Here is a 70,400-nt window from a genome sequence, read left to right as displayed (position 1 = left end):
GTCCTTTCCTGCTGTGCACAGCGTGGTTTGTAGGGAAATGGGGAAAATAAAGCCTGGCTCGCACGCACAAGTGCCCCATCCTCTCTGCCAACATCCAAATATTGCAGAATTTGAAAGAAACAGGCACTTGAAGGCAGAATTGGGATCTGAAGGGAGTTTACTTCCCAGATTTGGGTGGTAAAAGCAGGAAAGCCTCGCCGTCTAACCACGTGGTGAGTCACATTGGCATCAAGTCGGTGACACGTCCCAGCAGCGTCCCTCTCCTCCCCATACGGGAGGGTGGCTGCGGGCAGCCACCACCGCCACTGTACGTTGCACAACCCCCTGTACTGTAAGGCTGGGCAAATATTGACGTGCGACTTTGCACTTTGCATTCGCCACTTGCAGAGCTTCCTTCTCCTTTCGAGACGTGCACGCAGAGCCCAAGATGAAGGTTGAGTTTGCTCCGCTCTCTGTGCCACTGCAGAGAAGGCTTCAGACGGCGTCGGTGGTTCAATGGGTCTTCAGCTTCCTAGCTCTAGGTAAGAGACATCTCCTTGTCCTTTGCTGAGAAGCCAGAGCAGCTTTTGCCCCAACCCCTTCTCTCCCTGACCCCAAGAAGACCTGGGACCGAAGGAAAGTGGCATTAAAGGCATCTTCTGGGAGCCTGCAGTGAATCCCAGGTCATGTTAGGACAAGTGATTAGCAGCAGACGTTGCATTCGCATGTCTCTCTCTCGCTGTATGAAGAGCAGTGTGGGAGGCTCTGTCTCACTAAAGCAAGTTGGGTTTTTCCCCCTTTTTTTTTTTTGTTTGTTTTCTTTTGTTTGTTTCTTCTCGCCCGATCTGAGGACGGGTGGCACTAGGGAAGTGCAGGGCTGCGTGCCCCTGCATGGGAACATCTATGGGTCTTACGCAGCAGCTAAACCTGTGCGGGGTTTCAGCTTCTCCTCCTCTTTAAGTTTAGTGTTTGCCTGTTCTAAGGTGCTGCCCTGCTCAGCGTTAGTTGTGAGAAACGGTATTCCCGTGCTTGAGGGATGGTGCGATGGGAAGAGAATGAGGGGCTCTGCTTTGCAACCCTGGGAGCAGACGCTTCACTTTATACAGATGCCGCTGCACACCCCAAAAGAGCTTTTTTCCATGAAAACCCAAGCAGGTTGGGAAGAGACACATTAGCAAACCGGGACCCGGACAAACTCGCTACTGTGTAGAGGGCATCAGGTGCTGATGGAAATGAGAGACATGCAGTTTTGGAGAGGATGCACTGGGAAATTAGGAGATGGGAGACCCAGAGGCAGGTTGTCAGAGAGTGCAAACTGTCTGGGGTGATTCACAGCCCATCAGGAGTCAAGCTGGAAGGCCATATCCCAGACTTTGCCATTGTCATGCCAATTCGTAATCTCAGATGGGATCTGTGTAAAGCTTCTGCTTTATTGTGGGAGGATAGATGTTGACTAGTCCCAATACACAGAGGCAGCAGATCTTTATGTATATATGGGTCCTGGCACACAAGCATCTCCAAAAGAATACCTCCAAGGAAAGCACAGGCTGTGCTTCAGAGCCTTTTTAAGATTCTGAGATGGCTCCATCCAAACTCTGCTACAGACCTGGGGCTGAATGGCCACCTCTGCACCAGTATCTGATGGGCTGGAGCACTGGGCCATGCAGGTCCAGACAGTGTAGCTGTTTGCGTGCTTCTTGGCATAGGTTTGACCCACGGTAAGTAGCACTCTGCCAAACTATATCTGGGCAATGGCAGAGGCCAGGGACCGTTGCTGGTAGCCAGGATGGGTGAGGTTGCCCTTTACTGGAAGGGAAGAGACTTGGCAACATAGACACGACTGGGCAAAGCTGTTCACCCGCTGGGTGAGCAAATGGGCTCTGCTGAGTTCCTCCGGAGAGGTGTAACCAGTGTGGCCCCTTGGGTTGCTCTGGGACAAGCCGGAGGACATCCCTCTCCAGATGGAGGGGAAATCCTGGTGTGGCAGAGGTGGCGCAGCCAGCTGAGCTGTCACGAAGCACAGTTATGGCATGGCAGAGTGCAGGGCACTTGGTGCCATCCTGTGCTTGTGTTATAAACCCTGGGGCTCTTCTGATGCAGAAGAGATCCCAGGGATGATCAGCCTTCTCCTGCACACCAGGGACCACCTTGCAGGGGGAGACATGGGTCTTATTAACAGCTCAGGGAAGGGGACATCTGGCAAAAGCCATCCAGCCTTGGACACAACTGGCTGGACTGGGACATACTGGGGTGCTCTGTAGCTCCCTTTGTGCCCCTGCACCCAGATTTCCCTCCACGGGGCCTGGATGGGACATAGTAGAGATGTGGCCGCAATGTTAACAAGGGTTACAACAACACATCCTCATTCCCAGCATGGACGCAGCTGGGGCTTAGAGAGCTTTAACAGTGTTTTCCAGCAAAACAACTTGTACTTTAGGTTTTTGCCTTCTTGGTATAGGGAGGAAGCTCGCACTTGACTTCTCGGTGATAGAAATGACTGCTGGAGCCAGCAGAAAGCCAGAAAATGGTTCAGGAGGGAGGAATCCTCCGCAGTGGAGCTACTTGAAATGCAGGCTCTGCCTCTTGCAGGGAAATGCAGCTTGTTCCAAATGAGGATGAGACCCACACCCACACCTCCTCCGTGGCTGGCCTTCCAGATATTACTCTCTTTCCCTGAAACAGTTGTACTTTGATATTTTTTGATTTTTTTTTTTTGGTGATACATTCCAAAACCAAGAGCAGTTAAAAAATGATTTAAGAAAGGCATCAGAAAGGTGATAACCAAAGCTTATGGAGCCATTCCAGCTGGTTTGCTTAATTTTACAAAGTTTCTCTAAGCCTGGAGCTTCCCACCCAAAAGCTCCCAGTTGAACAACAGCAAAAACTCGATGCTAAAGGCTACCCTTGACTTCATCCCACGAGACGCCAAACACCCCGTGCCACGCTCAGTTATAACCCTCAGGCACAGAGATCAGACCTTCTGTGGGCAGGATTTGGCCACCATCTACTCCTTTCTCTCTGAGACAGGCTTCTGCTTCTGCTGCCGGAAAAAAAGGGCTCCTGAAAACACACGGTCGACTGCTCCGAGACATTTGCACGGCCGTTTGGCTGGAGATCCCAGCAGCCACCGCTCAGCAGCACTGGTTGCGCTCAGCAGCACTGGTTGTGCTCAGCACCACTGGTTGCGGGCAGCTGTTGCTATGGTTGTGCAAATGCATCCCCCAAGAAGCCAAGCACTGAGCCAGGGGCTCATTCATCCCCCGCGGGGCGCTGGATGAGCGCAGCAGCTTGACCCCGGTGCTGACGGGGAGTTTTGCTGCAGCATCTCTCGCAGCAGGCGGGCATCGTCCACGCTGCCGGTTTTCTTGAGGATGCTCCTGGGAAGGGCACGGAGACAAAAGGTGCCGTTTGCTTCAGCTGCTGGCACGGTGAAGTGCACGGTGCAAGGATGGGATGCAGGGTATGGGGTGGGGACCCCATTGCCTCCCCACTGCAGCATCCCAGTACTGACCAGTTGTTCCTCCTAATGCAGTGGAGCCAGGCTCCTTCAGGGCGCCAAAATCAGCAGCCTGGTGCCCAAACCTGCTGCAACCGCTTTCCGCTGCTTCTCATTCCCAGTCTCCAGGGACTTGGGCACGGGGTTCCATCCAGACACGCCATGCAGAAGCATTAGCGTAGGGCCGAACCCATGCAAACGCCCAGCCTTTGAACCCTTGCCATCAGCAGGGTTGGCTCAAAGGGCACGCCGTGCCAGCGTGAGGCAGGTCCCCTTGACAGCCGAGCGTAGTCCACAGCCTGGGACAGCCTGGCCAGGTTTGGCTGTGCCGAGGGGTACAGCCTCTGTGCAGGCTGTCACCGGCAGGGCCTCTCGGCTGGCACTGGGGACCTCAGCAATGTCCATCTTCCAAACCCTCCTGACAACTGCAGTAGGAATCTGACTCACCCTGAGGCTGCTGTGATGCCAAAAATCTCTTTCCACAGGCTGCTGTTTTCCCTATTTCAGGCTGAATGAGCAAATGCTGGGTTAGCAGCAATGCTGGGCCCAGGAGCACTTTGATGGGACACCGTCCCTGTTTGGGCTTGGCTGGAAAAGTCCTCCGTGTGCTTTGTAGCCTGTGGCTCACTTGGAACCCGTGGCATACACGTGTGTGTTGCCTGTGATATACCCATGTTTTCATGCAGGGAGGGACTTGCAGCTCACAAAAAAACCTATTTAACACAAGACACCCACCACCAAACACTTCATTTTTGCTCTGAGCTTCTTTGAGGGAGCCCAGCCCAGGAAACCACTTGGCCTGTGAGGGGATCCAGGAAAGCCATCGCATCCACATGGATGTGTCTTCTCCTTGCTGACTCCCGTACGGCCATGGAGATGTGAGATGCTGGGTCCTGGATCATGAAGACCTGCTTCAGAAGCACCCCTGGTCAACAGGCTGCGTGCAGAACTTGGTGGCCCTGTGGTCCAGGAACATCCTACGACTGCTTCACCCAGAGCCACATCTCAGACAACCACAGACAAACCTCCCTGCATCTGGCCTGAACAGAAAGTGTAAGATTTAGGGTCTGTAAGGAGCTTTCCTTCTTGTCAAGGGCCTTTTGGTTTTGGTTTTAGTTGGAAGGGGTCTCTCTTTGCTTTCCATGACAGTGTAGACAGTGCAGCAGCTAATCTCAGCCCAGCCTAGGATTATCCGGCCATTTTCAGGTAACTGAACTAATGTGATCGCAAAGACATGCATGGTGCCCTTAGAGTTCCTCTTGCAGCCCGTGGTGATGTCTGCCTTGAAAGGGCTCTGTGTAAGGGCTTAAGCCATTTTCTAGCAATTTAGCATGTGCAGTTGGGCTACCTCGCAAGAGTCCAGAGGGAGGAGATGAGGATCACGTCTGTTTGCAACCACATCTCCAAATCTGCCTGTTCCTCCCGAGTGTACAACCGTGGCTTGAGAGATTGCAGCCTGAGGCTGGGAATCAAGGGAGTTATGGGGCAGAAAGGTGGAAGGTAGATATTGTAGTGAAGCTATGGCTGAAAACTAAAGATAATTCTCCCATTGTTCCCCTTCAAGAATACCGTAAAGGCAGCGAGGCAAAGCCACGTTATAGTCGCATCGCATTGCCATTTGTGTGCCTGATGTGCCCGCAGTCCCCATCCTCACCAGAGAGCTTGCTCCCATGGAGAGCTTCACCAAGCTGCGGGTTGGAACTAGACGGTCTTTAAGGTCCCTTCCAACCCAAACCATCCTATGATTCAAAGCTGGAGAACTTGTCTGGCTCTGCAGTGCCCTGGCCGCTGACAGGCTTCAAAGATAGGTTTCTAATGAACCAGGGACTTGCAGGTTTCCTCCCATCCCCATCCCGACCCAGACTGCCATCTCTTCCAGTGGCATTTCTGAGACCCGACAGCCCTTTGCGGGTTGCTTTGTGGGCACGGCGGGTTGCACATAGGCTGGAGTTTGGCCCCAGGAGGGAGATATCTGCTGAGGTTCCCTGGCCAAGAGCCTAATGCCATGTTTGTGATATCTTTTAAAGTGTTTGCCTGGCAGGTAGCCCAGAAAATGACAGTTGTTTGTAGGAAAGCAGATGCTGAGGGAAATATGGCTTTCATCTGGGCAGCTCTGGAGTGGTCCCCAGTCCAGGAAGGAACAGGCAAGAAACCCTCGTTGTTCCTTATTTTCCTCTTGGGATTCCCCTCAAGGGAAGAAAGCAATTATTATGGGCAACAGTCTCACAACAAGCAACTATTCCTGTTTGCCACCCATCCCTTCTGCCCTGTCCTGCAGAAAAGAAGCAGAAGGGGCAAGGAGGTGGCTTTAGGTTGTCCTTGCTGCTCTGCCTCTGGGAGAAAACCCGTGGAGGAACGGGAGCATGTGTTCCCCTCCAGCATGGATTCAGGAAAGACTTGGGATTTGCAGGAATAGAGATAGATCTTGGCTCCTGGTGCACAGTCCTTCCCTCTAGCCCTTAGCCCAAATGGATGCAGGATTTGGCCCTTTCTTGGGTGGGATGTTATTTTTCAGCGGCTTGGAGAACAAGGAGACTCTAAGGTGTGAAGAGTCACCTGTGTAACTTAAAAGAGGCCGGGTCGGTGCCAGTGAAGGGACCCTGGAGCCAGGCTGAAGAGCATGAAGTCCTGGGCGGTGGGGCTGGTGGTGGACCCAGCCTGGGGACCTGACACGGCTTTCAGGAAGCACCAATACAGCTCTGTGGCAAATACCTTGCCACTGGTGGTCCAGAAAGTCTCGGTGTCTAACTCATGGGATCGCACTGCCTCTGCTATGTTTTCATTGAAGAGTTTGAGGACATGACACGCAGATGTCTGCAAGAAAGTTGGAAGGGGGACAGTAATCTCCCTTGATCCAAGCAGCTACGGTGACTCCCCCTCGCATAACAGGCAGTGGTACAGAGTGCTCCCTTCTCACCAAAATACAGCCCATAAATAACCAAGTGTCTGCTTGAAGGCTGGGATTGGTTTGGATGCAGACAGTAATATTTAACTGTACATTTTCTGGAACTTTCCTGTCTCTTTGGTCCCATCCACAGGAACTTTCAGACTGAGGGTCCGTTCTGGGAGAGGAATGGGCTCCTTTCCCACAGCATCCCGGACACCATAAGATTTTACAGGCACACAAAAAGAAAAATCTTAAGATTGAGTGAAGGTCACTGTGTGCAAATTCTGCCCTGCAAAAAAAAAAAGTTGAATTGCAAATGAATCGAGGGAGAAATTAATAATTATATAATTGCAAGATAAGGCCTCACTTGGATGATAAGTGCATTGATTTAGACCAGAACAACTCCTTCACTTTGCAGAATGTACTTTGAGCTTTGCACAGTATGATAGAAAGAGAATTAGGCGTTGCACAGTTTTGCAGTAGACCTGATGACCTGGCTCTCAGGTGTAGTAAAATTGCAACCTCTGCGTTGTTCCTCAAGCAGTTTTTATGTGTCATGTGGATCCTGGAGCTTCATTTCATGCTATATGCTATTTTCCTCAAGAGTTATAAAGACTGTGACTGTGGCATTTGAAAGAAGTGGCACCAGGTATGAGCAGTGGTTCGTTCTGGCCGGAGGATGCATTGCAGGTTAGACCTGTTGCTCTGCCGAGAGCTGCAGTGTTTCCCCATGCTCTGTATTAGCTCCTAACCGGGCACCTGCTGCAGTGTCTCTACCTATATAAGGATATAAGATCCCATTTCATCTTTAAGGAGATTTAGGATCCTGCTAGATTATTGCTTTCCCCTCCCCATAGGAATTATCAGTACCATCATGCCAGCGTTTTAAAAAGGGGCAGAGATTTGTTTTTACATGCAAAGCTCTAGGATCAGGGTAACATCACAAAAAAAAAAAACCAACAAAAAAAACCCCCTACAAACAAGACCTACTTATTTATCCTTAAGTAAAAGCAAACAGGAGGTAGAAGGAGGTCTTAAATGAGAGCATCATACACCTCTTCCCTGATAGGCCTTAGCTGAGATGAGCTGGAGAGGGCAAGTGCCAGGTGACTCCCCAAGATGAAAATCCAAGTCTCAGAGGATGAGGGCATGGGTGCATTTATCTCACAGCTGAAGCTGAACAGTCCATTCTCACGTCCTTCAGCCCTGGGTGCTGGATTTGTGATGAAGACCCAGGGAAGGACAAAATATATAACCCACCACACATGATGTAACCCATGAGCTGGGGAAAGCAAAGGGCTTGGAGGTATGGGGACTTTTTGAGCTTCCCAGACAACAGCAAGGCTTCCAGAGGGACAGACGGAGAGGACACAGGTCTTTCCAGGGACTTTTTAGGGCAACTGCTTTGCCAGGTGCCACCTTGGTGGCCATCAGCACTTCCCAGTCTCTGCAGAAAGACAGTGTTGGGCTTGGGTGAGATTTGATGTACCAAGTGATGCTTGTTCACACACAGACTTTTCTTCTCTTGTTTCTGTGCCAAAACACAGGGCATGAGGGAGGTGGGAGGTAGAGGGCAAAGCTGAGCACTGACTGGAAGCAGCTCAGAACAGTCTTTAATGACTTGGGAAAGTCCCAAGTCATTAATGTCTTAGGGAATGAAATAGAGCATTCTTATAAAATCTGTGATGACACCAAGTTGAAAGGACTGAAAATCCTCTAGAAGCCAGGATTAGAGTTGAGAACGAACCCGAGAAGTGGAGGAAAAGGTCCAAAATCAATAAGAAAAAAACTCAATAAAGAGCAAAATCTTATATATGGGAAGATAAAAAATTAAAACTCAAGGACACAATTAAAATGGGGAATTGATAGCTCAGAACAAAGCTATTGGGGACTGTACAGACAGGGCATAGCGCCCCGCTTTGCTGCCACTGCAAAATGCCAGGTCTCATCAGGGAGTACTAAGAGGAGTTTTGGGGTAAAACACAGGCATTATCATTCCAGAGATAAGACTGACTCCAGAGAAAAAGTCAGAAAGCAAAGGGATAGAGATCTGATCCACGAGGACCCTCTGGATGCAGTGAGGTCCAGCAGTCTTGTGGGAAGAGGGGGACACAGTGGCCTTTGGAGAAATAGCTGGTTGCTGCAGAGATGGTCCTTGGTTCCTCTCCAGGTTCCTGGGGCAGATAGGAAAGAAACCACTGCTGCATCAAAGGTGCCTTCACACTGATAAAGTAATTCAGCAGCAAGCCCAGTGAAGGTTTGGGCTCCATCCCAGGACCAAACAGAGTCCCTTCAAGTGAATCATTCCTCTCCTAAAGTCCACCTAACCCAACCATCAACTCACTGCTGGCTATTCTCTCAGCACAGTGCTGCACAGTTGCCTTCATCGCCCTCTTCTTCACACGTTTTTGGCTGGTCAGTGCCCTCTATGCTGCGTGGTGGTTCATAGACAGGGAAAAACCCAGCAAGGGTGGGAGGCGGATCCACTCCATCCGGAACAGCATCGTCTGGAGGTACATGAGGGACTATTTCCCCATCACGGTAAGTGCCATCGATCCCATCGGCTCTTGGGTGATTCAGGGACCAACTTTGTCCTTGGTGTTTGGAGGCGGGTCTGGCGTCAGCACTTGTGGATGGGGTCAGTGTTGAAGGATTGTCTTCCCAGCTCCCAGATTACTGTAAGACCCGGAAAAAACGTAGACCACCATTTTCACAACGGCATCTAATCATCTGCCTTTCACATACCTATTTATCCTCCCTGCGTTCCAGCAGCGAAGGAAATCTCCCCTTGCCTGTTTTCCGTGTTTACATTGCAACACTCTTGCTCTTCAGGTTGCTCAGCATTTAGCCAGTGGACACAGTGCCAAGTTTAGACCAAAATTTAAGAGGTCTTGGTGCCCTGCAAGGTCAGCATCCCCTTCTGCTGGGGAAGAGGCTGGATGGGTAAAGCTGGGTGTGCACTGGGCAGTCTCACAGAGTTGCTGTTCCCTTGAGAGGGAGTTCTGTGACATTTCCTGATTTAATTTAATGCATGTGGCTGGTCTTTGCCCTTACTCTTTATCTGGTATCCCCTTGGCATGGCATGAATGCATGGACCAGCACAAAGTCCTGCCTTAGAGCCATCACAAGTCTGTATAAATCTGAGCAATGCAGCAGAAGAGTTCACGGGCCATGCAAGGGAGTGAGTTTCGAGGGTAGACCAAGCTGTGGGAATTTGTAAGATAATTCCTTTAATGAAGCATTGCCTCTTGAGGAAACTCAGATGGGATGCACACAGCTGGTTAAGAGAGAGCCTGGAGTCAGGAGCTGGGTGCTGCAGGCCAGGTAAAATGATGGTGCCTGAAGTATGTCCTCTGATGTCACATCATCCCCTTTTGCAGGCCACAACTCAGTACAATATCGACCCTAGTGCTGCGGGTAGGACAGGGGCTTTGCCAAGCCACAACCTGGTTACACAGACAGTGTGTCCCAGCAAACGTTGCTCCTTTTCATCAGAGTGGAAACATCACTTGATATCAAGGCAAACTGCATTAGTGCAGTAGAGCAACACCATGGATATACTTAGACTGCATGTAAAGGCACCACCTCCAGGATACTCCAGAAGCAACTGTTGCACCAAGAAAATCAGAGCTTTTTTATTTCTCCTGATTTCCCCTCCTCTCATTTCAACTTTTATCGCATCCCCAATATGCCCTTTGGGTTGATGAAGGTGAAGGAGCAAAGGACAGTGTTGTCTGTGACCGTGTCTGGTTAGTGGAATACAGCACTGGGCAAGATGGGATTGCCTCTCAGAGGACCTGGGTGCAACTGGTAGAAATAGATGTGCTGGGTTGAACCAGACCACCACCCTCCCTTTCCACTGCTATGGACAATTCAAATAAATCCACTTAATTTTGTGCTGGAAGCTGGCGTATGCTAGCCAAACTTCCCATGTCTCGGCTGGGTGAACTGCGTCTCCAAGCTGCCTCTCTACAAGGCCATCCATCAGTCTAAGTCTACCTCGCGTGCGTCCTCCTGCCATTGAGTTTCTTTGCTCAAAGGCATGACAGAAAGTGATGATGAGGACCTGCAGTGAATTTTTTTATGGCTAATCTCAGAGCTTAACTTGTGATTTAAGGCCTTCTGGATGAGCTTCAAAGGAAGGTCCCCAAAAGGTATTTCATAATCTCCTGGGGAGGAATGGGAACACGTCCCAGGAAAGCTTGTGGTGAGTTTTACCATAAGGGACAGGAAATATTTTATGACGTTTAATAGGAAACACCAAGTAGGTGCCTAATAACTTATGCTCAAGGTTGCCTTAGAAAATGCTAGAATCGCTATGAGCTATTTATGTGGCTGTAATGATATATGCACTATATATCCTGTAGATTATTTGTGGCCATAAGCCCCTGCTTGGGCAGGGTCAGACCAACTTCTCTGCTAAAACTTAGCTGCCAGCTCAGCCCAGCGACAACTCTTCTCCTGTCCCTTTGAAAGGACATGGAACCCCCCTCCTGAAGGCCACACTGCATCGTCTGTCTGTCCTTCCTTCCCCGGGTGCCACTGCCAGGCAGGAGGACCAGTAAGACCAGTAGAGGGAGCACGGCTACTGGGTTTGGCTGGGTGAAGGCGGGGGGTGGGTCGGTGGAGCCTTTCTCCCCCTTGGTCTGGGAGAAGTCAGGGGGAGCTCCACAAAAGGACAGCAGAAACCAAAAAATGTAATAAAAAGTGGATTATAACCAAGCAATCACATCATACTATTTCCCCAAAACATTTTCTCAGGCTTCCATACTTTGCTCAAGGGCTTTCTAAGGCAGAATGTAGGATTTAGCAGCCCTGGCTGAATGGATCTGCTACCGTTTGTCACTACAAGAGCACGGAAAAACACTTGGCATCCCCAGCATCCCGCAGCAAGGAGCTCCCCTGGTGAACCACACCGTGTGAAGACCTCCCTGCTCCTTTCACTAGAAACTCCCTGGTTACTCCACGCTAATCCTGTCCCACCTCCCCATGTCACTCCTGGTTTTATACTCTGTTATATCCCCCACCTGCCAGCTTTTTTCCCACCTAACCCCCCCCCGAAAAACCCCAAATACATTTTCTTCCTTGCATGGAAGGCATTTAATTTCATACTGCTGAGCACGAGCTGAATTTTTTCCTAGCAGAGTGGAAGTTAAACGTTGTAAATATTGCTTTAACCATCCTGTATGCTGCTCTCATCATGAGCTAAGCTGAGCTTTTGGTCTGAATATGCATTGACCTCTCACTTGCCCAAAGCCCCAGCCAGAATAGCGAGTGGGATTTGGGGACGCGGACCGGGTGGGCACCCAGCACGCCGTGCCGTATTTGTGTGTAAATTGAGTTTGTTCAGCCCTGAAGAATTAGTCATTCTGGGAAGATTAAATGTGGCTCCTAATCCTCCCAGATCCTGGCAGCAAACTTAGCACGGCCAAGCACCAGTGTCTGAAGGCAGTAAGAGCTGTCTGCTCTTTTATTTTAGGAAGTGGCTTTAAACGCTGCCTTTAAGAGATGCCTGGGCATGTTTGCAGATGAGAGAAATTGGGATGAGCATCTGTTTTCTTTGCTGCAGCAGGCTCTGGCAGGTGGGAGCGTGCAGGCTCTGCGCCTCCGCAGTGCATGCAAGGAGCACCCTCTGCCGATACCACCCTTGCACAAAAGAAACCAACCGCTTTGCTGCTTGGTTTATTCCCTTTGGAGCTGACTGTATTTTAATTAGGGGTTTGGGAAGTATAGGGTCAGGCAGGACCTGAGTGGGTTTGGGTGATTTTAAAAGAGGGATGAGAAAAAAGCAGTGAGGATTCAAGGTGAGGTCCAGTGCATTGCCCAGGAAAGTTATTTCTGCTTCATCCCCCTGTATTTTAACCCTGTTCTAGTCCTTCTTTTTTATACACCCTCGTGATAGGTCTGCAATACGTGGCTGAGCTGAGCTGCTTCTTAAAATTGTGGAAAATATACCAAAAGGTGCAAAATGAATCTGTTTGGGGCAGACTACACTTGAACAGATATCCAGTGATGCCTGCTGTGGGTTGATGTTCCCTCCAGAGATTTTGGATACTGTGGACTGCTCTACCTAGGTTATGTTCAAAAAGCAGTCAATAATCTGTCTGCTGCTGCCAGGTCTCTGTCCAAACCCTTATCTCCATTTGCACAGTCCCTTCCCCATCATTTAGCAGCACATCTTTATTACAAAGGGTACGCCCAGCATTACAGTAACCCCAAATTTCTCTGTCACACGGCCAAGTGAATGCACATCTTCACTGCTGCTTCTCCCCAGCCCCAGCCCCTCCTGCCACTGTAAGACTGCTGTCACCAACCTTCCTCGTACAGCCAAGGTGCTTTGATAAGCTCAGCTGAGGAGCACCATGGATGGGCGGAAAGTGAGGATGGGGGTGAAATGGGGAAAACATAAGCTTGACAAGATCCGTCTCTACCATAGTCCTCAAACAAAAGTCATGGTCTTTCTTGCTGACTATAAATTGGGGCTGGATGCTCGGCTTAGACAAGATATTTCACCTTTAGATAATACAGCCTGGGTTACTGTTAAATCTAGCAGCAGGAGGCTAAAATTAAGGTCTTAGAGGGACAAATTTTATCTTCAGGTGCTGTAATCCTTCAGAGCAACCCCAGCAGGCATCATCTTACCAGCTTTATTCAGGACAGCCTGACAAGTGCCTGCTGTGTGGAGAAGGTTCTTGTGGTCTTCATTGCACTGTTTTCCCCTTGTGAAGAGCCACAGGACATTTCTTACTGGCCTTGGGGTTATCTAAGCACCAGCTGGACCTTATTATCTGTAGCAACTGGCAGAGTCCCAACCTCTGTCGTTGTGCTTGGGGACTTGCTGGCGTTCTTGGTTTTTTGTTAGCGTAGTTAAAATGAGTTATTGGGGAATTAATTGACCCCTAGGAGCTGTGATTTGGGATGGTTCCATCCCATAGCTCATTCATTCTCATAATTGCATAAAGCATGACGAGGGTTATTTGAGTGTGTTGCGGTTCAGGGGAAGTAAAAGGTGTTGCAGACAGGGGACAGCCCAAGTTTGCGTGAACCAAGCCCCGCCAGGAATATTTTCTTTCTTTTCATAGAAGAGCGGTATTATTTGTAACTGGGGATTTTGTGTCATGGCCCATGACATTAAATATAATTTCCGATTTCCAGCAGTCTTACCTTAGTTCACTTTGCTTCCTTCTGTTGGCTGGAGGAGAGAAGAGGGATTGTTAGGGCAAAAGCAAGACATAGCCAAATGGCCCAAAGCCACCTCTCTCTCCTTCTCTGAGGAACTTCTCTATCCCATGTTTTGGCCCTCTCTTCTCTGCCCTTGGGTGACCTTAAGTAAGAGAGAGGCCACCACCAAGGTCAGGTCCACCGCAGGACTGTGTCCCACCACCTGCACTGCCAAGCAACATGCTAAGCCACTGGATAAAGGAGGTCCTACAAGACCCCCAAAACCAGCATCACACAAGAGCAAGGGAGGACTTAGGTGTTTTGGAGCTGCCACCCTTACCCAGCTTTGGGAGTGAGGGTGGTGAAGTCCCATCCAAACTCAATTTATACCCACCTGGCTGGTCAGACCCCCCAGTACTTGCCACAAGCACAGCTCTGACCTGGCATTGTGGTACCTGGAGAAAACCCCCAGTGCCCAAAGCCTTCTATTTCCCCAGCTGTCCTTCTCAGCCCCTTGCCATTGCTGGGACCTGAAACCCATCTTCCTCGGCAGCTGCTGGCAGTACTCAGCTATTTGCCCTTCCTTTGGTCTCCCATCCAGACACCCTTGGGTGGCCCATCCGCTTCTCTTCAGCTTGGCACAATTCCTCCTTCTTTGGATCTGGCTAGGTTTCTGGATTTCTCTGCTGGGTTTCATCCAACAGAGAAACTGGCTGCGTGTGTCATCCTGTAAGAGATGCTCTTTGGAGGTGCCTGTGGACAGCAAGGGACCTGAGGATTTGCTTGGGACAAAGTTGAAAGGAGGTTTATCCTACTTAAGAGCAGATTAATGAACATAACATCCTTGGAAACAGAGTTTGCAGCCAGAGAAGGATAGAAATACAATAGCAAGTTAATCTGGGAGACTTTAAATGAAGAAGGCAGAAGCTTGCTGGCCAGCTTTCCCGACCACATCCTCCTCTGCTCTGTGAACGGCTGTGGGAGCAATGCCATGCTACTCCCTGTCTCCCACCACATGTTCATCGATCCCTAAGGATGCAATCTCACAGCATGTCAATGCCCTCCCTGACTACATGTCCTCTGGCACGGCAAGCACCGTGCAAAGCCCATACTCATCTAAACTTGACTTGATTAATTCCTCCCTTAAAGACTTTTTAATCCCTTCAGCCCTGCAAACAATGCTGGCTGGGGGCCCAGGTATCGCTTCATCTCCAGGGTGTTGCTGGAGCACCCACCCCTCCAACCCTTTGGACTCAGGGAGAATTTTACTTTCCTCAAGCATTAGTGCATCAGCCTTACACAGGGAATCACCCGTCCTCCCTCTTCCCATGGTTTGGGGCAGGACAGTCCAGTCTGTAGGGGACAACCAGGAAACCCCAGCCACATCTCAAGGCGTGAATTAAAGCAGCCTTGTTGAACCAGTGCTGAACTCCTGGGCTGATATAGTCACTCAGAAGCCCTAATTCCAATTAGCTTAATTCCCCTCCAAAATGACTTAAAAAAAACCCAGAACAAAACAAATACCAAACGAAGGCCACTTTAATACCAGCTAAGAGCATCTACTTGGGATGTTAATGCGGTTTAACTAATCCAGTTTAAAATTAATTTGGATTAATTTGCTTGAGATCCTCACCAGTACGTGCGCTCTTATCAGAGCTCCCGAAAGTCTTGCGTATACATTTCCTAACACAGCTGACAGTGAACGGAACAGGTCTCACCATGTCTCCGTGGGAGCTGGGGGAACTGGGGCAGGGTCTTGGACTCATATTCGAGTAGATTGAATAAAGGGGTGTTTCTGCTACAGAGTAATCACCATGAGCACTGAACAACTGTGGCTGTCGAGATATTTCTCCATGAAGGAGAAGCATAAAGTAGACCTCATCCTTCAAAACACAAACCAAAGTTCTTTCGTTGGGAAGGCCAAGATGACCCCAGATCTGGAATCTGGAAAGCCTCATAACACCTTTGACAAGGGGTCATTACCACTGTCAGCAGCCAAGACGCCAGCCAGCATCCTGACCGTGCCAAGGGGAAGCTTGAAGAAGCCAGCAAACCCATGGCTGTTTGGAGAGCACAACCCTCAGCTGCTAACAGCTCCTTGCCTCCTGACCACAGATCATACCCATTAATTTGACATCCCTTAGATGCTTCTGAGTTGAGAAACTTGTCTTGTCTCACCAAGAAAACTTTGGGTCAAGCACTTGTCTCACTTAGATGTTTACGCACAGACCGGCTTGGCTGGACCCTTAAGTCCTTTGACAATTATTAAAGGTTCAACTCACCTAGAAAGACACCGGAGCAGCAAATGCCATCCGGTGGGTGTGGAAATGACAACCCAGCCAAGGCAGGAATGAGGAGAGTCCCAGCCCTCGGCACCTCAACCCCAGCCCCGTTAAGCACTTTGGGGCTGGAGTGCTGGAGAGCCGGGCTGTGCGGTGTCAGGTATTAACTTTCCTGGCAGTTTGTGAACAGAGATTGACCTCTGGCAGGAGGAGAGGGAAGAAGCGAATAAACAGTGGGAACAATCCGGATGGGAGGATCGAGTTTCTGTGTTAAAGACCTTCCAGAAGGAGAAGGGTGGTTTAGAGTCCAGGGCCCCAGCCTGTGGCATAAGAGACTTTGCCCAAGTCTCTCCTCTGCTACAGATTTCCTTCTCAGTCTTTGGTTTCTCTGTAAGTTCTGGCCAGATCATCCAAATGTGAGCAGACACGGTGACAAACTGGTGACCTTCTCTCCCCTCCTTTGCTTATGCCCTGGAAGGAGCCCAGTCTACAAAGCTGAAAGAGGCAAACAATTCAACTCAGTCACTAAGAGGTGGTCAGTGCTGGTGCAGGAGATAGCTCTTGCAGAAACATTAACCAGATCCACCAACTCTTGAGTGACTGGACTCCTGCTCTCTAGCTACCCATGGCTTGGAGCAAGGAGTCAAAAATCACAGAATCACAGCCTGGTTGAGGTCAGAAGAGACTTCTGGAGGTTGTCTGGTCCAACCCCCCCATGCTCAAGCAGGGCCACCCAGAGCCGGTTGCCCAGGACTGTGCCCAGACGACTTTTGAATATCTCCAAGGATGGAGACTCCACAACCTCCCTGGGCAACCTGTGCCAGTGCTCGGTCACCCTCACAGTGAAAAAGTGTTTCCTGATGTTCAGAAGGACCCTCCTGTGTTTCAGTTTGTGCTCATGGCCTCTGGTCCTGGCACTGGGCACCGCTGAGAAGAGCCTGGCTCCGTCCTCGTCACATCCTCCCTTTGGGTATTTGTATTGATGAGATTCCCCGGAGACTTTTCTTCTCCGGGCTGAACTGTCACAGCTCTCTCAGCCTTTCCTCATAGCAGAGATGTCCCAGTCCTTTGATCATCTTTGTGGTCCTTTGCTGGACTCTCTCCAGTTACGTCCATGTCTCCCTTGTACTGAGGAGCCCAGAACTGGACCCAGTACTCCAGGTGGGGCCTCACCAGTGCTGAGCAGAGGGCAAGAATGACCTCCCTCCACCTGCTGGCAATATATCTAACACAGCTGAGGATACCATTTGCTGCCTTTGCTGCAAGGTCCCATTGCTGGCTCAAATTGGTGTCCACCAGGACCCCCAGGTCCTTTTCTGCCAACTGCTTCCCAGCAGGTTGGCCCCCAGCCTGTACTGGTGCTTGGGGTTGATCCTCCCCAAGTGCAGGACTTTTTGTCCTTTTCCTTGTTGAACTTCATGAGATTCTAGTCAGCCAGATACATAGGATACATAGAGTGAGAGAGACAGATCGTGATCAAGCTCCAAAATGCACATGTGGTTTAAAAGGCCCAATCCAGAACCAACAGCGGGAGGTAGGACTCCAGACTTTAGTGGCATCGAGGCCACTAGGGAGATGAGGAAACATTTATCAGAGACAGATGTGCCATCCAGGGGCATCGTAAAACACCAGGGGTTGCATTTAGCTTTGTCTGTGGCCAGAATTAACCTCAACACCCACCCCCCCCCAAAAAAAAACCAAAAACCTAGCAAATAGTATGGCAATGCAAAGCAAGATGAAAAATGCAGTATCTGAAAATAGGTGTGCACTACAACAAATAAAATAAATCACAAGGTGATCTCAATGGAAAACATCAGGAGAAAGTATGATGAACCAGAAACAGAGCTGGAAAGATTGCTGGTTGGTGGGTGCCCACTTCTTTGTAAGGGGACACAACCTCCCTCTTCTCTTCCTTCACTTCTTCTCATAGAATCACAGAGCAGTTTGGGTTGGAAGGGACCTTTCAAGGTCATCGAGTCCAAACCCCTGCCATAAGCAGGGACATCTTCAACAAGATCAGGTTGCTCAGAGCCCCGTCCAGCCTGTCCTTCAATGTTCCCAGGGATGGGGCATTGACCACCTCTCTGGGCAACCTGAGCCAGGGTTTCACCACTCTCAGCATAAAACATTTCTTCCTTATATCTAGTCTGAATCTGCCCTCTTTTAGTTTAAAACCATTACCCCTTGTCCTATTGCTACATGTCCTATTCTTCATTCTTTCCCCTCCTGTCCTCGCTTTTCACTGGGGCGAGCACCAACGCAACAGCTGGATGTGTCCTGGGAGGGAGGTTTAAGGATATGTGGTATTTTAGCACAAATAAACTTTCCCATTGAAGCAGTTTGCATAGCTCAGTGGATAACCTGAGTTCGGCTCTTCATTAGCAGGGAAGGTGGTGTGATCCTGGGGTGCAACCAGCCTGCTGTCACCCCCACTTCTTGCCACCCTGCTCACACACAGGCAGAAATTTAGTGGTTTCCAACGCACCTGAGCATCTCGCCTCCCTGGTTATAAATCACGCAGAGATGAAAGGCTGTTTGGAAGCCGAAGATGAATGCAGGAAACATTGATGCAAGCTGAGATTACTCAAAAATGAGCAAATGGTGACAGGGGCCCTGGGCACTTAGTGATTCAGCCATCTGCCCCTCTTCCTGCCGAGCACCTCTGCACCCAGGCAGCGGTGGGACTCTTGTTTGTCTGTTCCCCTCATTAGGAGCAGGCGCTTGAATGGGCACATGTGTACAGTCAACAGTGCCTTAGGACAGATGGGAAATTAGCCACAACATAAGAAAGTAAAATATACCCTTGTGATTAACCTGTGGTTCTGGCTGCTTCTAGGAAAACACATGCACCATTAGCTGCTGCCTGAGCGCAGATGGGACAGGGGTACTCGGAGGGGGGACGCGCTAAGACGCACAAAGTTTTGGTTCTTCTTGAGCACAAGCACCTTTGAGCTGTCTGGAAATTGGTGGTGACTCTGTGATGGCTAACCTTGGAAAGGTTCATCCTTCCCTGGTGCTGTGAACATCCTCGGCACCCACAGAAAGGGTGCTGGCTGATGTCGGCAGGGTCTTCTCGGTGGCGTAGCTGGAGGATGGGTTTGTCTTTTTGGCTAATGGGTGGGAGGAAATGGAAATACAGGCAATGAAACACATCTCAGTGAGAAATGATTGAGTCATTCCAGTTGACCTTTTCCAACAAGAAGGCACGGTGGGTGCTAGGGACCCCCCTCCAGGCATCGTCTCCCTGCTCTCCATAGCCAATGCTCCATCCCCCCAAGGGGACAGCACTAACTTATGGCCCCTTTTTGGTTCCACCTCTGTGTCCAGCTGGTGAAGACAGCGGAGCTGGACCCCAGGCAGAACTACCTGATGGGATTTCATCCCCACGGGGTCCTGGCAGCAGGAGCCTTTCTCAATTTCTGCACAGAGGCATCGGGCTTTTCCACTCTCTTCCCGGGCATCACCCCACACCTGATGATGCTCTCCCTGTGGTTTCGCATCCCGTTCTTCAGGGACTACCTGATGAGCGGAGGTAAGTAAGGCAACAGCGTGGGCCAACCCCTCTGGCAAGCGGTGGGATGGGTGGGTGCTTTTTGGGGGAGCAGAGAGTGAAGACACCAGGGGAAGAGGAGTCAGGGGTTCGGTTGTCCCCATCTGTGGCCGATTGGATCCCATGCATGGACACAGCTACTGGAGGTGGCACCCCAAAACTCTCTGAAGTTAAAAATTGCCCTCCTAGCTGTTACGTCTCTTGTTCAACTTCATAGATCGCCTCTGAGTTCAGGGCATCGCTGTGCCAGGCACTGTGTAACAGCAAAATGCAGTGCAAATCTTACCCAGAAATACTAAGACCAGCAGGACAGGGTGGTCCTGTATTTCTTTCTTTCCATGCAAGTAACATTCAGGCTTGAAATTGTGGTTGCCACTGAAAGAAGGAGAAAATTGATTTTTCCGAAGCTGCTGCTGCTTGCAGGGAAGCAGCATCCAGTGAGAGAGGATGCAAATAGCAGCTGGCGCTGTTGCAAAACCACGTGGTAGGAGAGGAAGAAGAAATGAAAAGGAATAGGTAAAAATTAAATGGAGAGAGGGGAAAGGGAGCCTGGAGAGATTTTTGGCAGGAGATGACCTCCATCTCTCACTGGTGGGCTTGGGGAATGGCCACTTCTCCAGCCAAATGGGCTCGTGTCGTGGGCAGGATACAATAGACTAAACACAGGCATCCAGCTCTGTCTGAGATACCCAGGGCATTCATCACCCTGTTTTCCACATAAACTCTGGCTCCTGCTGCTGAAAAAATATTTACACAGAGAGCGAGGAATCATAACAGAGAGATATGAGAGAGTTATGACCCAGACGAAAGAAGGTTTAATCACTGTAATGTGAGAGTTCGGCGCATAGCTCATTTTCAGGTCGATTGAATCCATTTGACAAAGAGGTTTTAATTTGCAAATTATTTCAGCCCCTGAAACAAGGATTTTTTTAAAAATCAAAACAATGTTGTTTTGTCATTTCTGAATAAAAGATTTCTAACTTTTGCAAGTAAAAAATATCATGGGACAAAATTCTGCATTAAATTCCACTTTAAATTAACAGCATCCACTGAAATTCGTGTGTGTTTTGACCGAAAGCAAATGTTTCACTGACTTTGGAATGATCCAAATGATCATTTGACAATAAACCGAAACAGATTTTCCCTGGGGCTTAAGTGCAGCTAGTTCTTAGTTTACTTTTTCCTGATTTTTTTTCCCGTTTCTCGCTTCTGGGCCAGACAGCAAAGGGGTAATTGTATATTCACACAGCAGACCTGTGCGTGAATCCAGCACCTTTCAGGGGAGCTGGGCTGAGATTGCCGAAGTGTAGGAAAACTCTGAAAATAAAGTGTCTAGCACCCCTCTGGAACCAGATAATGGGGGAAAAAGGTACAGGGCAAACCACAATCCCGTGGGTTTTAGAGATGCTAATTTTTTCTTCCTCTCTGCCCCCCAGGCCTTGTCTCCTCCGACAAGGAGAGTGCATCCTATGTGCTACAGAAGCCGGAGGGTGGGAACATGCTGGCCATCATTGTTGGTGGAGCGCAGGAGGCGCTGGATGCCCGGCCGGGATCCTGCACCTTGCTGCTGAAGAATAGGAAGGGATTTGTCCGCCTGGCCATCGAGCATGGGTGACGCAGGGGATGGGATGGAGGGGTGCTTGGGAAGGGATACTCTGGTCTGTGGTCGGTTGATGGGGTGTTCCTGCTGGTTTTGGAGATGGGCGCACAGTGTTTTGGGGTGGGCTTTGTTCATCTTCATGCCCCTACATTGGGTTTGACTCCCCGCAGCACCCCACTGGTCCCCATCTTTTCCTTTGGGGAGAATGACCTCTTCGAGCAGGTGAGAAACCCCAAGGGCTCCTGGCTGCGGAAGCTCCAGCACCGGCTCCAGCAGATCATGGGCATCTCCCTTCCCCTCTTCCATGCGCGAGGCATCTTCCAGTACAGCTTCGGGCTGGTACCTTACCGGCGGCCCATCTGCACCGTGGGTAAGTCCTTCCTCGGCACGATGCTGGCCACACTCAGCCTGGCCAAATTGAGGACCGGGGACAGTCCGTGGGTTGTGTCATCCTCCTGCCAGGCTGGAGCATCTTGCCAGAGAACACAAGCTGTGATGGGCTGGAAATGTGCTGGTAAAGGAGCATCCCCAACTGCTCACCTGTCATACTGGTTTGGGACACTGGCTTGGTCTTATGACAGAGCTCAGGTCATCTGGGCTGTGCTGGGAAAGCAAACACGGCCACCCCATCACCTCTATGGGATGCAGCCAACCCCAATCTCAGTGCAACCCAGTAATACAAACCGCTGCGGTAGCGTTGGGTTAAACTTCTTCCAAGCCAATTTTACAAACACAAGTAGGACAACACCTAAGCAGTTTGCAGGTTTGCTCAGTGTCCCATGCAGACACAGCCGCAAACCCCAATCTATTTGCAGGTGAACAAAGCAAGGTGTTTTGACCAGAGACCATGTCCATGGGAGACCAAATTTCAAGAAAGTGTTTGGTTTTGAAGAAGTTTTGCCTGGTTTCAACAACGCAGAGCTTGGCCCACCAGCACGGCTGATGCTCTGTGAATTAGTCTAATTAAAGAGGCTGTTTGGAAAGGTCAGAGCTCACCACCCTGATTAGGTTTGACAGCCAGCAATTACTTCTAATTGTTTTACAACCTGTTTGGATTGTCTCAATGGTTTTATGAGCTGTGCAGTATCACAAGGGCTCTTCATTAGTCTGATGAGGAGTAGCGTTACATGATGATGAAACCCTCCATCACTTGACAAACACAATTTGAGTAAGAGACCAGAGCAAGGGAGGTATCTCATGGACTTCCCTGTCCCTTGCAGGCACCTGGTCCTGTTGCTGGTGGCTCTGGGAGATGGGAAGGGGCTTCTCCTAGTACTAGGAATCAAATTAATTAGATTTGCCCTTGAAAAAAACATTATTTTTAAAGATAAGTGGGTAGCTGGTTCCTTAGAAAAATCAGATGTTTCAGAGAAGCTTTAATCTGAGCAAAGTGGACGTACCCTATTTGCTAATGTATTTAGATAGTCTTGGGCTCCTCTGTGCCTCAGTTTCCCCATTTGCAGTGCAGATTGCCAGGGCCATGTGGGAACAGCTTGAAAAGCTCAACCCAAATTTTAGGATGATGTTGTCTTTATCTGCAGCACATCTGAGATGTTAGGAGCAGCTGTAGGAACTGCATTGGGATGCAGTACTTTTTACTTCAAAGAGCTACACAGAGGGTCTTTGGCATTAACCAACTTTGCAGTTGGGAAACTGAGGCAAGGGCAGATGTGACCTTGGAGATCAACAGCAGAGCCAGGATCTGAACCTCCATCTCCCCACCTCCTTGGTTGTGCTGCCTCCCAAACTCCAGGACATGACTGGGCATACTGATCCGTCCACCACGTCCTTGGAGAGGTGGACCCCAGCTCCGTGCTAAGATGTGCAGAGTGTTCCAAGGGATCTGACACTGGCTCCTTCTAATGCCTGTGCTTGTTTTCCAGTTGGGAAGCCAATTCCAGTGCCGAGGAAGCACAGACCCTCCGAGGAAGAGGTTGATCAAGTCCATCAGAAATACCTAAATGAATTGTGCAAGCTCTTTGAGGAGCACAAAGCTAAATATAACATCCCAGAAGACAAACACCTGGAATTTATTTAGAGCTCCTCAAGCAAGGGGAAACCATGGGGATCATGCTCCAAGTTTTCCCCTATCTCTGGAACTATTTCACAACCTCAACTTAGTCATAGTTAACATACGGTCCGTACAGTGTAGGGAGAAGGACTTGATTTTCCCAGCACTTGCATGGGTGTAGGGACAGAGTTTTCATTTTTATTCCCTGTAGGACACATCATAAAAAATAGAGAAGAAGGAAAAAGAAAATCCCATCTGTGGTCAGCACTATTGAAACTCTCCAGCAGAAAACTCACAGTTCCAGGATGCCCCATAGGCCAGTTTTTCAAGATATTTCCAGGCAGATATGAATTATTGAAAGTTTTCTTTGCATTGTTTTCATTTGGAAATGGGATGATGAGCCATAATTTTTGGTGCATGCATGTGTTTTTTAAAATATAAGTTGTCTAGATCAACAAATGATCGTTTACTTGATGCTCTTCATGTCTTTAATTGTTCTGGGTTCTTTTCTCACCACCTGAAACACAGTTTATCAGAAAGCTCATATTCCCAGCATGGTGCTGGGCACCCTCAGCAGCAACACAATGCCATACCTCCCTGGGGCAAAAGAAATAAAACATTTATAAAGGGCAAGGGCTCATCCAGAGGGTTCAACCTACGTGGGCTCCAGGAGTCCTGCTTATAATTTTATTAATTTAACCCCAGATGCTCCTGCACAGGAACCTCTTGGACTAGTCACCAGCTATGGCAGCACTGTCACTGTGCATTTAATTTTACAAATGAGGCCATTTCATAAGGAAAGTGCACGGCCAGGAGATAGGAGAAGGGAGAAGTGATTTGGGACAGGAAATATGGCTCATAAAGCCATGTTTGGCAGGTGATCAAGGCTTTAAATAGCTGCTGCTTCTTGATATCCAGAACTTTATTAAACTCCGCACTTAATGGGATTTCGCAACGTGGAAGTTTTAGGTGGCAGGAAGCCATCTGCTCAGATCAGCTTTACATTGTGCCCATAGAGCCCTTATACCATCACCTTCTTCTCTCGCTCCCTTCATTTCTCTTTCTCTTCCCCATGTCCCATTCCTCCAAAAAATCCACCAAAAATCCTGCAGAGCACATGCACTTCATTGCACCTGGGTTTTTTTGCTACTGTAGCTGCAAGAATTGCATTTAACAAAGAAAACACACAGAACTGTTAATCATCTCACAAGACCAGGGCCATCACTGTGTTTTGTTTTCTTTTCCCTTTCCTCCTGCTCTGATCAAATTACTCCACCAGACTCTTAATCTGAACGACCAGCTGCAAATCCCTCCTATTCCCAGAAAACAAGCAGCAACAGGGAAGAATTTGATGGAGCTCTTATCGACATTTCTAAACACTCCTGTAATCCCACACTTAATCCAGTCAAATAAAGCAGGTCACCTGCTATGATTTCTTGCTTACTTTCTATTAATAGACTTTTTCTTTTGTCCTTAATTAAGGACAGAGGTACCTACAAAGGAGGAAGATTTATGCACCAGGAAAATAAAAATAATTCTCTCCCACCCTTTTCTTTTGCGTTCATCACCATCCAAGCTTTACCATAATCCCAGCTGTTTTTTTCCTATCCTTTCCTCTGCCTTCCCTGCTATTTCCCATGCCACCCACAGATCCCAGGAACGTCGCCATGACCTTCTGCAAACATCCCGATGGGGATCGGTGCGGGAGGGGAGCGATGGGGATGTCCTCAGGAACAGGGCACGGGGCGCTGTGGGGATGGGGGAGGGCTCTGGGGGAGAAGACAAGGAGCTGAGATCTTGATGAAATGGGAAAAGGAGCAAAGGTGCCGCTGTTGGGCTGGAAATCAGCAGCGCGTGAGGGAGAGAATTTGGGGAGATGTTGGCTGGGTGGTTGGATGGGGTGGTATTGTGGGGATGTAGGAAATGGGGAGGGAGGAAGATGCACGGTCCAGCCCATGGCATGGATGAGGATGGGAAGTGTTGGTACCGACAAGAGGGGTTGGACTGGTAGGAGAGACATGACTCTGCCCCAACGTGATGGAGAAGCTGCATTAGAAGGTGTGCTCCCCAATTGTCCATGAGGGCCTCAGTTTTCCCATTTGGGGACCTGGCATGGCGATGCCTCCAATGCCAGAGACAAACGTACCTTGGAGGTGGGATGGTCCATCAACTTCCTGACCAGTGATGCCATCCTGAAAGAGACAAAAGGCAGAAAACAGGTGGTCGGGAAAAAAAATCCCAGAGAGGAATGGGGAGGAGGATGCTGGAGCTGTGTGAGGTCTGATGGGGCGGTCAGGGGTACGCAAGACCCAAAGGCAAAGGAATACCGCAGTGCTGGAGAAGAGGGGTCAGTGGAGGGCGTTGGATATATATAATTGGCTTCCTTCGAGGTCGGTTTTATCTCACAGGCTGGAACATGTCCTCGATCCCACAGGGACCTATATAACCCAGGAGAGGTCAGTGCCTGGGCTTGTGTTACGTATAACATTAAGAATAATAATTCATAGGCGTCCTTGCAGCTGGGGCTATTTAGGGGGCTCAGCATGATGAGAGGTCTCGTCTTCTCGAGAGGCCAGAGCTGTCTCCAAGTGAAACGCCGTGAGGTGAGAAGCTTTTGTGCAATTTCAGCCTTACGCAGAGCTGTCCGGAGGATTAAAACTCCTCTGATTCAACGCAAGGCAGGAGAAACCTAAAGAAAAGAGGAGTGCCTGGATGAGCCAGTCAAACCAAACTACGCTTGGGTTTGGACTCTGCAGCTCGGAACAGGCTCAGTTGGAGGCACAAATGTTGGGACTGGAGGACATCCAAGCTGTCGCCTCAAAATAAGGATCATTTAAAGCTAAAACAACACAGTATGTTTCCTTCCAGCATGTCCACTCCCTGCTTCTGCGACTGGCTTTGATTTGAGAAACAAGCCCAAGGAGAAGTGATAAATCCATTGCCTGTCTTGCAGAAATTTCAAATTTCAGCCTTTTGGGGACTTCTGTGGAAATTCCAATTTGGAAAATATGGTAAAAAATAAAAGTGTAGTGATTTGGTATTCCCCTCCTGCCTGTCTCTTCCTCCGACCGCTTCCCTCATGATCTCTCCAGCATTTCTGTTGCGAGAGGCTCTAATCTGGATTTGCCTTACTTAGTGGGTTCAGATCATGAGGCTCAGAAGAAAACCTCCGACGACTGATGAATACAAAATACGAACTAATTCCCCAAGAGGAGGAAAGCCAAGCAAAATGGGGTTTTTGCCCTTCTGTAGCTCTAGTCCCGCAAAATTGTTTTACTGCCCTGGGAATGGGGTTAAAAGGTTGTTTGCTGTTGTGGCAAACAACTAGAAAAATGTGTTGGTTTCTGCTCAGGGAAAGATTTCCTGCTTTTAATTCAATAAAGACCCCAATGTGGTACGTTAAACATCCCTCCCTCAGGCTGCAGAGACTTTTCAAGAGAAGAAATAAAATTGCAAATGCATCTGAAACCCATCGCTCTGCTTTCAAAACTATTTAAAGCATTTAAAAATCAATCAAAAACACAGGTCTCCACAGGAATGTGGACACTTTTTTTTTTTTGCATAATCTTTTTGTTCTGACTGATTTGAACCCAGTGAGCTGCTTTTCTGCCTCTCCCATCACCTGAGATCCCCTTTTGACACAGCCTTCCTGGGAGGAACCATCTAATACAGGACTCTGGCAGACCACCTTGTTCAGGTTATAAAAAAACACCAGCAGAGAAATAACCCGCAGTGACTGATGCGCTGCATGAGACAAGTGGTTATATGTTGGATTTAAAGAAATACTGGATATGGCTGATCCATTTTTCAAGCTTGTGGCTACATTTCTGCCCATGTCCCATCCCCAGCCTACTCAGAGATGCTAAGCATATGACCATAGGACGTCACGGTCGGCAGATAAATCTGGGGAAGAAGAAGGAAGGGGGGACGTTGGGAGTGATGGCATTTGTCTTCCCAAGCCCCCGTTAGGCGTGATGGAGCCCTGCTGTCCTGGGGATGGCTGAACACCTGCCTGCCCATGGGAAGTGGGGAATGGATTCCCTGTTTTTGCTTTACTTGTGTGCATGGCTTTTGCTTTACCTATTAAACTGTCTTTATCTCAACCCACAAGTTTTCTCACTTTAACTCTTCCAATTCTCTCCCCCATCCCACCAGGGGGGAGCGAGTGAGCGGCTGCGTGGGGCTTCGTTGCCAGCTGGGGTTAAACCACGACAAGTTATCAGCAAAGGAAATGTCTGTAAAATCAGGTAGTCATGAACCAGCATTTTGGATGTTGGGGTACAAAATAATGCCTGTGAGCCAAACAGATTCATGTTTTATTAGATTGTATGAAGCCAACGAAAAGCATGTTTTCAATGAGCAGCTCAAGATGCACTGAAAATTACATACAGAAAGCACTATGGAAATCATTTGAAATCACTTGGATTTGTGAAATGCTCGCGGAAAATGCATGCGCAGAAAATCGTGCATGCACAGAAAAAAAAGTATGCACAGGAAAAAAAAAATGCACAGGAAAAAATGCATTGCTATCAGCAAGCACAGAACTTGGTTGCTTATTGCAAACAAACGATTCATGGCCAAGGGTAGGTGTGGATGCCGGAGGAATTCACCTCCACATCACAGAGTACTTTGAACTGGGAGAACAACGCTGCATTGCCAAAAGCACGTAAACAACGCTATACGATTCTTCCACCGAGGAGATACCGTAAGGTCAGGATTTTCAGACGTCTTTACAAAGTGCTTAGCTTCTCCCTTCCGAAAAGGAGATCCTTTAAGCTGCTGCATGGCGGGATTTCCTAGCAAGTCTAAGCACCTCATTTTACTCATCAGCAACCCCAAATCTTGACTTGAGAGACTTGGTATCACTGCGTGCTCACTCGCTGGAGTCACAGTGTGTCCCTCAGATTAGGGAATGAGCTGGGTTACGGGTTTTTCCATGTTGTATTTTATATCAGTCCCATGAAATTACCCGCAAATCCCACGGTGTGCCTTGCTTCCAAGAACTGCCAAGCACTTTACAAGTAAATAGGATCCATAATCCCCAGAGAGGTGGAGCGGGAGCTCCTTTAACCCCTCAGTTGATGCTGGGCTGCTGTCAACCTGAGACCACGAGCGTCACAGAGCCAGAGAGCAAGTATAAGCATGACCCTGTGGCCCAAATCCCTGGTGCATCTACACCCAACTGATCTGCTCCAGCTCGCAGGAAGCCTGTGGCAAAGCTGAGACCCGAATCCCCCGTGTCCCGGGGTCTTAACCACGGCACCGCCCTTCATCTTACAGTTAAGCCCCAAAGACAAGATTGGGGGCAGATATCTGACCCATTTCAACCCCCTTTTGGAGCCACCAGATGCATCCCTTTTAATGTCCTCTGCTCGATGCTGCTCCTGCCCAACTGTCATTTTAAGGTCTCATCCCAGTGGCAGCCGGACAATGCCAAACGATTTGCAGGATGCCAGGGTACCCAAACTGCAAAGCCCTGACAAATAAACCAGAGGGGTGGGATGAACGCTTTTCCAGGTCCTCTGGATCTTACCCCCTTACAGGAAGGAGCCCTGAAGAAGACAGAGACGTTGTCTCTTCCGAGCACTCAAGCAAGTGACAGTGTGTCCTAGCACCGGTCACACTGGCACCACCAGCTCCTCCAGCTATTAATCACCCGTGAGCAATGCCAGTAACATCCTATATATCTGTCTGTAGATGAGAAGTGATGAGTAACCCCTAATGATAGCAGGAGCTGATCGAATCAGAGGGGCAGTCGCAGCATCTCTACTTGCCTTTAGGATTGAAGTGCACAACACACACTTGCTATCTTCAAATAGTCGTTGTATCGGCAAGAAGGGGCCTCTGTATAAACACTGGCCAAACATGTATTTTATATGTGAACCCAGAAGATGTCTTGGGTCTTCTTAAGTCATTATGAGACATCCTGTGGCTCTACAGGCCGCACTGTGGTTAAAGATGGGATGGAAATTAAGACTATCTTGAAATTGGGTTTTGTAAAATTATTTTTTACATGTTGACCAACTCCAGAAGTTGAGATGATCATCAAAATACACATACATGCACACACATATATATGTATGCACACACAAGCACCCATACCAGTATAGGTGATTATGGAGGTTTTCCTGGATCCAGCTGAACAAATTAACATGGTATAGTCCGCAGAACTGTGGATTGAGAAGACGTGATACATGAAGACATGAAGACAGATACAGAGAAGGGCATAGTCTTGTCTTCATGCTCATACTGGGTGGGAAAACCAGCAATGGGCCAAATTACAGCCAGGAGGATTCGGGTTAGGAATAGATTGACTGGAAAGGTTGTGGCATCTTCATCATGGAGAGTCTTTAAGAGCATGTTAACACTGTGTCTGCCTGGTGACATATGACATGGATGGTCTTGATCCTCCCTTGAGATGAAGGGCATGGCCCTGCTGACCTCTTAATATCCCTTCCCAGCCCTATTTCTCTATCATTGCAGTGTTGGGAACGGTAATATCATCTGCCTTCTCACCTCCACTCCTCTAAGAGGATTTCCCCCAGGATGTGCCTTAGCTAATAGGCTTCGGCAGATCTTTCGTGAGGCCAGCTTTAGCGTGACCTGCTAGGAAGTGATCAATACTTCTTTCTTCTTACTGACACCACTGTCCAAGGTTTTTGCCCATTATTGGGTTTCATTGCTTCTACTGCTCTGCGCTGCTCAATACAAAAAACTTGAGGTGTTAGGGGCCCTCCTTACCAAAATAAAGCTTTCAATGAAGATTAAAAGTTTATTTCTGGGCCTCAGTCCTGAATCCAGGCCCTCAGTGTGGGAGGTGAAAGCAGCTGCCTTTGAGGACTTACTGCTGTCTGCATTTCTTCACCTCTTGGCCCTAGGATTGGCCTCTGTCTTGGGGCTTTCAAACTTTTGTCCTGGGCTCCAGCACTCTGAAGACTACAGAGAAAGTGTCTGGGGTCCAGATCTCTTTTCTCCCCGCACTGATGAGGTATGGGCAGGCCACATTGGCTCAAATGCTACTTCTCCAGCATATGCGGAGCATTTCCAGCTACAACTCTGTCCTCACAAAGCTCCTCCCAACCACAAGTTAAGAAGATAAAATAGTTTTGTCGGTTCAGAGCAGAAGTCCAGCTACTTCAGTTGCATTTCTCTGTCGGTCACCAACAGCAGATGCCTAGGAAGAATGAGACAAGCACGATGTAAAGGTCCTCCAAAATACTTCCCCAGCTCCCAGTAGTTCCCTTAGAAGATTTTTTCCAAATGTTTCGTCTTCACAGACTTTCTGAAGTTAGAAACTTTCATGCATCTGGACTTTAAATTTGGTTCACCATACGGGGAGATCTTGGAGTCCTTGTGGGTAGTTCTCTGAAAAGGTTGGCTTTTCGTTTAGCACTGGCTAAAAAAAGCAAATAGGATGATACGAATTATTAGGAAAGGAATAAAGAATGAAAAAGAAAGCATCTCCAACATTGAATAAACTTATCATGTGAGTTAATATTGAAACAATGAGTGCAGTTCTGCTCTGAGAAGGACAAGAAAGGATAATCAGAGATGGAAACCTCTTCCATACAAGGAGGCACCCAGTAGGAGTCCTCAACCTGGGAAAGAGATGATGGAGAGGATGGCAGCAGCAGTCTGTGAAACTCTGACTGGAGAGGAGAAGGTGATGAGGCAATTGTTTCTTGGAGCTCAGGAAATGGGGAACATCCACAGAAATCTTTGGGCAGACAGTTTTGGAGCGAACTAAAAGAACTTTTGCTTTGTTTTCCCTTTTTCCAGAGCACACCTTCAGCAGAAGCTGGGATGGCCAAAAGCATGCATGTTCAAAAAGAATCAGAAAAAATTGTGAAAGATAAGTCCACTGGACTCCTAAATGCCACACCTCAAATGCCATCTCCTGCTCTCCTGGGAGAGAAAATTACAGCAATGCCAGTCTTCCCCTGTTTTGTAAGTACCCGTTATCGACCATACGTAGAGACAGCACATGGGTTGATGGGCCGTCAGGCTGACCCAAGACCTACGTAAGCACCTGTGTCCTTCAAAACACTGAAGCAAACACAGCAGCTCCTTCCTCAGATCCTGTCACCACTTGGCTGCTTGGGCTACGCAGGAATATGTGAACCAAGAAACATCCTTACTTTTGTAGGTTTTCTGAAAAGTAGCTTCCCAAGAGCAGGAGACGAAATCAAACAGAGATGCTCTAGCATCAAAACAATCCCTAAGAACTGGGGTGCAGTATGTGCAATCCCTGCACAACTGTATCAATTTAAATTCTCAGTTTCTAGTCATCTGTCCTCTTTCTTATCCATGCAAGAGCAAACAGCTGCTTCGTACATACATGACCTCAAACGGGCAGCCTGAAATCCCACCCACATAATGAGAAGTGGGAGAGAACTACCCAAGTAAAATTTTAAATCCCCACAGCAGAGCAAAGGGGAAAGAAAATATCTGGGAAATATCAGGAAATCCACAGGCTTTATTATCCTCCACATCTCACAGGCCTTCACCTTTCACTCAGTTGCCTCTGTATTTAAAGTTATAATGTATATTTGTCCCTGAAGTCCTTCCACAGAAGGTTTGGGAATCCCAGAAGAGAGCTACTGCCTGTTAACTGGACCAAGTTGTTCATCCTATGGCTGGATACTGGTCTAGCAGTCTGCTGGGACCCAGTGGGAAGCAGTGGAAAGCGCTGGGTCAGGCTGGAGAAGGTGGCCTTTGGGGGTTATCATGAAGGAGAGCATTTTCAGACTGAGAGAGAGAAAGAAGCCATGGTGGAGAGGGAAGGATCTGGTGGTGGAGAAGGAAATGTTTTCAGCAGAAAAGTCCTTTCTACTGACCCCAGCAGGGACTAGATCTGGGCTGAGATACACAGGCGACCACACTCTTCCTCGTTTCACTGCCGTGAAACACCTCTCCTGCTGCTCTGGCCATGCCCAGCCCTAAAGTTTGGGAAGGGAAAACCAGGAGCACGTCCTGGCATCATCAGTGTCGTGTGCCGGGGCAGCAGTGACCTCTGTGCTGCACACATGCTCTCAGCTAGATGTGAAATCCATCCCGTCTCCGTCCTTGGCCAAAGGATGGGGACATCTCGGACACAAGGAGGTCTGATACAACGGGATTGCAAGTGTTTTTACATGGGAGCTGCTGCCAACTAGACTGGCAGGTTAAGGAGGAACGAGAGGAGAAATGGAGACTAATAGAGCCACCAAAAGAGGAGGTGAGGCTGCAGGGTCTCCTGAGCTACGGCATTAACACAGAGAGGACTCCTGCTTTATCTGTGTCATTTACACTTGCCAAGGAAGGGAACAAGTTTTATACAAAATACCTGTCAAATCCGGTCATCGCTTCTTTATTTCTCATTTTTAAGTAAGAAGTCAGCAATTCTGCTTGCTTGCTTTAAAGTAATTCTAATTTCATCTTGTTTGGCCTATTTCTTCCTAGATTGATATTTTTCCTTTCCCTCTCTCTCTCTCTCTGTGTATGTATTCATAGAAACCCTTCTTGGACACTCCAGCATCATGGGATAAGATGAAGAGCCATTTAGAAGCTCTGTAGAGAGTAAAGACAACCTAAGGTGACCACCTCAGATTTTGTCCTTCAGCTGTAGATGCCACCAGAGAGTACCACCCCTATACTGCATTCCCTGGCCTGATCCTGCAGCTGTGGGGTGCTCAGAGAGCATTTGCAGAAACTCCCTGGGTGAATAAAGAGTTGCAGGATTGGGTCTGTCTTGTGCCTGCTGCCCGCATGCATCTGTGGAACGACTCCGCTGGGACCCACAGGAGTTGTGAAACAAGGCTGGTACCTTTTCCCTGCAGACTTTGTTAATTCTGAGTTGTTTTCTATTTGGCTGTGATGCAACCCCCTAAATTTAACACTGTGGGGGACTAAGGCACCTCTAGTCCATTGAGCCATCGCACGTGATCTCTACACAGAGCCCTGCAATTGCAGAACTGTAAAAAATATTGCAGAAATTATGTGCTTTTCATAGCCCATGAACTGCAAGCTATTCTAACGCGGTGGGAAAGCTCAGGTTATCGCTCAGATTGGCAGGAGCAATCAAAAGACAACCTCCTGCGGGATGTCCGTACACCTTGCAGAACGCTGTGGGGATGGTTTGGTAGAGCGGTTCAGCTGACTTCCCAAGGGCAGGAGATGAATTTCTATTCCAAGATCCTCCTTCATTCATCAGGGGGAGGCATTTTCAACTGTGCATGCATTCCAGAGGGGTGCTTTGAAATTCCAGAGCCAGTATAAAATATCCAAGCATGCATGAGAGTCAAAGTCCCAGAGACAAATGCATTTTAGTAGCAGAGCCCTGCCAAGCAGGGTCTTCTGCTTTCTTAGTAGCAAGTGCCTAAGAAGAAACCTCAGTAGCAGGAAAAGCATGAGGAGAAATGTCAGGCAGGTCCCAGGTCTTTGCTCTAGTGGTTTTATGTTTTTCTCTTTGCAGCTGCAGTCCCAATTTTGTAATGGAGAACTTAATTCTTTTCCTTGCTAAAATAACCCTCAATTTTAATCGGTGTTTACTGTTACCTCACATAAAACTGTTGGCTGGTGAGCACACTTGCTCTAAAACAGCAAACTGAAACGTTGCAAACAACCCCTAAAACTTCCTTTTAGCTATTTCTGTAGCACAGAGAAGCAAAAACTTCAGCTTTTAATGGAAAGAGGCACTTCAGGGCAAGAGCATTTGTGCCTTCTCCCAGACCACCAACAGTGATGCTCTCTTGCATTCACAGGGGAGAGCTCTGGGACAGGGTGAAAGGAGGGAAAACTACGTTTATAAGGCATAATTAGCAAGCATGGGGCTGATCGCAGCTTTTCTCAAAGGTGAGTGCTTCTAAATGAGTATCTGCAGCAGATCTGGGGCCTCTTTTGAATGTCCTGGTAAACTTAAGATCATTATTACTGATTTGTGTTGTAGGAGTTTCTCACCCATGGTCCGAGGACTATCGCAGTAAGTTTTGAGTCAGTTAGTACCAAAATCCTGCCTTGTAACTGGTGATGGAAATTGCCACTAGACTTAGCCATGTGGGAAAACTTGTGAATTTTCACAAGAAAAAAGGCAAAATCTCTGGTAGAAATGGTGGAATTTGGCATAGCAAAGGAGACCAAAGCCCTGATGCTCACACGACGATGCTCACACCCAGCCAGACCTCCAACATGCTTGGTGCTGTGTGCGAGAGCATCCTTGGAAAGGACACTCGCTTGCCTGAGTCCCTTTGGTTGGCTCCCAACCCCTTGTCAGCAGAAACCATTTGGTTTGAGACTTCAAGGGGCAGCTTGGACAGACTAACTCGGGCCTCTGAGCTATGCAGAAAACACAGTGAATGACAGTGTGTCCCTAAGCCTGCAGGCAGACCCATACCTCATGCAATGGGGAAAATGGTGCAGCAGATGCCATGGCCGCCTCCTCTTGCACCTTTCCCCACAGCAAAGCAGCTCACACGAGCTCCGCTCCTGCAGGCTGAGGATGGGCCAGGGCAGCTGAAGCCAGAGGAAATTCCAGTTGCGATGTTTCAGGGCTGGGATTCCTGTGCTCTCATGCGCACCTCTTTGCTCTTCTCCTTTGAGAGCTACTTGCGTAGAGTCACCCACGTGGAGTCCTCATCTCCTCTCCTCCCGCTGAAACAAATCCCTGGAGGTAGATACGTGCATGGTCTTAACACCAAAGCAATGCCCGTTGCCTCCAAACTGACATCTCCCAGTTTGCAATCCTAAGGAGCCCTTTCTTACATCTTAGAAAGACCACAAGCATCCTCCCAGTTTCTAAGAAGCATCAGCTTTTCTCCAGCCAAGGGAAGAGACAAGCAGCAGATAACATGGGGCAGAGACCCACTGGCTGAAGGGAGACAGCGTCCAAGGAAACAACCCAAAACCTCTTCTCATAGAGCAGAGGTGCCCAGAATATGTCACGGCTACGCCTTGAGAAACCAAATACCCGTGCAGCAGCGCTTAACTTGCCTCTCTGCCCTGTAGAAAGGTGATCTCTGCTCACCAGGGCCCTGTGCAAGGATGGGGCGCATCCTTCCTTCTTCTCTGCTCCCCTATAGAAGTCATCCCGCGCTCTGTGCGGGGCTAAAACCCTGACGGAGGATTGCAGGAGTCTAGGGCAAAGGGAGGATTTCTTTTCCAGCCTCTGCTTTTCTCTGCACACGGGTGCTGCTGCTGGATGGTCCCCAAAGGGCTCGGGAAGGTTTGCTAAAATTGGTACAATCCTTTGAGGCTGGAAAGCACCAGAAATGGGCAAATCCCATGGGACAACTCCTGGTTATGTCCACCCAAACTGAGGGTGCTTTTACTGTCCATTTCTCCTTTTTTTCATCCATTTTTTCCTTATCGTGTTGGGACTTGCATGGTGGAGAGCCCTCGAGCAGTCAGCCCAGCTGGAAGGTCACGGGGGGACGGAGACCCTTGGCTAATAGCCTTACAGCCTTCCTCCGTGGCCCTGGACAAGCCCAGGAGGGTGTAAGAGGCTTTTTCCAGGGATTCTCCCAGCGTGAGAACTGGGATGGAGGCAGGGAGGTGCGGAGGGGCCCTTGCCTTGGTTTCATCAGAAATGCGCGGTCTGAGTTTGGATGGTTACCCTTCCAAGCTTCGTGCCTCAGTTTCCCCACCTGTGTTTGGAGGCTGGTGCTGTCCCAGGGTTCTCTGGTTGCAAACACAGAGGATCGAGGAGTTCACAGGGAAGCCTTTAGGAAAACGCAGTCTTTGTCACAGGGGAGAGCTGAAATTCCTTATTTTTGAGATGTATAACATGAGATTAACATGATGCTTCCTAAGAGAATATGGAAGTCTCCCACCTTTCAATAAGGGGAAAGTATTTTTTCCCTACTACATTTACCCACTTTGCCATGTCTTATTCCCTCACATGCTTATTAATGAAGAAAGCAAACATAATTGAGAAAAAAATACAAAGTTAACTTCTTTTTTTTTTTGGTACTAACTCTTGTTTTGCAAAAGCCTGGCAATTGAATAAAAAGTGGAGCTGGTTAACTGTCTATTACTAATTCTCCAGTGCTCATTCAGCACAGGGACCAAAGTTCTTTAGCTGTACAGTTAATTTTTAGGTGCTCTAATTTTAGACTGTAGCTAGGCAGCTATACCCTGACTTGCTGCCAGCAGCCAAAATCTGGCTTTGCTCAGTGACTTGCATAAATCTTGTTATCTGTCTGGTAGGGAAAAGTGAGGGTGGGGCTTTTTTCTTTTAATTTATTTATATGTTTTATTTTGGTTTTAATGCTCTCCAGCACAAAGCTCTCTGTGAAGTCTCTCTTGCAGTTTTTGGCTTGAACTTTGTTTCCACTTGTGAAAAAAGAGGTGCAAGTGCAGCTTAAAAGGAGAAGAAATGGCTATATTTCAAAACCTCTGTAATGTTAAAGAACTTTTAACTCCATGAACAAAAACCCAAGTGCTATGAAAATAGCTGACTCCATCTTTGGGCTCCAAAGTGGTTGTACCGTTAACCAGTGAGATGCAGAGAACATAACTGTTTGCCTCAATACTATAAAAAATAGCGGCTGTGTCTATACTGAGCATGAGATGGGGGTTTGCAGCGTTGATGCTCCTACCCCAGACTGCACCTCGCATATGGTGAACCATCAGAAAGGATACAGGACCAGCGTCCTACAGGTAGACAGAAGAAATGTGGGAGGCACGCTGGGGTTTGACCCTCTGCTCTTCCCTTCCCTGCACCGATGGGCTGCTCTTCAGTCAAATTTGCTTTTAACGCAGGCTGCAAGCTTCGCCACGCTGAGTGAATGCTTGTTCTTTCTTTGTTTCTTTCCTGGGGATGTCCAGAGGAAAAAGTCCCAGGGATGTGTTGATGCGTGCCTGAGGGTGCCCATACTCTAGGCAGAAATCCCTGCGGAGGAAAGGCTTTGCAAGGCTCTGCCTTGCAAACATCCCCTTCCTAAGCAAATTCTTTGAAGGACAAACCTGATAAATACCTGGGAGATAACAGCTCGGTGTGACGCTGAGGTCTGGGGAGGGTGTAAAGCTGAAAATCAAGCTGTGGGGTGGGGGCTTGGACGAGTCATTGGCCCCATGAGGTAGACCCAGATCCGGGTGTAAGGGCCAACCAGTGCAATGACCACGACGGTTCTCAGACGTCTGCAGGTATCTCAGTATGGGCTCTGCTGAGCTCTCCAGAGGAGGCAGGCATCGCTTCCTGCTCACTCAGCTCTTTCTGGCGCTGGACGTGGTGGTGGATGTCTTTGCACCCTGGCAAAATAGCAGCCGGCATCACTGGACCGTGCAAATGGCCTTGCCCAGAGTGATTTTTTGCATCCTGTAACACATTGTCCTTTTATGCTCCAGTTAGCAAGCGTATGATCCGTGGTTGTCGTCTGTGCAACGAGGGATGGGCCATGAAGAGTTTGTTGATGGGTTCGGAGATATCCCGGTTGATTCTGCATGTCTGAAATGTGGCTGGTTTCTGCCCATATGGAAGAGATTTCTCTGGGGATGGAGCATTGGAAAGGACCAGTCTGGGCTCCTCAAATCATAACACCTCACTCAAAAGTGGGCATGGTTGATGGTTGGACTTGATGATCTTGAAGGTCTTTTCCAACCTAAATGGTTCTATGATTCTATGAAAAGCATGGACAGAAAACAGAGTCCAGGCACTGCTGTGCACCCAGGGTGACAAAACGTTCCCCCCTCCAACATCAATGAACAGGACCTGCAGGATCCCACCAGAAGCCACAGCCAGGAAGCGGGAGAGACCAAGGGGAGCTTTGAAGCTGATGAATTCAAGACTAAGGAAAGGGGTGAAGGACGAAGCGTGAAATTCCTGCAACCACCTAAATCTGCAATGCTTCTCCAGAAGGATATGGCAGCTTAGCTCCCCAGCAAACTTGTGCCTCAGTTTCCCTCTCCATACCCAGCGCTTACACAGCTTTTGGGTTTATCTGAAGCTCTGTAGAGAAGCAGGTGATGTGTGGGGATGTGGGAACACACCTCTTCTCCTTTAGCTCAAAATTCAGGTCCATCACTCGGGCGATGTATGAACCAACAGCACACTTCCATAAATACTACCTGAACTGCGAACTGTTCCCATAGACGAAGGAAAAAGGATGGAGGGACAGACGAAGCCTCCCGTGACTTTCTGCTACCTCTGTACAAAATGTTAAAAATGCCCTCGGGGAGGTGATGGATGGACTTTCATCAAGGCAGGTGCAGATGACCGAGCAATGTTTTGCCAGCATCGCTGCTTGCGAGTGTCTCCCAAGTGGCACCTTGAGGCTCACGTTACATTTTGGGCTCGTGTGAGCAGTTCCTGGGCTCCCACGGCTGAATTAACTGGCAAAGGGAGAGGACACAAGGCCTTGGAGGGAGAACGGAGAGCACCGTAGACGATACGCAATGCAAAGTAAGCACGGCCAAAGTCACATTTATGGCAGGTAGAAAAATAAGCGCTGCAGGAGCGAGAAAGGATCTTGTCGCTGTTTTGCCTGCTCGGCAATTTGACAAAGCAAATCTTGCTGGCTGGCTGACTCGGGTTCAAACTCCTCGTTAAATCCCAGCCCTTATCGTCTGTTTTCTCATTTACATCACTGATGATAAGACTTCCATCGCTCTCGGTGAAGGGATGATTACGGCTCAGAGGAAGAGGCAGGGATGAAAGCAGAAGTGATCTGGAGGTCCCCGTGGTCCGGTGGGAGCTCTTCGGTGGGGCACGATTTGGCAGCACAAACGTTGTGTGCTTGCCAAGTCCTCCTGCCCAACACAAGGCTTTCCCTTTCCATGAGGATGCTCCTCATGCACCACGAGTGATGCGCAACGAGAGCAGACCTTATTTCCAACCTGAATTCATCGCACTGCAGACATCAGAAGAAATACACAGTGAGCTGGAAATCATTACGGTACCTGAGCTATGGTCTCTACCACAGAGGTGGACCCGTCATGTTCTTAATGGGTTCAGGAGGAGAAACTGGGGAAAAAAGGGACTTTTCAGATGCTGTGGTTGCAGTCTGTGCAGACAGAAACTGCTGCATTAATGGACAACCCTGGCAGCTGTAAGCCCGCTGTGTTTAAGGCTTGTATCAGCCCTGGAAACAAAAATCTACTAAAAATAATACTGCCCAGAAAAAGAAAAGTTAAAAATCCATAAACAGAGGGTTAACCACAGGCAGGGAAATGACTCCACGTTTTTAAGTCAGAGAAGGAGAATTACAAAGACAGATAAGCCCAACTTAAGCGCATGTGTCCCGACATGCCAAATACAGGCAGTTTCATACACACAGCCAAACACCTGGCCCCTGGGTGAAGGCACTGAACACTGATGCTTTGAAAATAGGGCATTTGCTGCTGCTAAAGAACTGTATAGAAACAAAGCTATAGAGCTGTACACCAACGGCGGACTCAAAGTACTGTAAATCCATCCCACTCCTTACAAGCAGTTCTCGAGTCCCTGAATAGAAGCAGGAAGAGAAAAATAAATGTGTCCTCAAAAGCTTTATTTGATAGGCATCCCCCTAAAAATTCAGTACGTGCATTAAAAAGCAAAAAAGTGACTGCATAAGGGTGCATTGCTGCTTTGCTGTGAGATTCAGTTGCTGTTGAAAAAGCAGAAATAAAGGAGCCTGAAACTATTGTGAATTGTTCTTGGCCGCGGAGAGCTGCAAGGCTGGCTCCTGCCCACGTTACTGTGTCCACAACCCATGTTTTTCAGGCTCAGGTGAAGTAATAGTAGGGTATTTGAAAGGATGTTATTGTTCAAGAATAATCGCGCCAGACACATGGGTTAATAATAGACAGGGTTTTACATCTCCTGCATCAATGTAAGCACCGAGCAAAGCAAACCACAAGCATTTCCAAAACCATCTATCAAATTAACACCACAGTGCGTGTCTCCTTGGTGGGAAAATATATCCTCGCGGCGAGCAGAGACAAGATATTTCTGATCTATTATTTGGGAGTGTTTTCTGATTTTCAGTGAGCTGAACGGGAGAGGGAAAAACCAGGTTGCAGAACAAGTACTGGTAAAACAAGTGAGACGGGAGCTGGGCGGCAGCCAGTTCCCTGCCGCTGCTCAGGTCGGGTGAAGGCAGAGGCTGTCCCGGGGCTCAGCCGTGGCGTCACGGAGCCGGGCTCAATTTTTCCTTCCTCCCAAGAAACGTGGTGTCACAATTTGCACCTGCGAGTCACGCGTTCGAGCTGCCGCTCACCCTCGGGCTACGGTGGTAACGGCTTTACTCCTGCAAGTTGTAATACCGCATTAAGCACTGAGGGGGTTTTTATTAATAATTTTTTAAAATTTATTTTATTAAAGCGTCCTTCCAGGCTGGGACCCCACTGCAGCATACGGAGGAAGATGATGATCAGGATTCTGAGAATTTGCACCCAAAATGTATGAAAAGGTGGGTATAGGTCAATAGAAAGATGATGGATCTGGACAGATGATGGTCCCAGCACATTAACATTTTTCTCTCTACCTAGCTCATGCTGTCACTACCTGGCAGTATTATTTTTTGCAGGTTTTTTTATTCCAGTTACAATAAGAAAAGCTACCTCAGTCCTTACTCCACTTGCAGATAACTCGATTTAAGTCAGCAGGGGACACAGACAGGCAGGAGACCATTCCCCTTTCACTCAGCAGTATTGTAGTGGTGATTTATTTCTGTTCTGGGCTCCCTTTTGGAGGTCTTATCCAAGAGCTGTTGGGCAAGACCCTTTCTTCAGACAGGCTCTTGCAATTTTCCATTTTTATACATATTTCAACAGGCCACTACAACTGTTGGAAGATGGCCCTTTGGCCAAATGGGGAGCTAACAAGTCCTGGTGCCAGTTTGACTCGAAAAGATGGGCACTGGAATGCCTCAGGGGACCGAGAAGAAAAATAAATCACTCTTTCACCTCTGAATCTCTGACTTAAGCTCACCACAGCTGAAAATACGACTTTTTTTGTGAAACACACTGGTAGACACGTCTCTCTGGGCCAAAAAGTGGATGTTGCGGCGGCATCCCCAGGAGCAACAGGAAAAAACTGCTGGCTCAGCAAGGCATGATCCTGCTCCCACCCTAAAAACCAGGCAAAAGTTGAAGCATTTGGGGGTGTGTGTGTGTGTCGGTGGTGATTGCTACTTGTCCTCCACATATGGGGAGCTCTACATTCTCCTTGCTTTCAACGGGCTTTTCCTTGAGGGATGTCAAAGTGCTTCTCAAATGCAGATTCTTTTTATTTTCTCCAAATTACAGAAGATGAAACTGAAATTAGGGAAGGAGCAGAGGTCTGAGCCTTTGCCCAGGGGTGTAGCAAAATCCCCCCCTTCAACCACAGGGCCAGACATGACCCTGTGATAAAGAATCTGGTTTAATGTCATGGGAGCTGGGACAGACCCATCTGTCCCTATCTGTAAAAATTCATAGGAATCTCTTGGCAAGTGCAGCTATGTTAAAACCTTGATGCAAACCTAAATGACCCCTGGTTTCTTATGGATGTCTGGAGTAGATCCTTAAACATCTTGTTAGGAGAAGAAAACGAGGCTTGCCCAGTAGTCGTGGCATACCTGCAGCCTATCTTAATGAAAATGAAACTTAGTGAAACCATTAAAGCTTCTGATACTAAAATTCCTAAAACTTTCTCTTTTCTACCTTTTGTCTTAATTTCACGACGCTCTTAGAAACCCAGATTTCCCAAATCCCACTGGAGAAGCTAAAACCAGCCAAGAGTGGACTGGGAGACCATTCAACCAAGAGGACCACCCCATCTTAAAACACCCACAGCTAACGAGGGCTTGGGGAGGGGGGGGGGGGGGGAGATTTCCCCCCAACCCTACCGTGGGAGAGAAGGAAAACAGGGAGGAAAACCCCTTGCAGAGGGTCTAGGAGTGCCCCCCTCGCTTTGTCCTCCTCATCCCCAAATTCCCATCCCATGCAACAAGCTGCAGCACCGGGGCCAAGAGCTTTCTCCCCCCCCTCTTCCCCAGACCCAGGCGTCCTGCCTGGACCCGCCCTTCCCCGCCCTCCTCCTCCTCCTCCTCCTCCTCCTCCTCCCTGGGCTATATAGGGATGCGCAGCCGGTTCTTCTCCCACTCGCCGGCTGTACCGGGGTTGGGGAAGCCTGGTGCCCTTCTCCATCCCATGGCTGGGACCTGAGCATCCCCCCACCCACTGCCCCCCACCATGAAGACCATCATCGCTGCCTACTCCGGGGTGCTGCGAGGTACCAGGGAGGATTGGGGGGGGGGGGGGGATGTAGGAATGGGTGCTGGGAGGATGCTGAGGTGGGGGAACAGCATCCCGATGGGACAACAAGGCGTAGGGGAGGGTGGAAGGAGCACCGAAAAAGCTCAGCTTTATTTATTCTATTCTATTCCCTTTTTTTTCCTCCCGCCTGCCGGAGCGGTTGGTTAAGGGGGGGGGGGGAAACAATGTGCAATGGCGGGGAGGCTGCTGCAGCTTTTCTTAGGGGTGAGGATTACAGCTCTCTGAGCTGGTTTTGCTTTTTTAGCGAGCTTGGAGGGTCAGGCTGCTTTCCCGAAGCTGTTGCAAACGGCTCTGGTTTCTCGAAGTGAGTTCGCACGCTGGCAAAATGCGGCTGTGTGGCTCTTGCTTAAAAATCAGCCTTTTTTTTTTTTTTTTTTTTCCCTCTCCTTGTGCTGGTAGGAAGGAAATTGTAGTAGTTTTATCAACGCTGCATGGCTGGTAAAATTCACTGTTGCAGTCTTGTTTTGTAATACTGTGCTCCCCCCACCTACACCAACAGGGGAGAAGAAAAAGCATTGCTATTTGTTGTTGCTTTATAATAGGGAGTTGAAGACTGAGTGCGAAAGCAAGGTTTTTGTGTTAGGAAGTAGAGAGTCAAGTTTGCTTTTACAACCCTCCATGCTGGTAAGTCATTTCCTCGCCGAGAGGAGCAGGTTGGGTGTCAGTCACTGATACCCATCGTGGGCAGAGCTGCTGCAGAGCTGAATGCTTCCTGCTGCAGGCTGAAACGTGTAGGTTAAAGATGTTGGAAAGACAGGACGGGAAATCCCAAACCACGAGGTCTCTTGTGTGCTTGTAAAAGTAGCTCTAGGGATCTTGCAGGAATAAATTCAACAAGTCTAAATATTTTGCTTGGTAGAGCCCCGTTCCCCTCCTGCAAGGGTGCTTGCCTAGAGAAGGGTCAGGACTTGCAAATAGTGGGGGCTTTGCAGGAAAATGGCTTGGACGACAGTTTACCCTGTGGAGGGTCCTTGAGGGATCATTCTGTCTGTGTTGCAAAAGGCTTTCTACCCTGAAAAAGCAAAATACTAACTCTTCCTGGGATGAAGAGACCTGTGAAATGGCTTGTTGTTAAGTAAATCATTACCAGAGCTACGAGGACCTGAACCTGGGGAATTAACCCCGAAGCTCTTGGTTTTGCACCGTGCCCTGCCCAGTCCTGCACGTGGAGCTGCTGGTGCTCATCTCTCAGAAAGATGTGGTGCCTGCCGATATTCGAGATGGATCTGTAGGATCAGTTGTGAACCGATTGGAGAAGAGATCCGCGTGTGTTTCCCATGCTCGGATCTGGTCCTTAAAGTAACTTAGCTTGCTTATGCAACTAGCTGAGGACAAGTGATGTTTTGAGTTGAGAGGTCATTTGAATTAACAGCATGTGAGCTGTTAAATTGGGAGTGAACTGCAAGGCAAGTACAGAGAATAAATCATTCAGGAGACCTATAAAATATGTAGGGCTGACCCGAGACCTCTGTGGCCACCTTGTTGGCTCTGGTGTGCTGATGATGGATCTAGGACACGTGCATAATTCAAAATGGAGTGTGGTTTAGGGACAGTGATTGGCCTCATCTCTAGATAATCCTGCTTAGCGATGGAAAGCTGTCTTAACTCTCCTCAGGTCAGTTTTCCTCTGAGGCACCTCGTGGGGGTCCTGCAGTGATATTTGTGCTTCGTTACTCATTTCTTCGTGTGCTTCTGCCTGGGAAGATGGGAGATGTTGCCTTGGTGACTGCAGCATCCACCAACGCAACCCCTTGCCAGTTCCGTAGCGTGCCACGGGCAACGAAGTGCAGGACCAGCTTCAAAGCCTGCCTGTTCAAAGCAAAAGCCAGGTACCTGCCAGAGGAGCTCAGACTCGGGCTGGGCTTTGGGGATGATGACGTGGGACCCTGCAGATCAAAGACAGGCAGAGGCGATGTGGTGCAGCGGTTCATGCACAGGACCTCACGTGCTGCTTGATCATGTTAGGTAACTTCTCCCACTACATAGGGTATTTAGAACAAACCCACTAGACTTTTTATTCTACCTTCCTGAACGTCTTTTCCAAATGTTTTGCCTGTCCGAAGGGCTGACTTTTGTGGGGTGAGAGTCTGAATGGCTCATACTGTCCTTTGGCCTTCAGTCATCTTGCTTGCCTGGCATCTGGCTTTGTCCCAGTGCTTGTGAATTTGGCTGAAAGTCTGATCCTATTTAAAAATGAGGGGGGAAAAAAAAAAATATGATGCAGGCATCTGCTTCTCTATCCATCCCTGCGTGTATGCAGGGGAACTTTCCTGGACACCAACCCAGTATTGCAGAAATCAGAGCAGACCTTGGACCAATGCCTAGGGTTGGATGATGCTTCGAGAGCCTTTGCTTGGGTAGAAGGGGTTGTCATCTCCTCATCTTGACCTGACCCACGTTGGCCATAGGCTGTCCAGGTGCTCCACTCTCCTGAGGAAGGATGCTGGTGTGACCAGAGCATTTAAAGGCTGCCCTTTGCTGAAGTATCTCTTCTAATCTTGTTTCTTCTTACAGAAGTTTGGGGTGAGGAAGATGGTTTTGCTTAACTTTACCTTGGAGTTAGTCTTATGCTGCACCTGAGGTTTGGCAGACCTCACTTCTGCCTTGGGGAGGGGACCTGGGGGCTCCTGTTTTGGGAGTAGAGCATCACTGCTGGCTCTGTTGTGCTGTCTCCTCTTGACAAAACCGCCTGGGACGTAGAGGTCTGGACTTGCTTGTGACCGAGCCCTTCTTATAGAGCTCCTACATGCCTCTCCTGGACACACTGAGGAGATGTAGTAGGATGGTTCCCTTTCTCTTGTCTAGAGCTATTAAGTCTTTATGACTTAAATCTAAAACTGCTGGCTGGTCTAGGGCAGGTGGGTCTATATGCATGATTACATCACTTTAACCCGCATACAGCTGTGATTGTCGAGACTGAAGGCCAAGTTCAGTGCTGCGAGTAAATGCAGATCTAACGCGAGATAAATGTCATAACAGATTTGTTTATTTGCTATGCAGAAGCCCAGCCCCTTTCTAAAGGGGCTGAAATAATTGTCGCATGTCCCTGTTAACTCTGTTGTTGACCTCCAGTTGTAGGCATTCTTTACTGCAGATAATATGGGATTATTGAGCAGTCTCCTGGGGCTTGAGCAAACTGCTAGACAGCTGTGTACGCGGCAGGATAACTACTCCCCACACTGGTCATTCGTTATTCTCTAACAAATTATTCGCTATCTAGTACCACTAACAAAGCTGGAAGTGGAGAGAGCTTGTGCGCTGCAGCTGGGGCATCTGAGTAAACCCAAGACACAGAATAACTTGTGTTGCTCAAGGGCTTTTACAGATGTCATGTTTGATGTAGCAGCTTGCTGTGCAGACTCCTGCTCTTGCATGGGAGGCTGGGTGCTCACAAGTATCCTAATATTGGTCTGTTTATCTAATCTAGCTTTGTTACGCCTCCAGTGTCAGCTTCTCTGCCAAATATGTAGCTCAAAATGTCCATTTGCACCTTCTGCTTTGGAGGATCTAATTTGGTTTTCTCTAAAGCTGTGTGATGCAGTATAATTCTTGGCCAAGAATTAACATGCTAATTGTCTTGAAAAGGTAGCAGATGAAGCTTGGCTTTAACAAGCTTTCGGTGTATTTTTAACTATCTGTAACGCTTGTACTTCCTCTCAGCCAATGTATTTGGCTGTTTCTTAATTAAGTGCTGTTGATTGGGTTTTCTGGTGCCTGAGTGTGAAGTTCTGTTTACTTCCACTCCTGGGACGTTTGGTTCTGCCTCCCTGCTTAGATAAATCATGGTGTTTGAGCACTTTATCTGAAATAAACTGTGCTGGAAGTGTACCAGATGCTGTTCCTAGCTGAGTCTGTGTTGCAGGCATGAGTCGGGTGCTTGCTCAAAGCCTGAATTGACTCCAGGATCTTCTGCGGAGCATCTCCTGCATTTGATGGTTGCTGGAATTAAATGATGAAAGTGTAGTAAGCCCATCCACAGTTGGGGGACAGCTGGCTAATGTCACTGAGCTTCCTTGGAAGGTTGCAGATGGCTGCTGTCACTGAGCAGCAGTAAGGTCTCCTGGAGAAGTCACTGGCCGTCTTGACAAGTAGCATCCTTGAGAGCCATGCGTGGCTTGGTCCAACGACCGTCCCATCAATACTCCAGGGCATGAGCTGAGGGGCTCGGGATCTCATCTGAGACCAGGAAAGCTGTTGCCAAGATCTCTACTGTGTAGACATGGGTTGCTAAGGCTGTGACCCCAAACAGTCGGGCTGTCCAGTTCTGGAACAGGGACCTGGGAAACACTCCAGGGGCTGTGCTGGGTGGCCAGCACAGCGTAAGCAACTGTCTTCAGCAGTAGAAGATGGAGGTCTGTGTTTCTCCAAGATTCAGAATATTTCCTTGGGAAAAGACTGATACAAATGGATACCAAAGGCTGGGGTATACGGTGTCCTTTGGCTCAAAATTAATCATAGGTATGTCTAATGGGCCTTATTAAACTTGGTTATTAGGCTAATGTATTTCCTGAAAGTTAGAGAAATTGTCTTTCCTATGCTTAATTCTCCTTTGGGTTTTTAATATGTGAATGATGCTTGGCGTGGGCCCACAGGTGAGCCCTTAAAAGGAAGGGTTTTCTTTAAAGAACTGAACCCAAATTATCAGTGTTGGGTTATTCTGGCTGAGTCCCCAAAAAAACACACTTCTGTTGATTTGTCAAAGCTCTTCTGCTCTGTGTCACCAGTAACCAGCCTGGTTCTCCAGAGCATGGAGGGTCTTCCCCAAAATGCCTCCTGGCTGCAGGAGAAAGGAGGCAAGGCTTGCATGGAGGGTTGAATGCACAAAGTGTTAAGTGTGACATGATGAACAGCAAGCTCAGGACTGGCTGGAAATGGCTGTCTCGGCACTAAAATCTGTAATTGCCCAGCCTGCAGTTGATGCACTGGGTCCATGTGGAGCGTGCAGGTTGCTGGTGCAAAGGTAGACCATGCACAGGCAGAAGCACTTGCCAGGTGACACCCCTGCCCATTGCCACTGGACTTCTTTTATGTCCTCAACTGGGAATTAAATGTTGCTATTATTCAGTCCATGGTAACTACTGGCTTTTCTGATGTTGGGAATCTTGATCTCTGTGAAGGATGTTTTTGCTTTCAGCAAATAACTGACCCAGGACACCACTTGTCCAAGGGCAGGTGCTCAGCTGCCTGTCTGCCAAACCTGTGCCTTCCCTCTGTCTGCTAGAGTTGAACGCCGCCACAAAAAGCTTAATGTGGTTCGGGAAACAAGTTGACGGGTTGACTTGCGCTACCCAATACTGGTCTATTTACAGGGCTAGCAATGCCTACAATTTGTGAAAGCATCTAGAAAATGCTGAAGTACAAATTCTCATCTGGAGGGATAAACAGTTGTTCTCTTTGGGGGAAGAGGATAGGGATCTAGCTGATCCAAGGCTGGAGTGTTGAATTCATCAATCCAAAGATGTTTTGGTAGTGTAAGTGCAGGTGCTGGAAGGATAAATTACATGGGGCTGGGCTTTTATTACAGATCACAAATCATCTGTAAGACTTTTGGCTTATTTTGAGGACAGAGGGATATGGCCAGTAACACCACTATTGCTAAAAGCTTCCTTTAAACTAGTATCTAGCAGTCCTCAGAGCACATGAGGTCTGTCCATGTGCAATTTTATAAACCAGGTTTTTGGGACAGCAAGTTCCTAGAGCTGTGGTGGAGGCTGCCTCGTGGCAGTGGCCCCTCACCAGGAATGACAGGTTTCTCTTACCCTTGGACAGGTGACTCTGACTTTGTCAAAAATGGGGTGGAGGTTATCACTCACCCCAAATTTGGGGATTTACTGCCAAATGTGAAGAGCTGCAGCATTGGATTTCTGAGTCTTCCTGCTTAGGTACTCCAGTGTTGCAAATCAGTGCATGGTGACAGTTTAACTCAACACACTCTCCTGTCTCATCCAAGAAATGGGAGAGATACTTATTGAATTCACTCTTAATACTGTACTACGTTAGCTTGTAAAGGACAGCCTTCAACTCTAGCTGCTGCCTCAGACTGGATTAGTGCTGTAGGCTTCAGTTCACCGGCAGTTGCAGTGACATGATCTATCCTTGACCAAAACTTGGTCTGCTCGGGGTAGTTAATGCCCAACCCATTGCTAGGATTGTTCGTTCAACGTAGACCAAGCAGAGCCAAGGGTCTGAGCTGGGTGGGCTGGCTCTAGGTTTAGACTGCAGCCTCTGGTATGGCTCCCCACTGCTGTCCTTTATTAGCAGAAAACATTCAGGAAGGCACATAGCTGTCAGTGTAGGGACCACGTGCAGGCTTAACATTAAATGGCATTTAAAAGGGTCAGCAAAGAAGCTGCAAAGCTAATACAGCAATTCTGCAGGTGCAGAACTAGACTATGAGAAAGGGCAGGAGTTAGCAAAGACTGCAGAGATGCTTCGCATATTTAAAGGATGCATCAGTGAAAATGTCTTTGTAGAAACTATCAAAAATTTTAGTACCTGTCTGTATCTAGCAAAGAAGCTCTTTTCAGTCATGTTCATTTGACTAAGTGTGAGCACTTGCTATGGTATCACCACCAACAGTGTCATGCCTTGCCAACCACAGCAAGGACTGAACCCATTCAATGTAATAGCTGCTTAGCAGCATCACATCCCTTCCAATAACAGGCTGATCCTTAAACAGAAAAGGAAATATGTAAACACATCTCCTGGTTTGTTCATAGGCCAGCAGCTTGATTTGCATTTTAGCCAGTTACTATGGTGCTTGTAAAATAACGAAGAGAACTGAAGGAAAACCCACTTCTAAGTGCTTCTTTCTGGAGGTTGTTGAGCATATCGGCAAACACTGCAGTGGGTGGTTCCTCATATGGAAATCAAGTCTTTCACTTCAGTTTTTACTTGTTTTTCTCCCCACTTGAATAGCTTAAACTTCTAAAAGAGTGGCTTTTGATTCCTTCCGTCCTCAATGTACTGCTTTAGAAACACTGTGATAGTTTTCCTTACCCTTGGAGCTGCGGATCCTTGGGGTCACGGGTCGAGGTGTTGCTCAACCAGCCCTTGAGCTGTGTGAGGCTGGAGTGCAGAGCTTTCCTTGAACACGGCACGCAGGAGTTGTGCAACAGACCTGGTGAAGGGCTGATGAGCAACAGGTCAGACCACAGCCTGATGTGTGCTTGCCTCCGCTTTGGGGCACCTGATCTTTATCTTAGGGTGAACGCATGGGTTTCCCTCTTATCAACCACCACTTCCAGGAACCGGCAGTTTGAAGCGGGGGCTTGTGTTGGGGCTGTGTGTTGACGTCCTCCGCACTCCTATGGTCAAGTGAATAGAGGCTTGCTCAGCTGGGAACTGATGTTACGCATTAAACCCCTCCAGTATCCCCAAAGCAGCTGGATGTTTGCGGATGGCAACCCTTCCCCTTCCAGGATGCTTAAACTCCATGGGAAATATTAGCCTTTGGCAAGCCTTGCTCTAAAAGCAAACCGCATGAACATTGGTTTTAAAACCTCCTGTTTGAAAGGAAAATATTGTTATCTTTGCTCAGTGTGCAAATGTAACTTTATTTCTTTTTTCTTAGGCACAGGATCGAGCATTCTTTCTGCTCTGCAGGATTTGTTTTGGCTATCTAAATCCAAAGTAGAGAAACAACTCCAGATCATCTCTGTGCTGCAATGGGTTCTCACTTTCCTTATCATGGGTAAGTAACACCCTTTGGTCTAAAGCAAAACTTTTTTGCCTTAATTCTGGAAGAATTTTAAAGCAAAAATTTTAACTTTTATATAAGCATTAATTACTGGATGTGCATTGCAGCAGGACAGTTCCTGGGGTGTGTGGCTATTGTAAAGCACACTTGCATACTTTGATATTTTGGCAATAAATGACTTTACCTGGCTCTAGCAAAACACAGGAGTTATGGAAAGACCTATTGATGTTTAGCTCATGTCTGTGTCTACCATACAAATAAGACTGAAGCAATTGGAAATCTCTTACCTGACTCACCCATGGGAATGCCCACAGAGAAGAAATTTCTTAGAAGCCAACTGGTAACTGATGCAACTGACTGCAACAGGAGCGCCTTCCTCTTGGCTTGGCCTCCTTCCAAGAGGTACCAGAGATGGGCAAGAAGTGTTTGTGTTAAACCAGTGAAATAGTAAAGACTGTCTCTGGGTACTTCTGTTACGTGAAGCCTCGGGCTGCTCTTCTCCATAGTATTGTTGATAAGTAAACTGGAGAAAGATGCCCATTTCAGCCAGTCAAGCAAGTCTCGCTGTTCCTGCCCGATTTAGTTTGTGCTAAAATGGCAACATCGCTTGTGAGTGGGATCTCTGGCACCCTGGTGGGGTGGCTGGCATAGAGCTGGCGTAATGTGTGGAAGACTTGTGTAGCTGTGGAAGAAACCCCCTTGGTGCGGGCCACAAAGAAATCTCGATGCTCATAAAGTCTTGCTCTTGCCCAGTGAAGCAGCTGCCCTGCCTGGAGGTAGTCTAGAAGAAAACCATGAAGGGAAGGTTGAGGTACTTCAAAGCGGGTAGCTTTAGAGGAAGCTGTCTCAGTCCTACATAAGGGGTTTTTAGCTAAATCCGATTTGATTGAGGATTAATGACATCAGATTGAGACTAAGACTTCAGTATAGAAGGGTCAAAAGGCAAGGGGCTCTTAATGCAAGTGTAAATGCAGACCAAAACCTGATGCAACCTTGTTTTCTTCTCTTTCTTGGACCTATCCAGGTGTTGCTTGCACTTTAATCCTCATGTACATACTGTGCACAGATTGCTGGGCGATTGCTGCTCTATATTTAGCCTGGCTGGTATTTGACTGGAATACACCAAAGAAAGGTAAATATTGCAGAATAAATCCTTGCTGTTTAAGTGTCCCTGTCCTCATATTTGGACAAAAAAGTACTTCCTTGTAATGGGCGACTTCCCTTCTTAATGGGACTTGGCTGAATTGCTGACCAAAAGTATTATTCAGTGAAGCATACAAATGTCAGCCCTCAGCATAAGCAGTGACTGCAGGTTTTGTTGATGCTGAAAGTAATACAAGATCACATTCACTAATATCATGCCATTGCTGGCTTTCAGCAACATATTTATAAGGCTTAGGTTCTTCCTGTAGGTCAGAAAGATCTGTGTAAAGATTCAAGATCTTGCTGTCCTCTCCAGCTCTTCCAAGGTTCAGATTATGGTGTGACTATTAAGATGTGGCTCCCCTATGGAGTCAGTGTTGCTGCAAATAAAGCAGAAGACTATTTCAGAGAATACCCTGTAGAAACCAGCTCTGAGAACCCACTACAGCAATGACAACAAGCTTTGATGGCAACTCCTTTCATAGCCAGATTAGCACAATTCTCCATTGGTTCAAGACCACTGAAATCCTCCAGAATCTTGGCCTTTCCCAAAGGATGAATCTGAGGTTAACAGTGAGTTGTTTCTAGCTTGAATTGTTTGTGGCCCAACGACAAGAGATTATCAAGTCACATCCTACCCAGAATTTGTAGTCAGGCCTTAATTAGCTGGAAGTGCCCTGAAGTCCCCTGCAAGGCTGGTTTCACCTGACTTTAGTGAAAGAGGCAGGTGTCTCACTTGAAGAAATCAGCAATTTCATTCCTTTAGAGACAGCAGACTATATGGAGTGTTCTAGGCTTCCTGGTGGGCACCCATGTGGAAAGAGCTTTAAAAACATGATTATTTTTTTTTCCCTCTTCAGGTGGAAGAAGATCCCAATGGGTGAGAAACTGGGCTATATGGAGGTACTTCAGGGATTATTTTCCAATAAGAGTAAGTAACAGTTTAACTCTATGCATTGGGACTTAACTGGTTTAGACCGAATTGTAATAACCCCTGTGGAGATGATGTTGTACCTACACTAGTCTATCCAAGAGGCTGAACTGTAAGCAGGACATGGCTCACTTACCCTTGCCATACTACAGCTTGGAGCAGCTGTGATTATAAAATCCAAAATGCATCACCAGTGATCATGATTTGTAGAAGCTGCTGCTTCTGATGGTCGTATCACCAGACTTCTTGAGGCAATCTGCCCTGTAGCAGTAAGGCTGGCTGTTCATCTCTCCAACTTCTGTTCTGTGCTCCAGCAATCCTGTGTTGTGCCTAGCTCTCCCTCTGTTCCCCTCTTGTAAATCCAGCTCAGTTTTGGTCTGTTTTCCAGTTATACCCTAGGGCAGCAGTGTATTGGTTAAGAATAGCTGGGAACCCTGTGCACCAAAAGCTCTGCCACTTCATAGGGAGCAGTGAAATCGGCTCTGAAGTCTCACTGCTTTGGAGAAGGGGGGTTTCCAGCAGTGGAAGTAGCTCCAGTTCTCCAGCTTGTAACTTGCTCACCTTCTGCTTGTATTTTCCCTGCTTATTCAGATGTGTTGCAGAGGACAGGGCTGCCAGTCTGCTCTGGGGACTGCAGAATTAGCTAAAGGAGTTGGAAGGGAGCAGGGGCCAAATTCAGCCAGGAGGGAACTTGATCCTCTTTGGAAGGACACAGGGCTGAAAGGGCTATTAGGTAAGGCTGTTGGCAAGTCTTACTCAGCCTGAGCAAAAGGGAGGGACCTTGCCATGGCTTCTGATGAGCTACTCATTCTGAAGAGAGTCCAGCCTCAGAAGGCAGTAGAGAATCCAATTCCAGCAGGAAGCTGAAGTGGCATAGACTGGATTCCTCCTTTGCAAAGTCACTCAAACTCCCAGGGTGCCTGAACATGCTGCTGGGGAACAAACCTATTGCGACACTCTTGCTGCTGTTAACAGGTAATTTGTGGCAAGTGTAGGCATGCATGGAAAAATAGACTACAACAGCACAGGCTGCAAGTGGCTGGTTGACCTGGGTCTTGTAGCTAATGGAGAACAGAGCATGCTCTAGTGTTGAAGATGGGTCTTAAATGTGTTGTCTTCTAGCACAAAGTCCTCAGTACTGCAACAAACTGCCTTCTGGATATTGCTGAAGGCTGAAATGGGCTAGTTTCTCCTTGGGGAGAAAGTAAAGAATAGATTCAAAAGGGTCATCAGTAACGACTGGTCCCCTGGTTTCACCGCTCCTTTGATGGCATATTTAGCCCCTGTCCTCATGGAAACATGCTCTGCACCAGCCATGCGGGTCAGATCTACTGCAGATATTAGAAGTTTCAAACAGTTGGGTTGTTCAAGTAGGTTTAGAGATGAGATCGGGTAAATAAACTGAACTGCTCTGCTGGTTTTAGGTAAATACCTACTAGTTCGTGCAGTCCATTCCCAGGAACCCCTTATGGCTGTAATTCCACTGTCACTGAGGGGGTAGAGTTGTGCAAAGTTTGCAAAGCCCACTGGTAACTGGTATGCAAAGTGCAGAACATGAGGGCTGACAGCTGTGGGATAACTCCTGCACCTGCTATGGGGGAAGAGCCAGCTGGCTGCATGGTTGTTAAAAGCTGCTGCAGGGATCATGGGGCTGGGAGGTGTTAGAGGTGGTTGTCTCCAATTATGGGACTGATCTTACAGGATGAACCATGAATCTTACCTCTTGTAAGGAGTGCTACCAACCACCAGAATGGCTTTGGCTTGGACTTGCTAAGACCGTGGGAACTCCTTGGATAAACTATTTACCTGTCTTCAGTCAAGAGGGAGGCTGGTGTAGAGAGGATCACTTGTTTAAATCTTCTGTCTGCAAAATTCACCTTGACTGGATCCTGAACTGTCTGTGTAATGGCTTAGCAGGGCTTGGTTTCTCTCCCTGGCTTGTGGTTTGTTGGGGCAGTCATCTGCTGCACCTCATCGTGTGTCATGTGTCCACTGAGCACCGCGAGGACGGATCACACCAGTGACAATCTCACCAGTGGCACGTGTAATGCTAAACACAGCTTCTGCAAGCTCTGCACATAGAGCTGTGCTAGCTGCATACATATCAGCACAAGTACCACCTGCATTAAGACTAAAATGTGAGCTAATGTCCTATTCCGCAAATAAATAGGAAGCAGTATTGCAGATTTTTTTTTTCCAAAACTCTAAGGCCACCTCCCCAGGAATAGGGACCCAGCTCCCAGTGGGTGACAGCTGTAGCACCAAAAACCTGGGAAAGGGAGTCCTCTTAGTTAATGTCCTCAGTGGCTGCAGATCTGAAGGCCAGGGTTTCCTTGTACCTGGCTGGCGTGAGCTCGATCTTGAGGATGCAGCCTGGATCTGGCCAGACTGAAACGCCACCAGTATCGATGTCTGATGAAGCTGTATGCTAGAACTTGTGGCTAGGTCTGCTGCATCCCTCCACGGCTCTATGTGCTGGCATCAGGCTTGCTTCTCATGCAGTTACTCTGAAAAAGCAGGCTCTGCTCTGATATTTATGCTGATTAGGCTTGGTCTCTGCCTGAGTCAGCAGTGCCTCCCACCCTGAAACAGCAATAGGACTATCGTACTTGTATCTGGAGATACCAGGTCATATTTTGTAATACTAGGTAGATTTAGGAACCAGACTGAATCTGGCTCAATTCCTCAGCATGAGCAGAGATTGTCTACATTCACTGGGGCTTCATACAGCTGCTCTGACAGTAATAAGCTATTTTAGGGCACTAGAAGCTTAAGTTTGTCTGCTGCTTAGTGGCTGGCCTTGCAAATAGTGCTTTAAGCTAAGCAGTGCATGAAGCAGCTGAGGAAGCTTCCAGTGAGCTAAATCCTGGTGCTGAACTGCTATGTAAAGCCTGAGCTCTTGCAGGTGTGAGCATGGTGCTGTGTGCCTGGCTGGGCTCAACCCTGCTGCTGCAGGGGCTGGCAAGGTCCCAGCAGTCTCCAAACGCGTCCTGCCGATCTGAGGATGTCACGTTGGGAGTGCCACGATCTAAAGGTCTTGTTTAGGTAAAGAAGCCATCGCTTGAGTATGTGAGCAGAGCTACCGCTTATCTCTGTAGGCAATAGCACTTCAGATAGCGAGGGCTGCAGACCTCTGGCTCACCTTTGTCAAGCGGTGAGTGTTTCAGGTGTGTGCTCTGAGACCTTCTCGGTCTCCTGCTGAGATGGGAGAGTCAGCAGTGTGCCAGAGCAGGGGCTGGTGCAAGACAGTGACCTTTTTTGCAGTATTTGTCTTGTGTTCTGTGGCTTGGCTGGCTTCCTGGCAAAGCTTCTTAGTTGTTGTTGTAGATGACTTAGAGTGGAAATGGAGGCTTTTGCTTCCTATGTGTGTTGTAGTGTAGTGGTGATATTGAGAGCCTGGAGTCTTCTTCAGGTCCTGGCCTGCATGGCTGGGAAGGTGAGCTCCTTTCTTCCATAGTGCTGGTGGATGTGATGCAGGTAATTGCAATTGGTTGTTTTGCAAGCTTATATGCTCACTACTGCTGCTTGGATCCTGCAGGATGAGCTCTTAACTTTTTGCTTTCTGCATGCTTCTGTGGTGACTGTGCTGCTCAGCTTGCAGGTGGGCTGAGCACCCGCTTAGATCACTTGTTTTCATCCTGCTCTTTGCTGGCTCCTGGTGCTGAGCAGCAGTGTCTCTGCAGTCCCCTTTCTCCTCACTTGAATGCGCTACTTGCTCATCCTGTTCCTACAAATAAAATTGGCAATAGTGTTCTCTGGGTGTATCTAGCACTCAAATATTAACACTTTTTTTTTAGCATAATTGCACTGCTTTATTGCTTCTGTAAGCAGGCTTAGATCTGTTTAAAGAAATCTGTTATTACTAGAGCAGATGGATGGACCTTTGCTCCCACTGAAACAGATTTGGTCTTGGATAGCAGGTGGGAACAGGCATGTTAGTGCAGCGGGGTGAAGGTCCAGCTTCAGTCCCAGCACTGTAATCGCCTGGCTGGGATGCAGCAAGGATGTGCTGCCTCCGTCCCATCGTGGGAGCACCGAGGCTTCAAGGAGCTGAGGGTTGTGTGGGACTGGAGAAGACTTTGAAGGCAAATGGAAAAACCTGTTGGAGGTTCAGAACAGAGTCGCAAAAATGTTGTCAAATGACAGCTACAGCAATTCTTTAGGCTGACCTGACAAGGCAGCCTAGCAGCTCAGTGTTTGCTTGTAAGGGGAAAGGAGCAAGTAAAACTAGTAGTGAATGATCAGCCTCCTAAGGAAAGCTTCAGTCTTGCTTGAGACTAGAACTAAGTGATTACAGTGATTCAAAAAGTCTTGTTCCTAGACTAAATTTAGGGAGATGTGAAGGCTCTCCCTTTGGTGTTGGCAGGTCAGACCCCGGGCTGAGTTTATCTCTGCACCGCTTGCAGATAAGTGCACAAACTTCTCTGATGCCTGGGAGTCTTTGGTTGCCCTGGCTTGACTTGGGTGGAGGAAGACGTGTTCACCTTCCGTGAACCCATCTGTTGTGGGACAAACTGGGGAAAAGCAGACATGTATGAATGTCAGGCTGACCCTCAGACCTGTAAATCCCTGTTGTGAGCATTTGATTCTCATTGAGTGTCCAGTGCTGCTCAGATATTCTCCTCCTGCCTTGCCATGCGTGGGGTGTGCCGGTGGGTTGGTTTCCTACATACCCCTTGCTTTGCTCCTGCACCAATTCTATGATTCTATAAGTGGTGTGGGTGAGCGTGGTGGGTATCACCAACCCTGTGCCCCTCTAACAGGGGGTCTTGGAAAGCAAACAGCGTGGTGAGGCTGCAGCTTGGCTGGGGCTCATACAAACTATGTAAGCAATGGGCTCCACTGGGAACTGGGGGTCCTTGCACGCGGTGGAGGGGCTGGAGCAGGGTGCTTGCCATGGCTGGTAATAGGAGAACAGCATGTCTTCTGCATGAGAGCAGATGTGTGGCTCTGCCAAGCTCAGCTCACAAATGCCTCGTGCTCCAGAGCGACAAGGACGAACCTGGTTCAACCAAGCCATGTGTGTCTGTAGCCACCAGCCCTTGAGTCTCTCCCACAGCTGAGCAAGAACTGACAGATGGAGGGGATCCTTACAACATCATCGCTTTTTTTTTTCCCCCCCTCTGGTCTTTCCCGAAGGGTGGTTTCCAGTCTAGTCTGGAAGCCCTGTTTCTCCTAACTGGTCAAGGGACAGCCTTCCCACCCTGGGGAGTGAAAGCAAAGTCATCTACTAACTGGGCAAGAAGGGAAAGGGAAGAAAGAAAAGTTGATGTGATGTGACACAGGCCATGGGGGTCTACAGAGCTGCTGCAACACACTTCCCGGAGCCCTACATGACCTCAAAGCCAGAGGGAAGCGTGGAGAGGGGTAGTTGACTTCTCAACCCGCTGCTGTCATGCCTGTATTGCAGCTGCTGTCTTAAATAGCTGTAGCCTTGTCTAGGGACACGGTTGGGAACGTGGGGAGGAGGGAATCAAATTTCTGGGCACGCTGCTTCGGTGTGTCGCAATGGCACTTCAGGTCCCTGTAGCATGATTCAACAAAATGGACTTGGTTGCTTACTGCCAAAGCGCTTCTTGGCCGAGACAGCGGGGTATGTAATGCTGATGTGACGTCTCGGAAATCTGCGCTTTTTCCTATAGGAGCTGACAGAGTGACGTTTGTACATACAATCTGAGGGATGGGGTGCAGGTGTTTAGCACCTCGTTCTGTAACGGGCAACTGGGGCTTGTAGGTCCTGTCCCAGTCTGAAAGCTGCTGGGGTGTTGCAGTCAGCAAAAACTGGCACCATTGCAGCCTGAAAAAAACTTAAGTTTGATCCCTGCTTCTGAAGGGTGATGCAGCAGTCCTGTTGTATGCTTACTCAGACCGCTTGTGTACTGCCAGGGGAAGATGCTCTGGTGCATGGGATACTGCTGCTACTTCTAACCTCAAAAAAAAAATCCTCTGGCAGTAGTGGTACCAGAGCATGGGTTGTGCTGTGCATGGCTAAGACAGCTTTGGAGTGTCCATGCTGTGCAAACAGGTGAGTAAATGGTTAGGAATATTGCACAACCCCAAACCAATACAATCGCTGCTCCTGGAGCATGTACTGCAGAAATCGGAGCACTGCTGTGGACGGCTTGAGGTGTGTTGTTGGTGTGTTGGCACGTAGGCTGGAGCAAAACCTCTCGAAATGAGGGATAGCTTCCAATGGTAAACCACCCTTCTCTATGTTTTCTCTCTTGGAGGGTGGCCAGCAGGCATATTAAGTGGTTGGGTCTTTTTTTCAGGTTTTAAGCAAACTTGCTTCTGTTATGGGACACTGATTTTTTATTTTTTTTCCCCACCTCATACTGGGATGTGAGCCACTAATGTGCTGAGAGAGGGCCTGGAAGGAGGTGTAGTTGTGGTTACAGGGCCATGAAGAACTTGGTTGGTTCAGGCAAGAGGCTTGCAAGAATACCTTTGGGAGGAGTAAAGAAACAAAGGGCACAGGCTACTGCAACCCAACCCCTATTCCTACTTGACTGGTGGTCTTTTTGTGTCTAAAAGCAGCCTGTTTATTCTGCTCCCTCTGCTTGGGGAACTGAAGTCCGAGTGGCTGCTCTTACCTCTGAAATCCAGGATAGCCCCTATGCCAGCTCTTAGGCTGTTCTCCCTGGTAGGAAGAGAGACAAAACTGGATACTTTGACTCTTTTCTCCATTTCTTTTTTTTTCCTTATTACCAGAAAATGTCTGTCTTCATGTGAGCTCACTCTTTTCTTTCCTAGCTGGTTAAAACCCACAATCTGCTGACCACCAGGAATTACATTTTTGGGTACCATCCACATGGCATCATGGGCTTGGGTGCCTTTTGCAACTTCAGCACAGAGGCCACAGGTGTTGGCCAGAAATTCCCTGGGATCCGACCATACCTTGCTACCCTGGCTGGGAACTTCAGGATGCCAATTTTGAGGGACTACTTAATGTCTGGTGGTAAGTGCAAGTGCACTGTGTTCCTTCTACTGATGCCCTTGCCTCTGAGCTGTCTTCCCCTCTTTTAAGTGAAAAGTTGTGGCAGAGGCTCACATAACCAATTCTTTCTGGTAGCCTCACACAAACACTCCTTTCATATAGCTGTCAAGAGGAAGCTGTGAATAAATGGGACTAGCTTGGGCTGTGAGGGCTGCTGCTCCACCGCATTCATCCTTAACTCAAGGATGCTCTTGTCCAAAGGCATAGTAAAGATCTCTGGCATCTTTAGTCGTGGGTGTGGAAGATGGAGACGTGGAAGCAAGTTGTCCTAGTTATCATTAGGAGGTACTGGTAGATGGAGAAGTTGCACTGACTGAAAATATAAAGTATTCATTAGCCTTTGAGATGTGAATACCATGGCTAGATCTGCTTCTGGGGTCGCTACCACATGAGCTGTCGCGCATCTAGATCTTAAGGTGGTGATAGATGCCCTCTTCATCCAACCACGTTTTTAGGTGCCTGCTAGGAGTAAAGGGTCTGGGGTATTGCATGGTTTCAGCTGTTCAGAAGAGTCCCTTCCCTGAATATATTCCTATAGATGGGTCATAGGGATTAGGCAGTGATATAAGTTTGCTGAATGACATTAATAGGTCTGCTGTAATGGATTCTGGTATTTTAATGATGGAGGGCTTGTAGGTTATGACTGGGCAGAGGAAGCAGTGTTGACAGTCTAAAGAAATGGTGTTCTTGCATGGTCTGAGCTTCCTTTTCAGAGTGAGGATGCCTGTTGGTTAGGTAGACATGAGGCATTAACATTTAAAGACCATGAATTGAACAATCCAGTACCCTGTTTGCTGTTCCTTGGACAGACTTGCCAATAACTGACTTTAAAACAGGTATCTTAATACAGTATTTTGGCTGAGTCTTGACTTGTGGCTGGGGAGAGTATAGAAGTAGCTGTGCTTGGCTCTAACTTGGTAGGTTTGACTGTTTCCATGATTACTGCTTTAATTCAGTGAGGGAAAGGAAAAGTAACTGGATCTGGAACAGAAAAGGTGTTTGTCCCTGCCTAGGAAGGGCAGTATCTCAAGCTGGTTTCTAACTTTCTGCACGGAGGGAAGTTGCTGTGTGAAGTCCAGAATTACCATAATTTCGGAATTCCACAGGACAGCAGTGCATGAGAAGTTGGGATCTGCTTTCCAGTCTATCATGTCTGTAAACTTGGGTCATATGTTGCTGAAGCTTCCGCACAGCATCAGCCTTTCTGTATTTAAAAAAAAAAAAACCACAAACACGTGTGGTCTGTTCAAGATGACTGGTAGACAAATCCTGTGGCCAGCCAGAGCTGCTTTCCTCCTTTTTGGAAGGAAGATGGGAGTAGACATTAGCAACATCATTGCTGACAGGGCTGGCTTGGCTATCCCCAAGCATTACAGTTAAATCAGTGGGAAATTCTGCTTCTCTGTACTTAGGATTTAAGCAAGACTATAGGTGTAATCTCTTGGGCAAAGTTAACTCTCTGAAAGCCATAATTTGTCTTCACTTTCCTGTACAAGAACTTAAGGGTGTCACTACAAAGGCTTTACCATCACTTGGGAAGTGCTGATTGTTCCCTCAATCCTTTGTTTTGTGGATGAACCAACCACTTCAAGTGAAATCCTAACAAATATTACTGTGCCAATACACATACTTATTTGTAATATGCATCAGTTGGTTATAAACCAACATTTTATAGCCTACTAGAGATAGAGCTACAGCAGGGACGCTGTAAGGCATGAGGAGATGGCCAGAAAATCCCATATACTTTGTAAATGTGCTGAAGAGCACCATTCAGCAATTGCCACTTGTCTGCGTGTCTCGTTGCATTTCCTGGAGGAAGGATTTCAATGCTCAGCGCTGTGAGCAGGCGTAATCTCCTTCTGCTGACAAGTGTGAAATGGCTGAGCATAAATCTGTGCTGCTCTGTTAGCCAGGGCTGTGTAGGCAGTGTGAGCCTTGGTGTGGAGAATGGGAGAAGTATGAAGGCTTCTGGCTGTCCTATGGAGCAGCAAGCATAGCCTGAGCCTTTCAAAGGAAACATGGTCAGAGAGAGATGTAGCTGTGCTGAAAGAAATTAGTTTTTCATCTTCAAATCTAGCTGATCTGTCTCGGTGAGGTCTGCTCCCTTGTGGTCTGGAGCTGGGATTAGGTGGTGACCTTGATGCCCAGATACACATGAAGGCTTGCAGACCTTGCCCTGTATAATTCCACAGGACTCATTCATCATTTAGTTCTTGGTTCAAGTGATGACTACCATGAGATGTGCAGAATCAGCTTCTAAAATTAAATGGTGTAATACTGCCCTTCCTAGTGCGGTGACCTTAAGTACTCAACACAGCTCAGACGTGTTATGTGGATGGGAATGTAAATGATGGCATCGCACTTATCCTTGGCTTATCCTGGCTGAAAATGTGAGGCATGAGCAAGCTCTGACAATAACTGTAGGATAAAAGCATGAGTGTCAGGAGTAGAGAATCAAACTTCTTGGCATTTTTAAAGCAACAGAGTAGAAATTAAAGGTACCCTCTTTCATTGGGCTGAATGGCAAGATCCCTGGAGTGGGGATTGGTGCTTTAGGGCAAGGATTGCTTTCTAAAGCCTGAAGTGCTGTCACTGGTAGTGCAGTCCTGTCCCTTCCATTGTGGGATAGAGGGAAAGACCTTCCCAGACACTGAGCACTCTGTCCTATACATCTCTTCCTTCCCAGGACAGCAAAGGATTGTGCTCTCGCCATGCAAGGGCTTGCTGTTATTTCAGAAAAATATTTTTTTTAATTAATTCATAATAGATCTGTCTCAAAGGCTTGTCTGTTTATTCTTTTTGTATCACTAACGCATCCTCTTGAAGGAAGACCTGTTCTACTACTTGGTTTTGCTGAGGAACTGGTCAAATTCAGACTCTCATCCCTCAAAACAACTGCTTTGCTTTCCTTCCCTAAGGATAAACCAGCTTCTACTGCAACCTTTACTTGGAGGGAGGATGTCTTAAACAATTGCCTTTGGCATCCCTAAGCACAGAAGAAAATCCTTGCTGAAGCCTTTTGTGTTAAGGGCAACTCTTTGAGCTAGTGTTGGTGGAGTTTAAGACCAAGGCTAGTGCTGGCTAGGTCTATTAACTGCTTGTTTAGTTGAGGAACAGGTTGCCTGAAAATACACCCAACCCTCTATGACCACAGGGAAGCTGGACAATTCAATGTGCAACCAAGGCAAAACCTTTTTGCTCTAAGTATGGCTGGTGTCTTCAGGATCATCTTAATATTGCAGCTTGATCCTTTTGTGTCTCCTGGATATGCAGGTATATGTCCTGTGAACCGTGACAGCATAGACTACATCTTGTCCAAGAACGGCAGTGGCAATGCCATCATCATCGTGGTCGGAGGGGCAGCAGAGTCCCTGAACTGCACCCCAGGGAAGAACTCTGTGACGCTGAAAAACCGGAAAGGATTTGTGAAATTGGCTCTACGGCACGGGTAAGAGGCAACCTTGATGCTAGAGCGGTACTGCTAGCATGTGAAAGGTGCTCTCATCCCCTGAAGCAGCTGATGTCTTGGATGGATTCTGCATTCTGCACTCTTGCTGTGTTGTGTGGATGTATGCCCAGGGCATCAGACACATGAGCCTGTCCTCTGGCTTCTGCCCCTGCATGGAGGACAGGGTAGGGAGATGCCTGGGACAGCAGGAGGCTTCCAAGGTGAAGGAGAAGGAGGTGTCAGTAACCTGCACAGGGCATCACCTGTGCAGCACCTGTTGTCTCCAGGGATCCCATGTGTCTGAAACGGGATGTCCATCAAAAATCAGAGACGAGAATATATGGAAGGATATTCAATGCCTGACTGGGTAGTGTTTCACGGGCCCATTGCCAGTACAATTCTCTTGCATGCCTTAACGGTATAGCTACTATACCATGTCATGTCTGGCTGACTTATGTCAGTACCTTGTGCTGCAAACAAAGCTCTGGCTGATAAAATCTGCAGATGTGCAGCCTGAAAGAGTACACAGCAGTGAGTGTGGTCCTGTAGTATTGACTGCAGACCAGGGTGTGGGTTCCTAACATCTTTCCATCTTTCTAGTGCGGACTTGGTTCCTGTCTACTCCTTTGGGGAGAATGAAGTGTACAAGCAGGTGATCTTTGAGGAGGGTTCCTGGGGAAGATGGGTTCAGAAGAAGTTTCAGAAGCACATTGGCTTTGCTCCATGCATCTTTCATGGCCGTGGCCTCTTCTCCTCCAACACCTGGGGATTATTACCTTACTCCAAGCCCATCACTACTGTTGGTAAGGTCTTGGTATAAACATGCTATGTGCTTCTCTAGGTGGTAGCGTACCTGAGTCTATGCCATACCCCTACTCTAGCTTAGTCTTGGAGTCTTGACTATAAAACTCTGGTTTCCCTTCTATATAAAACCTTCCAGCACAGCTGAGAATGAGTGAGAAGAGTTTCCAGAGGCTACAAGCCTTCCATCATGCTCTACTGCCAGACAGTTTTGCAAGTGAGCTCTTTTGGGGAAAAAATGCTATAGCTGCTACCTTCTCTGGTCTTGGATGGCTAGTGTTAGAAGCAGCCTGTCCCCTCCACACTCCTAGGACTAGCAGCGTGATGCTGTCTGATAGCTGAGTCTTAAAGCCAACCCTAAAATTTGCCACTGAGTCTTCCAACCCAAAGCAGCAAAGCTTTGGGGGAGAGGGGAAAAAAAAAGGGCTTTTTTTGCTTTTGTGGTATGTATAGGGGAACACACAAGAACCACAGCTTTTAGTCTTGGTTCCTGTTAATTGAGGAGGGATTTATCACTCTGCTGTAAACAGAAGCAAGTGGGAACCTCACAACCACCTTGTGCAGTAGAGTCTCTGCGCTGCTGGAATTTGTGTAGCTAAACCAGCATGTCTGCCCTTGGTACCACTGCAGGTGCAGTGAGGATCCTGGTAGTGGGACAGCTGTGCTTCAGAGCCTAGCAAAATTGGGAGGAATTGGGCAAAGCCCTGCTATAATGGCAAGCCATGCTATGCCAGGGTGGACGTGCTGAACTAGCATAGCTGTGGCCACAGAGGACAAATCTCCAGGCTGTACAGAGCATTCAACCTAACATGTGGATCTTTCCCTTTTTTATCAGTTGGGGAGCCCATCACCATTCCCAAAATCGATAACCCATCCCAGAGGGAAGTGGACTTCTACCACAGCATATATGTGGACTCCCTGATCAAACTATTTGACAAGTATAAGAGTAAATTTGGCCTGCCAGAGACTGAAGTCTTGGAAGTCAACTGAAGGGACTGACTTAGCAGCATCTCCTTCTCTCACAATCAACACATCTTCTCCAGGAGTCCAAGCTGTCATCGTGTACTTGAAAGCATGTGTGGGTGTATGTGTCTTTCACAGAAAGTGTTTGAAGTATTGCTAGACCACTTTTTAAAAATAAAAAAAAGGCTTTACTTTGGATAAATCATGTTACAAATGTCTTTCTATCCAAAAAAGCACAACTCCCCATTGCTGTGAGGATTTGGATGGGGGAAATGATTGCCTTTGTAATCTGCTATACAATGCTGTTGGATTAGAAGCATTCCTACAGCTACTGTACCCACTAGCACAAGCTATTTTGGGAGAGTAGGATCCATCTGGTTTTCAGTCAAAAAAGCAGCCGGTTGGCTTGACTGGGACAGCAGTAATACAGGCATGTTGCACGAGAGCCATGTTGAGACATGCTTACATAGCACAAGGGCATTTCTGCTTTGGAAAAGCCCCTTCTGAAAGCACAAGCAGGCTGCCAAATCCCCTGGTGTGGCACCTCCTGTGTGCAGTCCAGGAAACCAAAGGGTATGAGTCTGGTGGACCTCAATCCGTACAGTGTGGTGGATACTTTAGTGGCTGTAATTTCACCACTTGTATTTTGAATGTCAGTTTAGAAGCAGGTCTGTCCCAGGTGCTGCTTGCACAGAGGCATGTAGCTGGAAATATGGGACTCCTTCATAGCCACGAAACTCCAAGGACAAGTTCTAGGAGCGGTAGGATGGTGCAATCGTGTGGCCCCAGTGTTGCAGACCCTTAGGGTAGCCAGTAGGGGTAAATGCAGTGGGACTATTCATCCAAGTGTTTTGGATCCCAAAAGCATTTGGGGAAAGCTAGGAGTAACTTCTGCCCAGAGATGGCTTTTAAATATTCCATCCAGTGAATGTAAAGGAGTAGCCTTTCCACATATAGGATCTAAAGTGAGTGACTTTTTAAAGTGTTTATAAAATGTTTACGTGGATGTTAACACTGCTTGTAGTGAGATTTCTTCGGAGTACAACGTGTTTTTGTGTAAACCTGAAACATTGCACTACTTGCATGTCTGATCTGCCTTTTCAACAGTTCAGTTGAGTGTATTTTGAGCTCGAAATGTGCCTTTCTTCCATGCAAGATGATGGTACTTCACATTCCTGGAATCTTGCCTCTAAAGACAAATGTTCATCTGTCATATTTGATAGACTATTGTATTATGGAGTATCAATTTTTGTACAAATTTCTAGAAATAAACATGGGCAAAAATAGTGGGCTGCTTTGGTTTCTTTGGTGTTGCAATGGTATGTGGCTGGGTTCATGTTACAGCAATTGTTTGTGTGATTGCAGCTGTCCCTTGGCTTTTATGGGGAAAAGACTGGTCTGTCCAGAAGCAGACCCACACTGAACTGCATGGGACACTCAGGAAAGGTTAAGCAAATCTCTGTGGTTTAAGGGTGGGTTTTTTGCCTGTGGGTGTATAAGGAGCTAAGGCAGCCTACACCTATGGACTTCTTTTACAGAAAAGTAAACTTTACAGAAAGTTCATGCTTTACTGATCCTTTCAGCAAATTACTCTGGATTTCATTGCTGCGTAGCACACAAAGAGCTGGATTGCATCCTTGGTCCTCAGCTGAGGAAATGCTTCCAGCTCTTGTCAGAGTCACCAGCCTGCTACCACTGGAGGTGCAAAGTGCTCCAGAAATAGCACCCATTGCTGTAAAGTTCATGTGGGCTCTTTTAGTAACAAGTGAGGGTTTAGCCTGTTATAGGTCAGCCCCAACGCAACAGACGAGCTATGGAAGTGGTCCATCAATGCTGGCTGACTTTCACAGGCTGACGCTGCTGTTCTTCAAGGTGAGAGCCAATCTTATTCTTTGCCCTTTTCAGGCTTGGCTAATGGAGTTTGAAAGTCTCAGGCTCCAGAAGATAAACCTGGTGTGTTGCTTGCTTCCCCTTTTCCTCACCCCTAGTAAAATTGATTTGGTCCTCTGTGTTTTTGCTAGCAAAGATTAAGGCTGGGTTTCCAGTGACTTGTCTGGAAATGCACAGCAAGAAAAGCCGTGAATGCTCTGCCAAAACCACTTTTGACAGTTTGTGACCAGACAAGTCACTAGGAACCACCCTTGGCACAAACTGGAGGAGGTCAGTTCTTGCAGAGCTTTTTCCAAGCAGTGTTTTCAATTATCAAGTTTTATATCAAAGCACAGCTGCTGCTTGCAAATTCCTCTAAAGCAGAGGAGGGAGGGAGTTATTTCAAATAAGGATCCATTCCTGCAAAGGGCTGTGCTGATGAATATCCTGTAATCATCCATACTGCAAGGTTGGACCAGCTCTGCCCAAAACTCTTGGCTGTGCTGGAAGTCCCATTAATTAAGGTCTAACATGAGATTGCCACCAAATATTGTTCTTTTCTATCTATTTAACACCAGTCTATAAAAGGGGAATTTTCCTTTGTTCTCATCTTGTGCCCAATGTACCAGCCCAGGACATGCTAGTCTCATACAAGTTTCAATCACCTTTCTGAGCTCATGGACAGATTACTCCTTCCAAGCTGTTTTTCTGTGGCTCATTTTCCCTTCTCTTGCCAATCTTAGGATTGTAGGAGTAAGAGCCTTAGCTAAAATTCATCTCTGGTTTATATTGTGTTTAATGATTTTGATTGATTTAACAAAAGACTCACTGGGTGTGTCCTGGTACTGTAGGTATTTTCCCCTGTGCCCACATTTTCCTCCTTAGGCCCTTGCCTATGTAACACAGAGGCTTCTTGTGGAGGGGCTGCCTTTGATGCACACAGCATCCAGAACAAAAGAGATCATATTGTAAAATAACCTAAATGTTAATACAAGTTAAAGTTATCACTCCCGTCTCAGTGGTGACCATGCTACGTGTTGCTGGGACAGTGTCAGGACGGTACCGCTATACTCTTGCCTTTTTGCTGTCCAGACATCTTCCCTTGGCCATAACAAGAAGTAGGCTCTTGCTGATGATAGAATAGCCCTGATAAAGCTGTTCTTGCACTCTCTTTTGAGAAATGGGCATCTTTGCTTTCCTGTGGACCTGTCTTGCCTTTAGCTCAACCACCTCCCCTTCCTCTGCTGTTGTTTAGCTTGATATTAAGTGCATTTGCACTTCTCCTGTGCTTTAAGACCTCCCTGTCCTCCTAATATTCCTTATTATATCTGCAAGAGTCCTGATAAATCTGTCCCTTCCTCTGCACTGGGCCATATCAGCCCTTTCTGGTGTCAGTCTTGCACTCTTTTATTTGCCCCTTCCTGACAGATGCATTTCTTTTCCCTTCTTGCTGGGATTTGGTTCACAAACTTGCACATTAAAAAGGGAAGGAAGGTAGCTTGAGGCCTTTCAACCTGTTTTTGTACCTATTTGTGCCTCCTTACAGGTTTGAAGAGGAGCCTTTCCACTGTCACCTCTTCTTCCTCATGCTTTTACGTAGTTTCTGTCCTATTTTGTCCCCTTTGCCTCAAATCAGAGCTCTCCCTCTGGCAAACAGAACTGGATCAAAAGGGTACATGACTAAATTTATGGAAAAAGCATGGCAGTTGGGTGCAGGCCACCTGCAGTGATTTATTCCTTCCCTGAGTGCCAGCCATAAGGCATCCTGAGCATGTTACATGGGCTTACTTAGCTGCTTTTTCCTTACCTGCAAAGCAGGGCAGCAATATTTTCTATAGCACCAGCATGTCGTGAGATGGGATGTCACCAGCTTTCTTTGAGACCCTCGTTAACTAAAGTAAAGTAGTATAAGCAGAACAGTGCCATTTGTAGTGCGTACACAGCTTTTTTTTTTTTTTTTTTTTTTTTTTTTTTTTTTCTTTTTTCCATTCAGTCTGGAAGCAGAGCGGGGTCTACTGAGTGGTGGAAAAAAGAAAAAGAGAGGACATGCTGCCCTCATGAGGTGCCTGTCAGTAACTCCATGATAAGAAAAAAACAAAAGCATTTTGGGGAAATGCCAGGTAGCAATGCCGAGAAACCACTAACCCAGACTGGAACAGCCTTGTACGAGGAGGAGGCATAGAGCAGAAATGGATGTATTACCCTCTAGATAAATACTTTGTCAATTTAGCCCAAACAGCAGTACCACATGGAATAACAAATGAATTTATACAGTGCAATTCATTCTAAGCTTCATGCTGTAAAATGATCCTTAGGAAAATGGTGCTATTTGGCAGCAGCTCAGTTAAATGAGGTTTTTCCCTCTACAGGAAAATCCGGACCATCACAAAAATGGGCGATTTCCTGCCTACTTCTGCCAGGGGTTCAAGGGACCACCTTTTGCAGCTGAAAGGGCAGGAAGGAAAATGCAGATGCAGAGCTTTCTCTACTCTGTTTTGTGGTTACCTTTCCTTCTTCTGGGCTTGAGAATGTTTTAACAGGCTATAAAAGGCTATAAGAGAAGCCAGGTGGGAATTTGAACTCCATCCATGGTCTGATCTTTTACTGGTTCCCCAGTTTCTCCCAGATCTGATCTACCGTTGCTAGCTGATCACATTGGGGAGTTTTTCCCAAATAGTTCCTGGCTTTGCTCCGTGCCTTCCATTGTGCTTTGAAGTTACACAGTGCAGGATGGCCCTCCCATCATGTTTGACTGAGCCAAATATTAGCCCCTGTGCCAAGATCTCCTATTCCCATTGTGTGGCACCCCAAAACCACTCTGATTGTTCATTTCTTAATAAAAACATTCCTGTCTCATAAACTTCTCCAAGTCAGGCATCAGAAAGACCTGGACTGCCATTTATTTCTATTCTCCCACCCTTAGAACATGAGTTTTGGAGAAACTAGCTCAGTTCTCCAAATATTAAGTTCTCTGAGTAGAGTCTGCCATAGACACCAGGAGCTGTCATCAAGCTGTTGCCAGTTTTCTCTACCGTCGGATGAGCTTTAGCACCTCAAGCCCACAATGCCAACAGAGCGTGAAGAGTCATCGACCAACATGTTGACCACAGGTTTATCCCTGACCAAGTGACTGGGCTGCTGAATGTCTTGAGACACGTCTTGTTCAGTGAACTAACAGGAGGGTTAGGAAGTAGCATATAGCTGTCCTGTATGACCGGCTGGAGGTAGTAGATGGCAGACATCTTATCCAAATAGGTTGTGTAGCAGCAACAACTATAGTACCCATCCATACTCCCTCCTTGTCACATCAGAGGGCCTGGATGTCCCTTCCGACAAATTCTTTCTAAATGGATGTACAGGTTTCATCGGTAAAGAGTCAGTCAAAATGTTATGACCTAAAAATGATACCTAATAAGTCAAAGATCAAGAAAGTCTTGACGGTTTGGTATTGTCTGGGAGGCGTTTATAGTCAATGAGAGTACAAGGTTTTGGTGCAAATGCTTCACAGCCAGTAGGCTCCCAGCCAATGTGTATATTGATTTTTTTTCTCCTTATGTATGCTTAGCTTTCATATTCATTAACACATCATCCTGCAGAGGCTTTCCATTCAAAAGGCCTCAAAGAGCTCTATACATATTCTACAGAAGGATTTACTGTGCCCATTGGTGAAATGCAACCACTTCTGGCGTGGAAAGCACAACCATTACACATCAGATTAAGTGAGGAAAGCACAATACCACCTCTGCAAGATGAAAAAGCAGATGCAGTAAAGGGAGGGACTTTAATTTAAGCAGAATTCGGAGAGAAATTTCCTTCAGAGACTTCTAGCAATGTGGCAGGGGATATTGCATGACCATACCTATAAAGGAGCTTAGGATTTTTGCATCTTGCTTGGAAGACAGTCCTTGCAGCAACTTGCAGGCCCCGTGCTTATTCACTGGTGAACCACCAGCCTTTGCTCTTGATATATGGTTCACTGAAATCAGAAAGCCTCTTCTGGTTGATTTACATGGCTTTCAATGTAGTCTCCAGTGAGAGCGGGTGATGGTAACAACCACTTTGAGGTGGGTGGGTGTGATGGACCCCATGTGCTAAAACATCACAGAGCTGCTTTGGTGTGGATGGTCCTGTGCGGAGCCAGTGTCTTGTGAACAAGCAGAAAGCTGTAACTGATTTAATTTCTCTGACATAAAAGATGCTTTAGTGGCTGATCTGAGGTTGGGGAATCACTTTCAGAGCAAAGAAGTTCCTTGTTGTCAGTTCCTTCTCCAGAGCAACCGCTTGTCTTCCTTTGAAGTTAGATACACTGAAACTCTCTGTTAAAGAATAATGATCCCAAGGGAAACCAGCATTTGAGCTATTTTTGTG

The 70,400-nt window shown here is 47.7% G+C and overlaps 2 protein-coding genes across 5 annotated transcripts; both read left to right on the top strand.

The window, feature by feature from the left end:
• The first annotated feature begins 346 nt into the window (after positions 1-346).
• MOGAT2 (monoacylglycerol O-acyltransferase 2) lies at positions 347-24,398 on the top strand. 4 transcript variants are annotated; one of them, XM_049822730.1, is made up of 6 exons: positions 347-521; positions 8,725-8,903; positions 19,133-19,337; positions 20,792-20,966; positions 21,126-21,325; positions 22,839-24,398. In XM_049822730.1, exons 1-6 carry the CDS (start codon positions 428-430, stop codon positions 22,991-22,993), a joined length of 1,008 nt encoding a protein of 335 aa, XP_049678687.1. In that variant the 5' UTR covers positions 347-427; the 3' UTR covers positions 22,994-24,398. The 4 variants fall into 4 exon arrangements, with proteins under 4 accessions (XP_049678687.1, XP_049678685.1, XP_049678688.1 ...); XM_049822728.1 differs by having other exon boundaries at positions 21,126-22,949; XM_049822729.1 differs by having other exon boundaries at positions 434-521; positions 8,730-8,903; positions 21,126-22,949.
• Positions 24,399-42,010: 17,612 nt separating this feature from the next.
• DGAT2 (diacylglycerol O-acyltransferase 2) lies at positions 42,011-65,437 on the top strand. The gene is made up of 8 exons (XM_049822734.1): positions 42,011-42,137; positions 49,755-49,874; positions 50,905-51,012; positions 51,884-51,954; positions 58,708-58,912; positions 62,225-62,399; positions 63,000-63,202; positions 64,036-65,437. Exons 1-8 carry the CDS (start codon positions 42,098-42,100, stop codon positions 64,188-64,190), a joined length of 1,077 nt encoding a protein of 358 aa, XP_049678691.1. The 5' UTR covers positions 42,011-42,097; the 3' UTR covers positions 64,191-65,437.
• The last annotated feature ends 4,963 nt before the right edge of the window (positions 65,438-70,400 follow it).

Source organism: Accipiter gentilis, chromosome 19 (genome assembly GCF_929443795.1).
Source record: "Accipiter gentilis chromosome 19, bAccGen1.1, whole genome shotgun sequence".
Taxonomy (NCBI): Eukaryota; Metazoa; Chordata; class Aves; order Accipitriformes; family Accipitridae; genus Astur; species Astur gentilis.
This window is presented reverse-complemented; position numbering and strand designations above follow the sequence as displayed.

Coding starts and splice junctions, on each gene's coding strand:
- MOGAT2 (XM_049822728.1), top strand. CDS start 428: ATGAAGGTTGAGTTTGCTCCGCTCTCTGTGCCACTGCAGAGAAGGCTT. Junction 8,904..19,132: donor GGGACTATTTCCCCATCACG/GTAAGTGCCATC, acceptor CTCTGTGTCCAG/CTGGTGAAGACAGCGGAGCT. Junction 20,967..21,125: donor CGCCTGGCCATCGAGCATGG/GTGACGCAGGGG, acceptor GACTCCCCGCAG/CACCCCACTGGTCCCCATCT.
- DGAT2 (XM_049822734.1), top strand. CDS start 42,098: ATGAAGACCATCATCGCTGCCTACTCCGGGGTGCTGCGAG. Junction 49,875..50,904: donor TCTCACTTTCCTTATCATGG/GTAAGTAACACC, acceptor GGACCTATCCAG/GTGTTGCTTGCACTTTAATC. Junction 58,913..62,224: donor GGACTACTTAATGTCTGGTG/GTAAGTGCAAGT, acceptor CTGGATATGCAG/GTATATGTCCTGTGAACCGT.